The following is a 60,246-nucleotide window of genomic DNA, read 5'->3' on the forward strand; positions in this document are numbered from 1 at the left end:
AAATAAGGTAGCTGAGAGAGCCGCCATTTTGGACGATATTTTCTTCTCTGTGGGGAGTTCTAACCAATCAAAATATCAGAAATCAATGACGTCAGTAGAAACTTCCAGGAACTCCGGGTCCATTATTGATCCAATTTTTCTAAGCGCGTGTTAGTCAATTCCAGAGAAGATATTTTCAATAACCATTACAATGTTCCTTCGGCATTTAGAAACGCCATATTGTTATCAGGAATATGTAGCATATAATCGGTAAACAAAACACAAAACCCATCGACCTATTTAAAAGCTTTAATTACACCAAATACTGTTTAAAAAAACTTATTTGTGAGTTTTTGATTGACCAAAATTGACTATGAAACCAGCGGAACCACTTCAAGTGCACCATTCACGTAAGTACATAATTAATTGTTATTGGATTTCATTATCTATATACCATACCCGTGTATTATATTCTGTGTATTCAACATAATATGTTATAAAACAATCATTATCCGTAGAAGAATATACATTTTTGTAATTTAAACGTCTGTTATATACCGATGTGGAATCAAGTAATAACTACATACAGTATATAAACATTCGTTGTAATATGTATGTGTATACTTATGAAAAAATGTATATAAATTATATACTTACTTTTTTAGGTAATGAATAAAAAAAAAATTATACTATCACTTGCAAACTTAATAAAATATCGGCATTTCAGGTTTTAACGCCCTAGTCTCCAAATATTGTAGTATCCATGCCGCATTTGACAACTATTTTGTATTAATTTATATATCCGTTTTCAAAGTTGAAATCGTAATAGATTGTCATTTGCTTTTATATAAAACAAGATTGAACACATCAGTTGATATTTTTTTGTAAGGATTTTTTCAATTCAAATATGTTGCGTAATAGTGAATGCGATTTTTCGGGGAAAGTTTTTATCTTAATGTAAAATGTCATCGTCTAAAAATTTCAGAGAGAGATTGTGAAATAACAGAAAAATAAATGAATTTATAAACAATTTATTTAAATACTTCTTAAAAAGTTGCGACAAGACAAATGTTAGCTCATTCAAATTACTCTTTTAGAAAAGGAAGTTCAGTTCTCAAAGGACAGTTATACTTGGCTATTATAGAAAGATGGTGTATGTTTTAGAATGCATCCAGCGCAAACATACTATGAGTATTTTTTGATATGACTATGCTTCATGGAATTCAATAGTGGTATCAGGTGTTTCAGAAGAATATAAAAATTGATATTATACATACTAAGTTCTGGGATTCAAATCTCGAATTTCAAACGATGTGGGACAAAAATAAAAGCAATGTATAGGTGATAAATATTAATGAATATACCCGATTATTGTATAATAACACCCCACCCCCCTAAAAAAAACAAAACAAAACGAAACTCGAAATCCCAAAATAACAGTTTGGCCAAACATTGGTAGCAGCAAATAAACAAGTCATAATTTACAACAACCGCTAGGTTACCAATACATTGAATCAAATGATAATATGGAGAAAGAGTCCGCCCACCAGCAGGATAGGTCTTTGCTTTACCACTTGGTAGAGGTCTATCGTTATAAGAGTGGCAATATAGAAACGTTTCAAAGGAACCCTTTTCTCTGATATCACAGATTATCAAACATAGAATTTTTTCTAGAATCGCCTGTACACAGGACAAACCACCTGGCAATGAAATTACTTAATCGTTGACAGGACGACAGCGTAGATTCTTGGAGATCCTTTTTTTTCAAGTTGGATATTGGGCACATCTCTTATCAAAAGACGTTCCTTCATACCAGTTCTTCTAACAAACCACTTTGCAATTACCCAACCACTGCTTTTGGTTGAGTAAACCAGCATAGGATTTTGAGATTCTTTCCTACCTACTGACCTTTGGACAAACTCTTGGCAATCATATTATTTTATCCTTACAAGATAATGTGTTACGTTCTTAATGATTCTATTTATAAGCTAGCCCTCGTTCAAACTTCGACCAATTATCTTTACCTTTATATAACAACTTAGTTTCGATGGTCCCTTTTACCAGAAGTCAACCTTCAACAATAACGTTGACAACTTCTACCAGCTGGTATAGAACAAACCACTGACAATCACAATTATCGTTACAAGAATAGAAATCTACGTTCGATGGATCCTTTTATCAGAAATCAATCATCTTGAAAACAACTTTTGTTGACAAATTCTACCAACTGGTACAGGACAGTTCCCTAACAATCATCTAGTACAGGATCAACAATTAACGTTCTTGGGGATCCTTTATCAGAAGTCAATCATCTTGACGATAACGTTTGTTGACAACGTTTTAACAATCATCTTTACCGTTACTGGAATAACAACCATAACGTTCTAGTGAATGCTTTTATCAGAAGTCAACCATCTTGGCAACAATGTTTGTTGACAACCTCTACCAGCTGGTCCAAACATTTGACAATCATCTTGACAATAACGTTTGTTGACAACCTCTACCAGCTGGTACAAACATTTGACAATCATCTTGACAATAACGTTTGTTGACAACCTCTACCAGTTGGTACAAACATGAGACGATCATCTTGACAATAACTTTTGTTGACAACCTCTACCAGCTGGTCCAAACATTTGACAATCATCTTGACAATAACGTTTGTTGACAACCTCTACCAGCTGGTACAAACATTTGACAATCATCTTGACAATAACGTTTGTTGACAACCTCTTCCAGCTGATACAAACATTTGACAATCATCTTGACAATAACGTTTGTTGACAACCTCTACCAGCTGGTACAAACATTTGACAATCATCTTGACAATAATGTTTGTTGACAACCTCTACCAGCTGGTACAAACATTTGACAATCATCTTGACAATAACGTTTGTTGACAACCTCTACCAGCTGGTACAACATTTGACAATCATCTTGACAATATTGGTGGTCAACTTCTACCAGCAGATACAAACATTTGACAATCATCTTGACAATAACGTTTGTTGACAACCTCTACCAGCTGGTACAAACATTTGACAATCATCTTGACAATAACGTTTGTTGACAACCTCTACCAGCTGGTACAAACATTTGACAATCATCTTGACAATATTGGTGGTCAACTTCTACCAGCAGATACAGTACCAAATTTTGACAATCGTTTTACATTGATAACAAGTTGCGTTTTTGGAGGTTCTTGATGAACTTTTAGGTCCGCAGACAAAATCTCTTTGTAAAATTAAATCTGTTGAAGTGAATCTTTTAAAATTTGATTTAATTAGGGACGCCTTCATGAGTCTGTCTGTAAGTCTTTAAGTTGAAATTGATATTTTGATAAGAAGAAATCAATACATCGAGACTCTATTCAATTCATTTATGAGAGTTTTATTATCTAAATTATGAAAAAGTATGAATGTTATCAATAATGTTAATATCTGAACAATCGATATTTCTAAAAGAAAAAAAAACATGAAAAAACATGAATTCGTGTGATTCAGAACACTTAAAGGGAAATGTTTGCCATTTTCGGTGGTTGATTTGGGTTTTTGATATAATGTAAATAGAATCTTCATAAGCATTAGAAATGTACGAAAATCACATCATTCCTTCAAATATATATCAAACTAGGAATTTCACCATTTATTTCTATATATACCTCTTTTCCATATCTCACATTCATACAAAAACTATCTGAATTACAGCATTCATACAAAAACTACCTGAATTACAGCATTCATACAAAAACTACCTGAATTACAGCATTCATACAAAAACTACCTGAATTACAGCATTCATACAAAAACTCATACAAAAACTACCTGAATTACAGCATTCATACAAAAACTACCTGTATTACAGCATTCATACAAAAACTACCTGAATTACAGCATTCGTACAAAAACTATCTGAATTACAGTATTCATACAAAAACTATCTGAATTACAGCATTCATACAAAAACTATCTGAATTACAGCATTCATACAAAAACTACCTGAATTACAGCATTCATACAAAAACTACCTGAATTACAGCATTCATACAAAAACTATCTGAATTACAGCATTCATACAAAAACTACCTGAATTACAGCATTCATACAAAAACTACCTGAATTACAGCATTCATACAAAAACTATCTGAATTACAGCATTCATACAAAAACTACATGAATTACAGCATTCATACAAAAACTACATGAATTACAGCATTCATACGAAATCTTGCTGAATTATTGTAATATAAATCATTATAAAGTAATCTGCAACGAATCACATAGAATCGTCATAAAATGAAATAAAATTCTCGCTAAACATGCGTAGGCTATATACATCAGCATCAAATGTCATTCTGTCATACACGGCTATTTAAAATAATATAATATATTATATAAAATATAAAGAATTAATGGCAATGCTCAAATATCGGGCTATAAACGGATACGTCCTTTGCATTCAATTGTGATGTCATTAGTCTAAAAGTTACAAAAAATAACCGCGGGCATTCTAAGAGTATAGCTGTAACTAGATCAGATGGGCTTCCCTGTGCGTCTTTTTGTGTCGGTTATACGTTCATACACCGAGGTTATATTCTGGTACAGTACCACTTGGCTTTTCAGTGTATTCATTCGACCAAAACTCGTGTCATGTTGTCAACACGCGTTTTAGATACAAAAATTGATTTCAAAGTCGTGTAAATTTTAATTATTTTACGACCTTTTAATATGAGGTAAATATCAAAGAATTTTGTGTCTTTGTTGTTCATTTCCAGTAAAGTCGCGTTATCTTTCATCTATATCATTTCTTTAATGCAAAACACAAACTTCATACGAAACCGATTTAACTTTCAGTTTTTTGAAAGATACATATCAAGGTGACATAGGAAAATAAAAACATCGAACATAAAAAAGCGAATCTTATAAACCTATCAATGTCATAGCGTTATCAAGTCTTTGTCTAGGGAAACTATAGAAGGAGAACCGTACGTGGGTGGACAAGACTTGGTATTATTCCTTGCCGTCATCTCATTTGTAATTCTAATAGACAGTTCCTTTCTCGGCTTACTCAATGGATTTAATGATTATCTTGGCCCGGGGATTGTTATGGACGTGAATTTTGATGAGCGTATTGCAGTAATTGCTTTATATGGAAGACTGTCATTGCAAAAAAGTAAATGCAGGGCCGTAACTTAGGTCTTTTTCTATGTGGCAAAAAACCTTCCTCTTTGACGTCATTAATGTCTTCTATCACACGCTTTCGGTAGACATCCAGCGGAAACCATCACAGACATCAAATGAGCGATATATAGCGAAAATTTCTATTTTTGTCGATTTCCACACGAGACATTTGCTTCATCGAATCGAATATATTGAAAAGTTAAGATTGAGGTCATGCTGACATTATTGAGGCCCATTTTATAATCAAGAAAGGAAATAAAAGAAGATTTTTGAATAAACATAAGACAAACATACTATTCACAGCAATTTTGTGGCCATTACTCAGGCAATCATATTCAAGCAAGCAACTGATTGAAACTGGTGTCTTTGTCTTCAAGCGCTCATGTCTTAATCTAGCGATTGAACAGATTCTCTCAGAGACCACATACTTTCAGTTGATGAAATTCTAGCGGTGGTCACACGCTCAAGATGGAGTTCAGCCGTGTCAGTAGGACATCGCTTCCTAGTTATGATTTCAACAACCGCGAACAAAATTAGGTTTGTTTCTCATGAACCAGTTTTAAATAGTCCCTATTATAACATATCATAAAGTATTGGAAAAGATTTCAATCCACAAATTGTTTTCTATGAAATTGACGAATTGCATTTAATTTGTTGTTAAACAAAGGCGACTTTCTCTGATCGGTATTCAATATTATTCCTATTTTAAATGTGAAGCTGAATCAATAAGTCGCCTTATATACTAAAGAACCAAGGGGAAGTTAATATTCACGTCACTTGTGTTTACAAAAATTCAATATTTACCACTACCACACTTTGGCAGACGAGTAGAAGTAAAAAAAAACAACATTCGTTTCCATGGTAACTGGCAAGGCGACATGATTAAATGAAAGAATTAAATTAAGAATGTAATAATAGTCATATATCACTCTCGATAGGCTATAAATTTGATATCTGAATAAAAAAAAGGAACGAAACATTAAAGCTCTGTCAGAGTTGTATTGACAGAGTAAACAATAATCATACTTTCGTTTGGTTTGAGGGTTCCTGACAATACCAATTATAGAGGTAGCCATGTTTGTTACATTGTGTGATGAACTAGTCACGGATATGAGAAGAGGGACTTAGTCTATATGGTTTTGTTCTGTGATTACGGATAACACAGACGTCAAATATTATCTTCATCTCAGACAAACATGTTCGGAAATTTTCCTCGGCAATTATCGGTTTAGATCGATTACAGATGATGTTGGCCGTAACGTGTTAGTTTTCTAGAGGTTTTCTAAGTATTTAATGTGTATCAGGGACACTGATATGACACTGATAGCATCAATCTATTGGTTTGTCCTAATGCTTAATTTGGATTTTCTCCTTAAAACCCAGCAAAATAGGCATTTCAAGAATTTTACAAGGCTTACATTAGACATACAATGTTCTCATACAGAAGTTCTGAAACCTTATCTAGTAATGTCATAAATCCTAATATGTAAATAGTTTCCATTGTTCTAAATCGCCCACTGTAGTGTCTTGAAACCAAAAATGTCCATCAGAGACTGGTAAGAGCTAGATAAGCTCGAACTTTTAGTCGTTCGGATTGGACAATAAACCGAGGCCTCGTGTGCTATACACTGGAAATCGAAAAAAAGCAGGCTAATGTCGCTGTCCGGGCAAAATCCCCTCGTTGTATCCTACATGGCGTTGCCAATCTTCTTGAGCCTACATAGTGCAGAAAAGTAGGGCGTAAAACTCCATCCATTTCATTTTTCACTCGTACCAACTTCAGGACAAGAATGCTGCTCAATGTTCAATTCACGGAAACTAACGAACATTGGCCAAACGTTGAGCCGAATGTTAGATTCCAATATTATTATTTATTCAGCAATATCGTGCCAATCAGAGTGGTTAATTAACGCCATAAACATAGGCAAACAACCATAAGAGATCTCAACAACACACGAAGTTATCCATGGCCACAAGGGAGTGTCAGCTAAAAGCTTGGTAAACATCAGTATAACATACTATCTCTCACGAACACCCAACACCATCCTTTAATTAAATTCACTCATTCCATTTCTTTACTTTTATTTCGTTCCACTAAAGAGTTTAGTAAATAGTTACCGAATATGAACGTGACATGAAAGTGAAACGAGACTTTATAAAATACTGATAGATTATTGGTGAATTTAAGAAGTTTAAAAAAGAGATTTTCCATTAGTTAAATGAACTCTAGATGATAGTCTGAGAACGTGCTTTTAAAGTTTATAAGTTTTTGCTTTGATGGTTTCTGAAAATATATCGTCATTATAATAGCTTATTGCGATACAAATGTTGTAGTATTTTGAAGAAGGGGGGGGGGGGGGGAATTTAGAACAGCGTTACGTAATGAAGGTTCGGATTTTATGTACAGTTCTGTCTGGAACACCTGATGTGACTCTTTCATTAGGCCAATCTTACACACCGGTCGGCAAGCGATAATCAGAATTATCCAGTGCAACACCATTATTATCAATTTAAATACATTGCAACAATGATAATTGATGTTGATCCAAAACATTCAAAACAGATTGAAGCATTCAAATATAGACGCCAATAAAATGTATAAATTTAATTTATTAATTCTGATCTAATCTGGTAACAATATATTTTAGTGTATGTCTGCATTATAATCCATATCGCATTAGACCCTTCTGAATAGCTATAAAATACAGTATCAATAGGATCGTGAACGTTGAATATTATGCGATTAATCATTATCATTGTTGATGAACACAATCTCTCTTGTGGGAATATGGGAAAAGGTTATCCCATTACATTGAATAATTGAAATCTCTTAAGACCTACGATATGGTATTACCTATATCCATCATTATTTACAGCTTACTAAAGCTATAATGCTATAATGCTATAATGCTAAAATGCTATAATGAGATTAATTTCGTGGATGATTGTAATGAACTGTGTGGGTATTAAATCGACTGTATGTCAAGTAATTCAAGGATCAATCTTAGCTACCCGGATCATTTTTCCATGTGACATTACAGTGTGTGTTTAGTATGCAATTGCAGAAAAACGATGTCGTAAGTGGTGAAAGTGACATCCGGTTCATATACCAGACCATTATTGTCATTCTGAAAAATACTATGAATAGCGTCCTTTGATTTCCTGTTAATATTTCCAAGAAGTGTGGACACATTAATTCTTAAAATTTAAATTAAGTAATAATGCTTTAAAACCATAATGCAGTGTTTTTATATCGAGTTTCTGTTTTTGTATTTCAGTGTCCGCTGCGGCTGTAAGTGGAATATGTATTGGAACGCTGGTCTTATTGCTTTCCATGACAGCTTTGGCTTACAAATGTTACAGACGGCGAGTCATGATGAACGCCCAAAATCGACTGTCTACTGCCATCAAGAAGGGTTTGCAGGAAAGTACATCTGGTAGCTTCAGGAAAAGCACACCAGTGCGCAGTACAGGAAATAAAGTGATGAAGTCCAAAGGAACAAGTCCAATAACTCCACCAGGTTGTGGTGAACTAGGTGGACTAGATCGAATCCCACAAGCTGGTTTCTCTACACCAACCAGAGATCCTGGACCAAGTAAATCTGAAGTTTATATCGAAAATGAAAAGGGTGGAGCTACCCCTGAGAAGGAAGAGCTGATAAAAGAGCGTTATGTGAGCGAAAAACCATCGTATCTGGGATCTATTGGATTTTCGGTAGAGTATGACAACTCAAAACAAGCTCTAATTGTAACCATCGCTAACGCTAATAACCTTCCACCGCGTGATCCAAATCTCGGTGGCTGCGACCCTTACATCAAGCTGCAGCTTCTGCCTGAGAAGAAACACAAATGTAAAACTCGGGTGTTAAGAAAGACTCTCGATCCGGTGTATGATGAAACATTCACATTCTTTGGAGTTGCCGCTAACCAGTTCACTGGAATTACCCTACATTTCGTGATATTAAGTTTTGATCGCTTCTCCCGAGATGATATTATTGGAGAGGTCATCTACCCTCTATCTGGAGTTGACCCGGAAGAGAAATTCAGTACAACAAGGGACATAACCCCAAGACATCTGAAGGTAAGATGCTTTTCTGCTATACATTAGATGAATATAAATTTTCAAGCAAATTGGTTTGGTTCAAGCTTTTCTCAAACATAGGCCTCCACTTAAAATGTGAATCTCTAATACAAGATCTTGAATATGTCCGAGTGACGCCACAGTCAATTGCAGCTTCATACTCGGGACTGAAGATTCTGAAAGTCATTAGCTACTAGACGACCTAATCTATATGAAGAGCTAATTTGGCCCCCCCAGGTTCGCACCGTTAGTGTAGCGATAAACGAACACAACAGGGTACCAGTTTATTACATGTAAATAACACAATTGTTAGATTGTTGTTGGCGGGAAAACATCGTAGTATCATTGGGATCCTGCTGAATGGAAGACTCGCTGTCGTCTGACTCGTATACCAATAAAAATACACGATTCCCCTGTCTCTAAGTCAATTTCGGTTAAGTCTTTTCGCCTTCAGACATCGAATCTTCTAAATTCCAAATAAGCCACGTTGACAAATAGGACGACCATTTAATGTGACAGTTAACGTGTTCAAGTGATATTACACATTTTCATTTTCTCAATGACTTCATATAGCCGTCTGGGTCGTCACCGAATTCTTCCGCTTCAAACTGTGGTGGTAATAGAAAGAAGTAGTTCACCAAACAAAAGCTGTGGTCCTCAACAGAGATAAATACTTGTAAGATCTTTAATAAGGCTGTCGTCTTGGAGACTAACATAAACAAACCTGATCAGAAAATTTGCTTTTCACCTTAATGAGATAGGTGGAATTAGATTTATATATTTGGAAACAATCGATAAAGATTAAGATACGCTGTCTATGGACAGTAAACAGAAGTAAATCGAAGCGGATTATTTCTTCAACATTTTAACAACGTGAAACAGACATTAATGACGTTATTTTAAAATTTATATTATCTACCAATCTTGATTTTCAATTGATTTTCAAATCATTGATTTTGTTTTCTCGAAAGAATATTTAAATCACAGAACGGAAAGCGAGTTGTTAAATTAGTGTCAAATTATTTTGCTCTGCATTAGAATTGATCAATTTAACCAATATTCATAACCTAGGGGCGTATATCACTGAAGTTTGTAATGTCTTATAATTGCATTTTTCCAAGCACTTTTCAGTGGATTTTATGCTTTGGTGGTTTGTGGTGAATTTAAATATAGCCAAATTGAAAAGTGTTGACAAAATTTAAAATGGGTCGATAGAATTTAATAGCTTTGAATGAAGTCGGTCCAAATGTGAAAACAAGATGATTTGGCTTATCTTGTTCAATGTAATGAATAAATTCGATCAATGATGTACTTTGCGCTACGTTTGACGATATAAACATCTACAGATTTAGTTTCGAAATCGAAAATGGACATAAAAATTCTAAAATCTTATTAATTATTGCATTCTTTGATTAAGTATAAGGTCACTTTATATATAATTGAGATTTGTGGACTATTTTTGGTTGAAATCACGCTTGGAGGTCGGAAAAAGTCACCGAAGAAAGAGTTAATATAATTAGACAGCTCTTTTTGACTACCTTTTTTTCCATTCAGACACAAGTTAACATTGTCAGTAACGTCAGGTTTACTAGTTTCGTGACCAACTTTATTAACCTAACTTCATAGACGAAAACTTTCTAAAGTCTTAACTTTTAGGTAATTAATGGTCTTAGAATAGAATTCTATTTTGAATAGGAATGCATGGCTTGCATGTTAACTACAAATTATTCTGCTGATACTCTATATTTAAGCTTTGTATTTAAAACCACTGTACTGTACTACGTAAGAATTAACATGGTGGGATATTTTTTTTTACAGAGAAACATGTTCACTAAGATAGACAATACCGTTAGATATCTTTGGAGTTTTAAAGATGGGTTTCCTTATACCTATATATTCCTTCCTTCCTTTAGTGTCAAATTAAGCAAACTATTTGATTAATTGGTGTTTCTAATGAATTAGCATGAGTTCTTTAATTTCTTATATTGCATATAATATAAGTTTTAACCAATCATAAATGTCCATGTATGTACAGTCTGGATAAACAAAAAAGACTTTTTGACGTTTTTGATTGGTCACTCATTGGAATTGCTGGTAATTATCTTCTAATGGAGCTAATTATGAATTAATTATGGACATGTTCTATTCATATAAGTATTAGCATAAATGAAAATGAGGGAACCCATCTTTAAGCCCCATGTTTCCGTAACTTACATGTACATGGATTGTACCATGGTATATCAGGAATTTGCCAGTATTCACCTGAAGTTTTTTTTTTTATTCCCATTATTTGTAGGTTCCTAAAATTTCATAGATACAGCAACCGTAGCTAGATCGCCCCACCCCCACCCATCCCATTGGAACAATCAGTCGCTGGGGTTGAGGTATGTCTTTTGTAGAAAGGTAGAAAAAAAAATCGAGAAATGAGATTATTATTCCAAAACCAAACCGAATTCAGAACGACCGATATTAATTTTAAGCTCTTAAGCTCTTTATTTGAATTGAGCTCTTATAGGGTTGGGTCTCTAAGGAAGATTGGATTTTGATGCATTATTGTTTGGGATCTAACTGTCATTTTCGGTTGACGATATTTTTTGGTATTGTTTCATTAGTGTGTATTATAATATAACACGCAATGTAATGTCGGATGATGGGAATATTAAATACTTGTTATTTACAATATAATTAGTAAAAATAACGGCACGAAATTGACCTTTATAACGTCTTGTCGCTTTTTCGTTTGTTAGTCTGGACCATTAAACATTTATATCTGGAAATTATATTTTTCCACTCTGATTTAATTCAAATTCTCGTGTTTTTGTTTGTATGCTGTTAATTGTTTGTACCAGTTGTCAGAAAGAAGGCATTTCGGTGTGGTTACAGATGGGAATTAAGCCGGTTATCACTGGTCATGAAATGAAGCTTTGGTACTCACTGCGGAATTCATTTTTCTGAAGGGGAGGGGTGGTACTCCTGTCGAGTTTGCAACTGACCAAATCTGCCATTTCAACGACTACAAGAAACCGATTGGAAAAGCTAGTTTTTCAATCTATCCAGCTGTAAATTGATAAAGCTAGCATTTTAATCTACCAAGAAAAAGTATTTCATTCTATCCAGCTGTAGATTGACCAAGTTAGTATGTCAATCTATCCAGCTGTAAATTGACCAAGTTAGTATGTAGATCTATCCAGCTGTAAATTGAGCAAGCTAGTATGTCAATCTATCCAGCTGTAAATTGATAAAGCTAGTATTTCAATCTATCCAGAATAGTATTTATATCTATCAAGCTATAAATTAACCAAGTTAGTATGTCAATCTATCCAGCTGTAAATTGAGCAAGCTAGTATTTCAATCTATCCAGCTGTAAATTGACCAAGTTAGTATGACAATCTATCCAGAAGAGCATTTCTATCTATCAAGCTGTATATTAACCAAATTAGTATGTCAATCTATCCTGCTGTTAATTAACCACGCTTATCTACAGGATCTCTGCGATGCTTCTAAAATGAGGACGTTCCTCCTTTCTTATTTTATACCATAAAATTATCTACTTATTTCCCAGACTCTGATAATATATTACGCTAGAAAAGAAAAAAAAAACATCAGGGAGGAAGCATCATTGTTACAGCTCTAGGGTATTAATCAGTATCTTCTTTTGGCTTTCTGGCAGTGTTACAATTACTTGAACCGTTACCATGGGAACGAGAATAACGATGTATATAGATAATAATTGATATATCAAAATCGATATAAGAGCACGGTAGGTATTGTTTTATGCCAATAATGTCTTCAATCATCGTGTCTTACATTTACATAATGAACTTACTTTACTTAGCATGAAATCATCGGAAATTAAGAACTGAATATTCCAAGAGACAGGTTTGTTAATGACGTCATCATTCTGAAATCGCCTTAGTATCAAGAATTTTCCCAAATATCAACGAAATAAAATCCGATTCGATGGCTGATGACATAACTTCGTAATGTCTACGTCACGTTTGTTGATAAGAATCTTTGCAAATTAGCAGCATTACAACTGCAACTGTTAAAATCGTAAACAACAATAATTATCTCTTCGCTCGACGAGATTATGTAAAGCTTCTGAATATTTTTAAACGTTATTGCAACCACACTTTTAATAATGAATGCTATCACAAATATTCTACGGTTAACAGTTCCTGATCTTATTATCTGATCAACAAAACATACATCACACGAAAACAGGTTGTGAACGTTAAAGATCCCTCGACAGTGGCAATCGAAAGAGAGTGAACAAATTTCTCAAAAAGGAGCCAAATATTTATTAACCGCAAAAAAAAAAACATCCCTTCCCCGAAATCCATTTCATTCTTTCTATCATCTCTCTATCATCCGAAAAATCCCTAAAACTTAGTAATCATCTTTAAAACTAAATTATTACGTTGTTTTATATATTGTCCAGATTAAAGATGGACTTTGTTGTCTATTTATGGCACCAGGCAAGTCCATCTGATGAATGTTCATGTACAGCCAAACATGTACTGACAGTCACATGTATTAAGCACCACCCTCCAATTAAAATGAGACGCCACCCCCCTCCCATGCCATTTTCAACAAAATTTACCTCTTTATTTACTTTTGAATATCCTTTTGACCGCATGCTTAATACAGGTTTGACTGTATACTCTTATTGGCCGAGTTCGAGAAGTTGAATTCTATGTGCACTCTAAGAGGTAGTATCTTATATGTGTTATCATTTCGCTATGTACATATAAATAGATAGTTGCATCATTATATATAGAGATAGTTGTATCATTATATAAATAAATAGTTGCATCATTATATATAGAGATAGTTGCATCATTATATATAGGGATAGTTCCATCATTATATATAAAGATAGTTGCATCATTATATATAGAGATAGTTGCATCATTATATATAGAGATAGTTGCACATTATATATAAAGATAGTTGCATCATTATATATAGAGATAGTTGCACATTATATATAAAGATAGTTGCATCATTATATATAGAGATAGTTGCACATTATATATAAAGATAGCTGCATCATTATATATAGAGATAGTTGCACATTATATATAAAGATAGTTGCATCATTATATATAGAGATAGTTGCACATTATATATAAAGATAGTTGCATCATTATATATAGAGATAGTTGCATCAATATATATAGAGATAGTTGCATCATTATGACTATTGTTAAAATTGATTTCTACTCTACCAGGCACTATAAGACGTACTTGATAAATAAATGATGATATTGTCGTTACATCTTTATGTAAAGTTATTGAACGATTAGACTTTATTACGAGTTAGAAACTCAGAAACAATTCTGTCATAGAAAAGCTATATATAGAGAAAGTGAGTAAAATTCCTAGTTTGAGATATGTTTTGAAGGAATTATGTGTTTTTCGTACATTTCTAGTTACTTCTGAAGACTATTTACATATTTTCAAGAGTCAATCATCACAGTTGAATTGTCACCATTCTTAATAATTAAGAAAAATGTGCTGCAATAATTCGCCTTTTTTTCAAAAATTTTTGCTCCATTTTTGCTGAACCTAATTAAGAATATTTTATAGTTGATGTTTCCTTTATGAAGTAAACTAAAAACTAAATCATATTGGATTTTTTCCACTTCGGCATGCGATATAAAACATTACGCTTGACTAATTACACTTATTTAATTAAAGTCACGATTTCGGATTACGACCTAGAATATCTTCATTCCGTTTTTGTTCATTTCCTGTTTATATCTGCGCCTTTTCTCATTAATAAAGATTAGTATTTAATGATGAAATAATCTTCTTATTATTTATTACTTATGAAATAAATCTTCACTTCACGAGAGTCGATCATTAATTATTATTTCATCACGTATTTATATTTGATTATTTATTATATAAGCCAGCCAGCCATATATAATATATACAGTTTCACATTCTCTTGTAGCAAAGAACTAGAGCGGAATCTTGTTTCCCAGAGTTTTAAGTCTGCCGCAGACGAGGGGAACCAGTTGAGCTGCCTGCCTCAAGGCTGTCACCTAGGCAACATTCTCATTACATTTTTAACTGCACTCACTGGAAAATCTTTGGCCAATTCAGTAGATAGATATTTTCCTCACAGCCTTTCGAGGCAGAAATCTCACTAAAAATTCAGTGCACTTGGGAGAAACAACTATCCCAACGTCTTGAGGCAGGTAACTCAGCTGTCTGCGACAGGCTTAACGTTGTGCAAGCTTAAGACAATTTATTTCAGCCTATGAACCTTGTGATACCCATTCTCTGCACAATGCAGAATAAACAAGTCATGTTTTATAACTCTTTCAAAATCAAATATATTCTTATGTAAAGTGATAGTGCTTGGCAATTTACAAAGTGTATTCTGAACTATCTATCTCATGGTTGTAATGAATTTGTTGTCATGTAAGATTTTGGGGTTTTTCTTTGTAAATGACAAGTTCAGTTCGATATTTTAGAAAATCTGTCTGCAATAACTAAATTACAAAAATTACATCTTCGAGAGAAATTTTGGTAAAGATTCTAATTTTCCAATCCAATGATAAGCTAGAGTTGTTTTGTGCATTAAATATGCATTAAATCCTGGTTGAAGATAACATCTATTGATGTAAAGACAGTTGACAAGAAATTGAAACCTTTTCGAAACAACCATTACAGGGAAAAATTTAAATCGATTATTAAAACTATAGAAATGCTTATAAACTGAGTTTTATTTTCTTCGTTTTATTTTTTGAAAATTGACCAATATCTTAAGTGACTTGGACGAATAAATTGCATTATGAATTTCATATTGCTTTATAATATCATCGCTTGATAAAGACGAAAGCATCATCGTTGAAACGTCGCAAGTTATTGTTATCCAGTTATACTAATTCGTGACAAATAACCATTCTGGACTATTTTAGGTTTTTAATTGATCTTCGTGAAACTTGAGTTTGGACTATTGCCGAAGCACGTTTGCTTTGGTGGCGTTGTTCTGGACTTGCAAGCTAATGTGGTTAATAAGACTACGTCAAGACGAGCTGGCAACCTGGAGTGACATTGGGGCATTTTGCCTTAAGTGCAACGCCCACGACCATTACTGTCTTGCGAAAATGACAAACGCCTAAAGGGTCTCCGATAGAAGAATAATTTCTGACATTTGATTGACACAAGCTCATCTCTTACTTCCGACATTTATAACGGATATTAAATCCCCATGAAGGCAGCTAGTTTGAAAATCGGGGTTAAAGATATAGTGATTAATTTGAAATACATTACGTGGAATTGGGAGATAAATATTTAATGTCTTACGTATATCAGGCGCCTATCTGACAGTTTACATTCATTTGTGCAAGCCCTTTACAATAGATTCTTATACATATTTCAGTGCATTGATTATAACCTTTGATTATTTTGATATATAATACATAACCTTTGATCAATTTAGTATATAATATATAACCTTTCATTATTTTAATATATAATATATAACATTTCATTATTTTAATATATAATATATAACATTTGATCATTTTAATATATAATATATAACCTTAGATGATATTCATATATAATATAAAACCTTTGATTTATAATATATCCATTCATTTAATTTAATTTTGATTTATAATATATAACCTTTGATTATTTCAATATACAATATCTAACCTTTGATTATTGTCATATATAATTTTGGTTATTTTAATATACAATTTTCAGAGATAATATATAACCATTTATTAATTCAATGAAGATATAACCTATGATTATGTCAATCAAAATATATTGATTCATTTTTCAAATTAATCATTGAATTGAAGTAGCTATTTGTTCTGTTTATCTTCCATTTTTGGTAGCCAGATTGTGAATTTGAGGTTCCCATTCATCTGTAAGAGATGCCCTGATTTTCAAAAAGCTGTTATAAATCTTGTGTTCCAGGAAAAAGGGATACAATGTTTTATATTAAATATGCTATAAAACGGCAGTTAAATTAATACCATATTTGATTTGTGATAACAAACAACGTTTGTCAGAACTCTTAAATTTGGTATTTTGAAACCGGAAGTATTTCTCAAAACAGGAAACCGATATAATAACAGGAAGTTGTTGAAGATACAAGCATGGATTAATATGATTGACACATTGTTGATGAACATTGCATCGCCCTTCTTTCTTATCGACCTCGCCTCTGTTATCTCTTGTTGCTTAGCGCCGTGACACTACTTTTTCCACGAACCGGTAATTAAGATATATTGCTTGGGAAAGACGCAAGATTTGTAATCAAAAGAAGCAGTAAAGTTGATTTCCTTTTCACTGGTGTTTTTATTCAACCAATCAATCAAGTGTGATTGAGAATAGCTTTATGCAAACTTTTATAACTTCTTTTTATTAGAAAGTATAGGAGGCCCTCAGTGTGTTTAATGTTAAATTAAAAATTGATTTCCATTACATTCTATTACCTGAATTTTAAACATATTTTTTTCGTATTGTTATGTTTAATATATTCTTCTAAACAATGTGTGGGGGTTTTATTAAAAAGAATTAACAATTTTACAAGGTTAACATTGTAGGTTTACTTAAGATCTTGTCTTGGTAAAATTTTTTGGCATTGAATTTTTCCGGATTATCCGTACCCATTTACAGCTGGGTAGACTGAAACAATGAGGAAAGGTCGCGTATTCAAGCATGGCAACGACATAGCCCGAATATTGGTATGGTGATACGTCTTATATACCTTGCTTTGTTATTTATTCCTCTTTTGAATAACACAACTGGATTTTCAAAGACTGGTGGCATCCGGAAGGATCTGAACTACCGCTGAATTCAGTTGATCTGAGTGCACCGACGACTCAGCTGCCACCAGTTGTCACTATTTGTTCATATTGAAATTTCTATCAAAAAAATTGATTTGATCATCTGATTAGAATGGTTGGCCAACCTTTTGATCATATTATTTGTAACCATACGAATCTTTTAGAGATTTTTTTTTAATTTTAACTCCGATTACCATATTGGATAGAGTAAGTGTAGTAGTATTATTCGAATAGTTCGATTTGGTACACTAAAATCCTTACAAAATCGTGACCAGAAATTTGCGTTTACAGATCGTGTTGAGAAGAATTCAGTCTATAATGATAGAACCGAAATAGATGTACGCAACCAAAGTCCAATAAAACCAGAAGGTAACAATCGGAAGTGAGAAATGTAATTAACTTTAGAATTGATACCGACTAGTCTATAAATAGAGTTCAATATCTAACCATATCATAATATAGCAGGAAGCCATCAAATGGCCATATGAAAATTGTAATGGCTGGACTTATCAGCAGCCATATTGATTTTTATGCCTTTGATCTTTAAGGTCTTCCGTTAACCATTCCAACGTGACGTGATCGTCTATATTTCCCCGGGGGACGAGAACACAATTTGATTACAGACTAGACAATCCTTTTCTTCTGGTTTTAAGATCCTATAAAAGCACCAAATCTAAACGAATAACCTTCAAAGAAAATGATGTTTTGATTCAATTATTTTTAGAAAGCAATTATCTGATGGAATAAAGAAGAGATTTAATGATATTTTGAAATTGATGCAATATCTTGATCGAATTTTAAACACATTTTAAAATTAAACGCTAGATATTGATATTAGCTGCGAAACAAATGTTTATTCAATAAGTATAGACAAATATAAGGAAATTATACAAGCGAATATAACAATATTAGGCAATTATCAGTAAATTTTGAGAAAATTTCAATATCAATGTAGTGAGTGAAGGGGATTCGTAACACACAATATATTATGTAGTCTATAGAATTGTATTGAAAAAAAAAAAATCAAAACTAACAGATTTATCCATTGGCGATCACAAGCGACTGCTTGGCTGCAGAGTCTTGAATTTGTAGTAACACATGCTTCCATTAAAGAAATAACACTTTGTTCAAGATTTACCCTGTAAGTGCTTTTATGAATATCGATAGCTACACAGAATTGCACTTTGTGATACACATAAAGCTTTTGTATCGCGCCATAACTCTTTTCATTAAAAGTGAAATCTAAATGGATGTCTACAGAAAAATGCACTTTACTTAATAAAGTTTTTGTGGCTTTCAATGGAGTCCTAATGTCTAAGGTCTTAAAATGACAACGTCACACGAAGATTCTGTCTTTTCTTTACAATATTCATGAAGTGTCATTCACTTACACAGACTTGGCCTTTCAACATTTATTGGAAACTCGACACATTTGGCATCATGACGTTGAAATGTCAAGTTCTCGACTAACTGTAAGTTCAGACCAGCTTCAGTGATCATATAATTCTCATTCTATCAAAGTGCCAATCACTGTACTAGGTAGGTCTGATGATATTATTAGTAAAATCTTATTAACCCATCGGCCTATAAATGAAATGCACTTTATCATACTGCTCTGCATCTGTTAGTTCGTCGGGTCTAAATCGCTAACGCAAACTGTCAGTTGATCGAAATCAGCACTGAATATACGAACTGTGACAGCATTCAGGAACCAGATAACTCATTTACGTGTTTCGGGAATCAAAATCGAAAATCCCAAGTTGAGGCAAATTTGATTTTATGTAAAGTTTACATACTGTTCATTTCATGCAAATAAGCCATTTCTCAAGTTTTGTTCAACTTTTTTTAAATAATTTTTTTTCTGAAAATGAGCATTTTGTGAGTTGTCTGGTTCTAGCATGGTGCCAAAATATTGCTTCAACAATTACGGTTCCTGGAATAAGCAAACAAACCAGACTGTGTAGGACAATATAGATAATCCACGTGGATAAGTATCCCTGAATTAAGCTCTTCTGATACACAATACAATGGCTTGCCCGAATCGAAAAAATTAGATTAATAATGATTCTCAAAACATGTGTGATATATCATGCTTAATTGAATGTTACTTGTGACGTTTTAGTGCTGCTTAGTTTTTTCCTTGTTATAAGATTTAGGCCAAGGATTGTTTGTAAGCGTAATTTCAGATTATTTGAAAGTCTTCGTTGTCACACGATATGTTCAGAAGTTTTAATACTAGAAAGCATTTGCATGAAAGCAGATTAACTCACACGTCATAATATTCTGCACAACAGAGAAGCAGAAAATAGCTCAAATGTTATGACAACAAGAACACAAAACAAATATTATCATTTTAAATGTCAAAATATGTTTTGGTTTCAATTCTATTTTAGAAATTGTTTGAAATATAAAAATGTCAAGCAGTTTATCTGAGTTTAGGTAAACAAGCCTCTTTATTACTAGTTTGCTTTTAATGAATGCATTACTGATCAAAGTCTTGCATGTATTTTTTTGGTCTATATTATTGTTTCTGCTCTCTGGATATACGTCAGACTCATAGGAATAAGACCAACCTTTCGTTCCGTGTTTTTCTTAGCTTTTATTTTTAATACAGCCACTCCAAGTAGGGTCTAAAGACTGGTCGCTTTAACTTTCGTCAAAATAACTTTTTGACCTAACCCAGCTTTAACTAATCAAATTTCTGCCCTCTCCAGCGCTGGCATTTTGTAAGAGAGTGAAGGAATGTGATTGGTTAAATCAGATTAGGTTAAAAGGTTATTTTAAGATTCGTTTAAGACACCAGTCTTTAGACCCTAACTGAAGTGACTATTAAAAATAAAAGATAATAAACAACGGAAGAAGGTTTGGTCTAATTTTAAATTTAAACTGGGTATACGCGACCACATCCTTGAAACCCAATAGGCTACACATGAGTAGTCAAATTTCAAAAGATGCAACAGGGAGGATTCTTTGTACGATAAAGACATTTTATTCCTATTGTCCTCAAAATATCCCATGTTGACGGAACTTTATTTCAACTGAAAAATCCATACTTAGTACAAACGAACGCACAGAAATTGTCGGATTATAAAGACAAGCGCTACAGGTACCTAAAAGCTTCTTTAGAAATGTAAACGTCGGTTATTATTGCAGCACTGCGGGAATCTTATGATCTTTGATAATATATCGACTCCATTATAGGCCTGTTTTAGATATGTCTACGACTAAAATTTCATAAACCATTACCGCGTTGGACAGTAGGAGTGGGCGTTTGCAAATCTTTTCCAGTAACAGAGCACTTTAATACACAGAAATGAGAAACATTATAACAAATACGTTGATAATTGCTTGTAAATTCCTAGATGGCACATTGATGAGGATTCTAGGCGATAATTCAGTTGGTAAATCTCCCTACAAGAATCTAAAATAGTTTTGATCCCATTAGAGGCGATAATGACATAGAATTTAGGTTTCATAACAAAATAATGGCTATTATCGTAAGTGAAACGTTGTCGAATCAATCAGAGTAGTTTAGGTCCTATAATGGAGATTTTTTGATGGCAGAATGACTAGTAGATGATGCAAGTTTCATCAAATTCATTTTTTCTCTTAAAATTGAATGAAATACCAAACAAACCAACAACCCGGATAATTCATCAAATCCTCTTGATAATTGGTGGTTTTTGAAGGACTGCTTGAAACAGTTCAACTGGAAAGATAACTTAACATCCTAATATAGTTATAGAAGTAACTGCAAGTTTTCAACTGTATCTAAAAATGCTCCAAAAAGTATCTATTTTTTTTTTAAATTCCTGATTTTTTTACGCCCTCATCGAAATGTGGATGATACTGCGGTCTCCGTGTCTGTCCAACTGTCCGTCCAATGTTAATAAATAATCCAATTACTAAAATTACCGCAAAACGAAACACGAAATCTAAAACAACATTTAAGCCTGTACCTGGCGTGTTTGTTTTAATAGCAAAAACCAAAATGATTCTGTAAAGGGACTGAAATAGAAATATATATGGAAACCATCGACTTGGTACGAGTGTCGCACATTCATGCTTAGAACTCTCCATCTTGTTCTCGCATTATTCGCTGTATAACGGTTTGTATCTGTTTTGTGCTGTGACAATATTGAATCTGGTAGCCGAATAATATATTATGATAGATATGTCGCAGTATATTACAACGCTTGAAGCGAAGTAATCATACCAAATGGAATGAGCTGTCCAGAATATTTTGATTTATTAAATTGTGATTTTATTACTCCAGAGTTGTACCAAAAATATCTCCAGTAGAATATAATATTTATTGATTTCATGCTCATCTTACTCCGTTTCATTTGATTTACATCTTATCATACTCGAGTTTCAAGGCTCAATCAAAAAGTGATATCGTGAATTCAGGAATAGCCACACATGAAGTGGTTTCAACTCCTACTTAGACTTAAATATAATTTGAGTTAAAATAAAGACAAAAATAAAAATTGATTTATTTGTTGCGTAAATAACGGATTGTCTTCGGTGAGAGTTATGATCTCGATCGGCGTTAGAAAGTCCGATGTCCCTGAGTAAATCATCTTTTATTGACTCTGCTGTAAATGAGTACGGATTATCCAGGAAGATCAATGCCAATGCTAAAGGATTTGGCCAAAGACCAGCTGGTAGAAAGGATCTTTATCTGTGAACCTAAGTTGTTATCCTTGTAAAATATAGTTCTTTCTTTGTTTCTTTTAATTTGGCGTCTTCCGATCTTTCTGATACCGAGAGTACATAATTTATAAAAAAAATATTTGAATTGGAAATGTCAGCCTGAAAAGGGCAACTGCATTTGCAGAAACGGCGTTGTTTCTATCTGCTCTCTGTCGGGGGAAATAAACACATTAGATTTGTATTTCAACTAACATTTAACTATTCATCTCTATTTCCTGTGGTTATGTATTTTGATTCTAAACACTATTGAAAAGAACCTGCCTCTATACTCCATGAAAATGTCAAAATCGATTTTAGGTAATGTGAATTAACAGCTTTTTCCAAACACAATATATCCTAACAGGCATATTTCCTCCACTTACAATAAGCAGATTTAGGTGATATATTTTCAAAAGAGTTTTTGTTTACATTACTTGACAATGGCTTGCGGCACGATTTAATTATCAGTTTTTATTCAATTTACCTTTGTAAAACTCAATCATTTCCATGTCTTCATTCAATTCCTATATTTGGAGGATTTTGGCCATATTCATTACCAAAAAAATGATATAATCCTTAAATCAGCATAAATCGGAGAGCAACCACAGAATTCGGGTGAGAAATTGAATGGTACAAAAACACGCATATGATATATATTTTATGTGTCACTATCAGGACACTGATAGCTTCAATTTGCAACATTCCAATTTTCAATCAGACGTCTATGACGTTATCAAATACTTAGTTTTAGTTGAATTGCAGGAACCACAGACGTCTGCTTGAAAATTGGAATGGTGCAAATTAAAACTATCAGTGTCCCTGATACACATGAAAATTTTAGAAAAACTCTTTACAATCTCTTTAACGTGATTTTTTTTTGTATTTCAGTACATACAATTGTACAATTTGTACATTGTGAAATAACATACGGTTTTCATATTTACTTTAAAGCACACTGTACAATGTACAAATTTCCTGTTTGAAAAACCTGTTTCACTGAACAAACAAATCGTCCAAAAAACTTAATTTTATACATCATTGCTATGCGATAAATTAAAGTTTTTAAAGCAATCTGAACACTTGTGACAATTTCTATTATTTATTATAGTGAAAAGCAAATCAAATGGTTTTATTTCCCACTCATGATTAGATATAAAAACTATGTGCGTGAACCATCCAATATGCTGATTTCCCCAGAGTGTGCAGTCTGTAAAACACGGTATAAAGTCAAGACATAATTAAAAAGTCACTTTGTGTTCAGGTATTTTATTTTGAATTACTGTAGACTGAGATTGCCGTGGGGATTTCAGAACACACTTATTTTAAGTTGAAATCAGAGAAGAATAGAATAAATATAACTTCTATGTTATAAAAAAAAGGTGACGTTGCCATAACTAAAACCAACACGACCTATTCTGGATAAAAAGGATAAACGTTTTGGACCTAATACAGCATCTTGATGTCTGAAATTAACGTGTAATAAGGACACGCTTTCATTTTAATCAGAAAATAATCAAACGATTCAATTCCCACTTATCGGCTGAAAAAGAAAAAAGTTTCAGATTCGGTGAGATATACATCGTCTCTCACCCTGGCTCTATAATCTCCATTTAATTATTGAGCTTATCGATCTTTCACTACACACAAACAAACTTAATGCAAACCTAATCAATAAATGGGATTATTTTGTTATGATTAGAAATGAAAGGTAGTGCAGTATGATGTCTATTGGAAACAAAGGAGTGTGGGACTGTCAAATATTGTAATATAATTTATATGAATAGAATAGAATTAGGATTGCTTGATGGATGATTAATTGAAAATTTGCGTAACCTTTAGGTGGGAAACGGTTGATGGATTTTTTTTTAAAAATATCATCGCCAAAGAAAAAACAAAATAGAATGATTAGATTTTGAATTAAAATTAACAATTTAATATTTTTAATGAAACTCTCAACTTCGATAAATGACTTTCAGCAAAAGAGGATAGACAAAGGGAACGAAAGACACAAATAAGTAATGTCTCCGAAAAAGATGCAGGAATAACATCTTATTTTGTTCGTACTTTCTGAAATGTTATAGAGAAAATGATATATACATATATAATAGAACTTTAAAAAAAACTATTTGAAATCAAAATGTTTCTAAGGAATTGATAAAATTAATGATGTAAATATTAGATGAAACTGTAGTAATATAGCATCATGCATAATTAAATCATATTAATTACCAGCCATCAAATGGACCCGATGAAATTAAATGGAGCATTAAATGCCCCTAGGTTGTACACATTATTAACGGAATGTCACTAAGTACTAATTGATATACAAATATTTTAAACTCGACACTGGAAAGTAATACTTGCTCTTGGAAAGTTAAACGTGTTTCGAGTAGGAAAGGCGAAATAGCCAATGACACCATATAGAGAATATTCGACCTAGACATAATTAATGACATCCATTGGCATCAAGCCACGAGACTTTTCTGTTAGATATGTGCTGAATCTAATATTGATAAAATGTCTTCCTTATCTTAATATTTCCCTTTTAAGTCATCCACCGGAACATAACCGCAGCTGTTTTTCATATCGTTGAAAGCACAATATCTCATTTCGTGTCACTTGTTGTATTGAATTATTGCTCAAACCAATAAGCCGTCGAGCGAAATAGACTAATTTTGTAAGTGCACCAAGGAATCCAACTGACCGATTTTGGATCTATTATCAACCATTACTAGACCATTTTCTAGTTAGATTAGGTTTAAATATCCTTAAGCCTTTTCAAACACTTTTATGGACAGATTATTCATGGCACTGATGAAATGAAAACCATTATTTAAAACATAAGTAACTTAAGAAAGCGTCATGAAGGTGGTGTAGAAAATAAAACCTAAGCCCAATAAATAGATTTAAAAATCCATAAAACTGGCGTTTAATCTATACGATTATAATAAACACTCGGGAGGAAATATTTAATTTTGATGAAGTAGGCTATCCATAATGATGATCGGTTCCTGAAATACCATTATTAGTCTAGGAAAATAAATAGCCGTAAGGACTAATGAGTGTTGAATTATAGAGTAGACGATAATATAAAAGAAAAGCTAAGAAAATATTAATATATCATTTTTCAAATTCAATAACCGACTTAACTGTCTAATAAATTGGAAATAAAGTGATTGACTCTATTTATCCTCTTCATTGCATTTAGTCTTTTCATGAATGCACCATCTTCACCGTATTACGTTTGAATACTTAAGGACTTTCTTGTGCAGATATTGAGTAGCATTTTAGTTCAGCATAAAAGAAATATAAACAGCTTTTCAAACAATCACTTAAAAATTTTGTGTTTTGTTTTCCTATCGTCATTGTTAATAAGAACGATGGTAGTACACGATTTTACTTGATTAACGCAATTTATCTTTAGACTGATTAAGATAACATTATTCTCTTTTAATTGGTAACTGATTTTGTTAGCGTATGTGCATTTTAAAGCTTCTTTACTAAGCTTGATTTCAGCAGTGGATTTTGGCAAATAATTTGCTCATTATATAAATCACTATACACAATATTTTCAAAGAATACATCGCGAACTACAGGTAGAGAAGGTAAATTTTCCCCCATTGCACACTACATGGCGTTGTCTGTCTTTTTAACCCAAATTAAAAAACCAATTCATTTCAGTTTATTTTAAAACGAATAGATCTCTTTCTATTTCTATTCTTATCTAAAGCCACATTTTATACTTAAGGCAGCTCAGACTATAATGTGTTTTGATTCTAATGCACGACGTGTTGTCAACAACTAGGGTGATTTTTTTTTTATATAGTAGTTCCTTGTCTATACACAATTATTTGTTGACTCTTTCACCTTCAAATGTTAAAGGTTTTTAGACACTCAGCTCGCTTTTTAAGAGTTCTCTACGACAAGTCAAGAAATATAAATCTATATCAGTAAACCGGTATGGAATTGCTAATTCTTGTTTTTGTAGAACATATATTCCCTTTCCGACATGGAAAAGGTGTTTCGTAGTTCGGAAAATACCAGTTCCCTAGCTACAGACCAAGCATATTAAAGATCCCGTTCAAAACAAGAAAGCCGACGCTTTATGGAAACGTCAAATTTACATTACAGGACAAAGCCTTATGCCCTTGCTACTCTATACGGTAGTGTCGACATTAGATGTTGACAAAACATAAGAAAAAAAAAGAAAAACAACCCTAAGATTGATATTTCGAGTGCATTGATAGAAACAGCACCAATATTTCCAAAGACTCTATTTGAAAAAAAAAAATATATAAATTTATATAAGATGAAATAAAATATAATAAAGTCAAAATAAATTGTCTGATCTGGCCTGGCACGGACAGTATTAGATTTCGGGGAAGGGAGGGTTTGATTCTCCCAAATGTACAGGCCTAGGGTGGAGCAGACACTTAATTGAATACCGTGTTAATGAACTATAATGAAAACGTTCCTTTTGATCAGTTAACTATGATATTTTAGATCGAAAACTTAATACTTTGCGTAATTCAAAGCTGTTTTGTCACACTTTACTTCTGATCTTTAAACCCCCGTGGGCTATGAATATTATGCGAGAGCTTTTCAACGAAAACCTTGACGATGTCATGTTTGATTATATTGGTTCTTCAGAATATATTGACATTTAAATCTGTGTATCTTATTTAATGTCTAAAACGTCTGACATATGAAATCTCTTACGTTCTTTTGTTGCTAAGTAAATGCCAATGTCTAAATGTCACACTTACACTTATAATCCGGCGACAAGATCTGTTGTCACTCACCATGTTACTAAAAAAAAACCCCAAAATAACACATTTTAAAGGGACATATGTGCCATTTTTTTTTACCAATCATACTTTAGTCTAAGAAACAGGATTTTTTTTAGCTAAGCCAAACGGTAATGTTGTTTACAGCTGATCGCCGAAATTTTGAGCCCGCCTTTAATTTTTGTTCAGAATTATCAGCGTTTGAATGTTAAAGTCATTAAAAAGTGTAGTATCTGTTATGTACTGATTGTTTTTAGTTTACTATGAACAATATTATCATTTAAGTTCTTATTTTTTGAATATGCATCTCAATTTCTGCTTATAAACATGGGGAAATTTCTCTTGAAGGCTCTTAAAGTGGACATGAACTATCTTGCTTGCTCGATTGCTGGTTGTATTGAACGGGACAACAATTGGGATTAGGGTGAGATCGTCAATTGAATGGTCGTCGAGGTTGAAATGATTAGAAACGGGCTTGTCTTTCTTTAATTTGATATCAGACCTATGAGCATTAAAACGAGTTCGTAGATTATTCTTAGTTTCTCCTACGTATTGTTTGGGGCATTTCTTGCATGAAATTAAATATATTACATTCGAATGTTCACATGTTAGATGTTCCTGGATCGGGTACCTTTTATTCGTAGAGTTGCTTACAAAATAATGAGTTTCGGATATAAAGGGACAAGTTTTGCATCTACTGGACAAACATGGTGCACTTCTTAAACCTGGAGGTACTTCGGCATAAAGCCTGTTTTTAGCTGCTATCTGTGCTAAAGTGGAATTTTTTATGTTTCGTAAAAATCGTTTAGAGTAACCACGCTCTTTCAGTTTTGAGAAAACAATCGTACAGGCTTGGTTGAAATCAGAAGATCTTGTGCAAATTCGGTGAAATCGTAGAACTTGTGACTTAATTATACCAGAAAAGGTATGTTTTGGGTGAAAGGAGCTCTTGTGCAAGAGTTGATGAGTATCAGTTTCTTTGAAATACACTTTAATATCCAGTTTATTTGTTTCGGCTATGGAATCTCCCTTAAAGACAGTGGTATCGAGAAAGTCTATGCTTTTATCACTCACGTTTGCGGTTAGTTTGATCGAAGGATGGTGTTTGTTGAGAATTTCAAAGAATTCCCAAACCTGTTCGATAGAATAAGTCCAAACCATAAAAATGTCATCCAAAAAGCGTCCATAAAAAAGTGGGTCAAATGGACAGGGGGGCAACACCTCACGTTCCCACTCTGCCATGAAAAGGTTTGCGTACGAAGGGGCGAATCGTTTGCCCATAGCTGTCCCTGAAGTTTGTAAATATGTTTTACCATTAAATGTGAAATCGTTTCGGCTAAGTCAAATCTTTAAAAGCTGTAAAATTGCATCGTCTGGTCTGTTTGGATCTGGGTTTCTATTAAAAGCTTTACGAACTGCCGTTAAACCAGTAGTGTTATCGATATTGGTATACATAGAAGAAACGTCGATAGAAATTAAAATAGTATAAGAGGGAACTCAAGATTTTTTATTNTTAAACGTGCATATATGATGAAATTTAGTGTTCGAAGGCTAGAAAACGAATAAAAATGTCACATTACTAATTGAAATAAAACCAAACTTTCGTTCCGAGTTTATTAACTTTTATTTTTAATATAGCCACTGAAGTTAGGGTCAAAAGACTGACCTTTTAAACATTCGTCAAAATAACCTTTTCTGATAACATCTGCTTTACCGGATCAAATGCCGTTACTCTCTCCCAAAATGCCAGCGCCGGAGAGGGGAGAAATTTGATTGGCTAAAGCAGGGTTAGGTCAAAGATTATTTTTGACGAATGTTTAAGAGGTCAGTATTAAGACCCTAACTAAAGTGGTTATAAAAAGAATAAAAGCTAATAAAAAACGGAAAGAAGTTCAATTTACATATGCTGATCAACAGCATCATCAGTCTTATCATATCCAACTAGCAAAAATATCTGAATTGCTCACTTTTTATCCATATCTTGTAAGGATAATGATAAGATGCCGCCACCAGAATGAATCAGTGCTATGTTTACGTAGCAGCAATTTGGATTATTGATTATGTAATCAAGTCTAGGAACCTGGAGTCGTGAATATGAGTTTAGATAACGTTTTTTTGATTTATAACTGTTAGAACATATTAATTATTCATATTTCTCAATCGAAGAAAGTGTTATTTGTCATTGAAAGGTTTCCTATTTAATTTGAATTAAACACAATGTTTTCCTGTGAATTTATAGAAAAGGCATTTCTGAAGAAAAAACATACGCATTACATTCCTGTGAACTTTAAGTAAAGATTTAATTCTAATTTCGAATATTTCGGCATGTTTCATTCCACTAAAATCACACTTACGTTTAATTCTCACAGATTAATAAGCTTATCTATTGCTCTGTGACCTAGGCCAGTGCTGGACCAGTGCTTTCACAGAGTCTCGTCTCAATACATCCTGATACTACACGTAAAGTTAAATACCATCTGCTATTATTGATCTATTCTTTTAGACGTCATGGACAGAGCAAATATATTAGTTTTATCTGGACCAACATGAGATTTTAAGAAATGAACGCAGTACTTCATTGGAAGGACTCATTACAAAATCAGAATTGAAAAAAATATCTCTTTAAAATGAAGTTGATTAAATCGCCAGGACAAGATGGATACTCAGTTGAGTCTTTTCATTTTTTTAAAATTGAAATTGGACTATTTTTGCTAAAATCCTTTAACCAAGGGTATATGCTGGGTGATTTGAATGTAAGGTGTTATAACTTTTAACATTCCAAAAACTGACAAATCACGAGTATTATTCAAAAATTGGAGACCTATTTCATTGGAAATTACTATGTCATCATCATTATTTAATGGCGATTAACTTATCTTTTACTCTCAACTTGTTTGCAACTGATCAGGCCAATGAAAACAAGCCATAGCAAAGTTAAATGTCACGCAGCAATTTGTAATTCGATATGACGTTTCAACATTCACAAAATCAGTGATAAGTGATTTCGCTCTACTTTTGCAAGGCTTGATGTAAAAGGTAGGTAGATGACAAGTTAACGTTCGCTTCCAGCGGATGCTGATATCGCAAACTAGGCTTTGCAAGGCTTGATGTAAAAACTTCCGGGCTTTACTTATACATGACTAAAGATAGCAGCTTTTCTCATATTCATGACATATAATAGAGTCTGTCCATTATTCAAAATCGATCATTCCAAAAATGGAAAATTGATAATACGGTTATTTTGTCCTATTCAGAGACAATTTAAATTTCTTTTATGTCTTTAGAACGAGATAAAACATTTTTTTTTTGCATCACAATAAAAACCATTTCCTTTCAGAAAGTTTTCTAAGAACTTGTTTCTTTGTGTCTTACAAGAACTAAAGTATTCAAGACCTACGCTTGATCAATTCCAATTCAAACTTTTGGAAAGTCTATAGAAATCTAATATTGCTTTCTCGTTCAAGACAATTTCAATTGACCTCTTATAAAAACGTGAATTGTTTGAAAGTGTAGCTAAGGTTGAAGTGCTAAGAGAGAAAATGAGAATTCTTGTGAAGATGAATGCCTATAAAAAAAATCAGTTTCTAAAGTATTGATTGGGTTTACAGAGTTATTTTCTACTAAATTCCACTTACAAACTCGGATCATTTGATAGTGTTTCTACAAAGCAAACCTCTTGTCAGTGATCTTTCAGATAATACGTACTCTGCTAGCATTACCAGGAAAGTTGAGATACGTTTTGATATTAGCAAGATATTGACGTAACGATTCTTATGATCTAACAAGTTGAGCTACAATCTGTGATTATTTTAAGTGTCATTCCCAATTATCTAATACACAGTGCCAACTGAAATAACAGCACACAAAGTCATACGAAATCTAAGGATAGCCTAAAGGGACAGATGCGCCATTTTGGGTGGTTGGTTTGAGTCTTGAAAATATGTAACTAGTCTTTAGAAGTACCAAAATCGCATAATTCCTTCAAAAATATTTCAAACTAGGAATTTTACTCACTATTTCTATATATGTGTTTTCTTTTTATCACAGAGTATCTTAAAATGAGGAGTCGTCGTTTTAACATTCAAATTCTGGCCACACATGGATTTGAAGGTTCAAATTTCGACGGTGAGCAGTGAACACTATTACTGCTTAGCTAAAAGAAATCACGTTTCCGAGACTTAAGTAGGATTGGTCAAAAAGATGGCGCACTGGTCCCTTTAACTAGCAAGGTAACATTGGCTCACGGGCAACTTTTTAACAAGGATATTGGAAACTGCAACCGTCACGATTGTTAATATTAAACCTTTAGTCATATTTGTTTTTAACTGTGGCTCTATGAATGTTCTACAACAACAACAAAATAATACAGTTTGAAGAACAAGGACCATAGATTGTATTCATGTAATTACTGATATTTCTGACGTTCAATAAAGTGCATTCAAGAGTGATAAACAATTCTATGAGAAGAAAATCATCCACAACACGACAATAACGAATTGAAAATTAAAAAAAAACCCGTCTATTTGGGACCATTTGAGATTTTACCCAAATGCAATGATCACTTATCAAAAGCACACTTAAACTAAATATAATCTTGTTTTAGGATTGGTATAACAAATAAGATAAACAGATTTACCTTTCACAGACTTAAATAAAACAATACGTGGGAGTTAGAAACTGACAATTTGATGGAATTATCAAGTTATCTCAGAAAGGTTACATTGTCTGCTGGGAATTAACTTATAAATACATGTATATAGGTCTGTGCAAGTCTGTGGTTTGAAGGGTTTACATTAATATGACAACTTAACTCTGCTTCTGTTATTGATATAGCTATTAATGCATTAAATACTGTCGTTGTTATTAATGTTGTATAATCATAAATCAGTTTCGTATCTCGGAAAAAAAATAGTGTGGATCGTTTCTAACCAAAGAACATATAGAAGGACAAATCTAGCTATAATCAAAATTAGAACACAAATTGTTATTTTGGGTCGGTCTCCATTGTAATTTCAAGAGATTTATACCAAGGTGCTGTTTTATTTCGATTTTGATTTTAATTAGATATATATTTATATTAGGCTATCATTCCTCGGACGTGATATACGGATGGAATATCGGCCTTAACGTGCGTAAATCCCACTTGTATATCACATCTGATGAACATGTTAGTCCAGTTTGTAGTGCTAGGAAACTTGTTGGTTAAATTCCCATACACATTACGCGAACATGATATACGTACGGGATATCGGCCTTAACGTGCGTAAATCCCACTTGTATATCACATCTGATGAACATGTTGGTCCAGTTTGTAGTGCTAGGAAACATGTTGGTTAAATTCCCATACCCATTCCGCGGACGTGATATACGTACGGGATATCGGCCTTAACGTGCGTAAATCCCACAAGTAAATCACTTCGGAGGAAAGTGTTTGTCAAGTTTTCAGTGCTAAGAAACATGTTGGCTAAATTCTATGTGAAATTCATTAAATGTTAGGGTAGAAAAAGGGGGGACAAATTGCTTCAGTTTCAAAACTATGCTGGTGAAAATATCCCACTTTTTCTATCTGAAACATGAAAGGATCACGAAGTAGTAGTTTCATTTCATATTTTATCAAATACCATTTAACGCAATCCACCAGAAAATAACAAAATCAGATTCACAATTACAAGGTTCTTGAATTGTTCTGAAGGACATAAAACTGTAAGCTGAACAGAATTCATCATTTTAATGACATTCAGAAGAGCATGATCAATAAGGCTATTAAAGAAAATTTATTGACTTACGCCAACCTAACTTTTCCTTAATTAGATGTCAAGTAAAAATAAAATGACATAAAATATGTTTTGTACTCATTGACGTTAATCATAAGATCGCAAAACGGCCTTGCTATTCATTTTTTGCTCTATTCCATTTTGGTTAAAAACAGAAGCAAATTCTGTTATGTAAAATTTATAATCTGCAGTAATTCAATAACAATAATAAAATATTTCCACTGTTAAAATAATGCTCAATGCATCAATGTAGAGCGATATAGAAATATCAAAACAGAATTTCAAAAAAGACAAAAATGGTAGTAACAACATGTTTTTTTTTTTGGTTCTGTTTTAATATTTCTAAGAAATTGTGCTACAAAAACAAAATATTTGCTCTTTACATCAATTGTATAGTTATATAAAAATATTAAATCAGAACCTAAAGAGGGTAGTACAACAGTTTTTTAAGGTTCTGTTTGAATATTTCTAATAAATATGCTACAATAACAGTGAATATATTTTCACTGTAAAAATAATGCTCAAAACATCAATTGTAGAGTAACATAGAAATATTAAAACAGAACCTTAAAAAGGTAGTTTTAGGTTCTGTTTTAATATTTCTAACACTTATGCTACAATGACAAATTATTTTCACTGTTAAAATAGTGCTCAATATATCAATTATTATAGAGCGATATTGACATATGAAAACAGAACCTGAAACATGTGGTTACTCAAAGTTTCTAAACAAAACAGAAACTCTGAGTAACAACATGTTTCAGGTTCTGTTGTAATATTTTTATATTGCTAATACTTACACTATGGGGAAGCGCAGAAACGCAATCCCGCACAGTGCAAACACTGACCAACCATTATAAGTTTTGATTGTTACTGGGACAGGTGTTGGGGTTGATTTTTCTCTTGAAAAATTCGAGTCGTCATTTTAACATTCAAACGCAAATAATTCTGGACACTATTACTGTATGATTGGTCAAAAAATGGCGAATCTATCCTTTTAACTCCCGGTTCTCAAACTGGGGTGTTTTCACTAGGGTGGGGGTGTGGCCAACTGGCGTAGGAGAATAATTTGTTTTGAATTTGAGAGCACCTCACAGCATCACATGCTGAAAATGTGGATGAAACAATTTTCTTTTGGGGTGTGAAACGGACATGTGATTGCTCCAGGGCTGAGAAAGGTTGGGAACCACTGCTTTAACTACAAGGTATCTTTCATGATGCCGTTATTAATTTTGTTCAAATGATTTCACGATAAGAAACAATTCGCAGTGGGACCCACAACTACAATGCATAATTACTGTTTTCATTATGTATAAAATGGTCGAGAGATCGTACAGTTTTTCCTTTCAATGAAGCTCAGAAGAGCAACTGATTTTCTCTACAAATAGGTTCATTTGACTTCATTGTTAAAATATTTATTCTTAGTTTGCTATTTACAGAGACATTGTTAGAAAATCCCTTCGAGGATTGACGCCAGACGTAATCAAAGTTTTCTTACTAACAAAGGATTGTCAGTTCAAATTTGTTATAGATTCTTGCTGAAAGTTTTAAGAGAAATCTACCAACTATTTAAAAATAAGGAAACAACTACATTTTACACGGATAATAACATGGGTTCACAATGATCCTTTATATCAGCTGGTCCTTTGCCAATCCTCTTGGCATTGATCGGGGTAATCGTGCCCATTTACAGCTGGGTAGACCGGAATAATGAGTGAAGGTGGCTTTGTAATCCAGAGTTTCGAACAAGCATATGCTACAATAAACTATCTAGGTTTTGTGACATAGAAACTTAGGTACCACTCTCTCATGGGTAGCATGGATTTGAAATTCTGTCGTTGTTGAGAGATGGTAAAATTCAATATTTTGATGGAATATCAGATCCTCGCACGATTAATTTTCGTTGATTGTCTCGATTTTCTGGAAAAAAAAAACTAGGCAAGTCATACAAACTGCAGTCATAACAGGTCCTTAGTTGGAAAAACGCTGTAGTCAGTTTCGTCACTATCTTATCAAAACCTTGTGCTTTTTAAAAACTGTATTTCTCTGAAAGGGGAATGATCAGTTAGTTCCAGTGTTTAGACAAAATGTCCCTCTTTGCACCTAAGGACATTTCTCCACCTTCTGAAGTCTAATAAGGTTAAATAAATTAGGACACACAAACTAGTTTTATTCATTTATCTATATAAAATCAAATATCCGATTTCAGGAGATCTGTTCTCTCTAAACAATTCAGTGCAATTCGAACTGTAAATCAATTTGCCAATATCCGTTTAGTGACGCGAGGCAAAGCAACCTGATCTAAATGTAACATGACAAAATAATGTTGTGTAATTCAGTGGTTTTACTCCTGGGATTAACCTAAAACCATCAAAATTGATGTCAGTCATTAACAAATTCCGAGTTTTATGTTTTTAGACAATGAGAGCGGTTGATTCCAGTCGAAATCAGATAAACTCCATTCATTATCCATTAGTTAGTTTTTATGTTCTTGTATCTGTGTTTGAAAGACAACCAACATTTTAAGCAATAACACATTATACGTGTGTAATTACAGATAACAATCATCTTATTTTATAAGCTACTTTCAATGACGTTTTAAAACACTATCTATTCCCAGCGCCACATAGTGTAAAACTTATGGAAATGCTTAAAATTGGCGGCACACTGGGGGTTGTATTAAAAAGAATCACGTAGTACGGAGACGTTTCCAATGATACCCAGTGACCAAACTTCAGAGAAAACTCGCCCGGAGGATTTTGTTCTGAGGTCCCAGTAAGGAATACAAGAAATAGAGGAAATGGAAAATATTAGCTAGAGGTCATGGGAGCTACGTGGAGTACATTAGGAGATTTTACCATTTTATGGATGCTTTGGAAATCATGTCCTATATATAAATCTTGTTCTGTTATGTATAAACCGCTATGTGTACACAGGTTTTTTCTATCGATAAACTGAAAAAATGTTCAGGCCATTCTTTAATTGTTGACGTGCCAATCGAACGCACGACTTCTATTTTTGTTAATGTGAAAAAGCTACAATTTTGAAACTAATTGGTAGCGACGTTGATGACGTACAGTCTTTTTTATGAAGTTAATTATTATTCCAATAGGACAAACGAGTCTTTACGTCTGATGCAGCTTGGTATTCGAATGTTATGCTGACTGAAGCGATCGAGTTCGTTATGGCGGAATCGACAACTGCTTACATCTGATTTATTACACGTCGTGTATTCAACTATTCCTGATACCAATTCATTCAATAGCTATCGATGATTTCATGCCAAAGATCAATCAATCTGTCTAAAGTGCATCACGACTTTTCTATTTTCAGTTGAGAAGTCAAGGTCGTGGTGAACTATTGGTATCATTATGTTACCAGCCAGCAGCCAACAGATTAGGTGTTGTCATATTGAAAGCGAGAAATCTACCCAAGATGGATATATCAGGTCTCTCAGGTATATATCACTGTTTTCAAATATTCTATATCAATCAGTGTTGATGAAAAAAACTTTAATGGGACAGTTTCGCCATTCGTTTAGTAACTTAGTCTCAAAAACGGGATTTTTCTTTCGCTTAGCTATAATCAGTAATAGTGTTCACAGCTCACTGTTGATATTTGAGCCTTCAAATTCATGTGTGTCCAGAATAATTCGCGTTCGAAAATTAAAACGACGACTCGTCTTTTCTTGATAGAAAGTAATAGAAAGTGAAATTCCATTTCTGTACATTTCTAGTACTTCTGAAGACCATTTACATATATTCAAGACCCAAATAAACGCCTCAAAAATAGCGAATCTATCTCTTTAAATCAAGAAGATAATCAGGATTATGTTCCAGTACGTTGTTATATTTGTAGTACAATGTTATGCTAGTAGTTGCGTCAAATGAGGTCAATTTTTTCTTGGCGAAATCAAATGCGAGATGAATCTAATTTCTCAAACATTTACTAAACTTGTTATCTCCCCCTTCTTTCCAAGCAGAATAAGCTGTAATATCATGGAAATCCAATCTTTAACGCCACAACGATGTCTGCCAAAAATGTGCAACAAAGTTACTGTTTAAATCTATAGAAATTGGTGTATCATTTGCAAGCACAAAATATTTTTAAGAATGCGGTTATTTGCCCTTATGGCGTAAATAATAAGACTTTTACATCAAAATGATGATTTGGTAGAGATCTTTTATTTTGTAATGTTCCTTTGAAGTCGGTTGAAGTGAAAAAGTAGATTACAAGAGAAAAGGTTGGAAAGGTGAAACTGACACGAATATTGGTTATAAAAACATGCTAGTTCGTTAGAACAGTTTTACTGATAATGTCAATGTAAACCCCTTCAAAGAAACCCTCTTGTCAGATTTTCAATAACGTTACCATGACAACCGAGAAAAAAAAATAATCAATGAACAAATTGTGTAACACTAATTTCCACGTAAGAAGTTTATTTTAGAAAATGAAAAAAGGCTTCAAGTCGATTTTTGTACATTATTCGTTTTTAACTACAAAGACTAATCTATTCGAAGAATGGAAACTATTAAAATCTATACTAATTTTTCATTTGGTGCTAACAAACACGGAAGTCATCATCTATATGGAAAGAAAGATGGGGAACAGTTTGCACCACGATGAGACCCATTATCGTGGTCAGTCTCGTTAAATATAATATCAAGATACAGGATGTCTGGTTTCAGGCTATGTTCTAATTGTTTATGTCTGCGTACTGGTTCTGACAGTAATGATTTGTCAGAAATAAAGACCTTAAGCCAGGCTGATATTAACTCACCTCTCAGTAGGTACTTTTCGTTTCGAGCAAAATAAAGATTTTGTTCAATCATGATAAATGTATATCGAGCAATTTGATTTTCGTTAAATAAACGAACTATTGCATTAATTTTTCCGCAAACGGTTGTTAATAGCCAGAGAAAAGGAACATAAATGTTTGCGCTACCATCAGCCAGTGGAGGTGCCCTCACACCATATTGATAAGTTGCGAATAGTTGAGAATGATAAAAGTGGCCATGAGTATCGAACTCAACTCAAAACTATGTTGCATGAAGGCTACGTTCGAAAACTATGACCGCTATTGTTATTCGCATCCATACGAAACTGGTGGTTGCTGTGGTGTAGGACCCTTAATGGACTTACGATGCCGTCGTTCATGTGGCCATTGATCTTTACGGTGCACAGGACGGAGCAAATGATGAATGCATGGTTCTTGTAGTGAGACTTCTTAACCACCATCAAAATTGATATGTCTTTATTACGATATAACTATTTCATTTACCATTCTCGCCAATGAAAAACTCAGAACAATCCCTATCCAAAATGTATGAATGGGGTTTTTAATACATTCTGGTGGCCACCTTTGTGATAAAAGTACAAAATATGCAAATGGCAAAATGATATGCTTACTCTTCTAAACTCCTGATACCACTTTTCATTATGAAACACTTACTCGCTTATGATTGATATACTTCCTCATGTGAAAAGTTCATTAGCTGCTACCAATGTTTCGCCAAAATGTTGTTTTGGATTTCGGGTTTCGTTTTGCGGCACGGATTGTTAGTACTTGGTTTATTTATCTTCAACTGCCAATTAACCCAGATTTTATTCGCGGCAACTGCAAACATAATGCAACGCAATTACACGAGGTTAATCCAATAACAGATCGAATCAATCCGAAGTGGCCTGAAACCGTGAAATTGGATGATAAAAATAGTTAACAAGATTAAACTTGTTTAGAATTTATGACGAGATTGCTTCCACTACCTCAGGAATATTTCAGAAATGTCAAGAAAATGTTCATCAAATGTCACTGAATACTAATACCTTGTCTAGCGGCTAAAAAGGATGATTTATTATTGAAATACGCCATTTTGTTAACGATATTCAGAAACCATAATATTGCGTATTTCCATTAGTTTAGGTGAAACACACCAAGGTGGAAATGTGGATGCACATTGGCATCGTCAGTGAACACTAATACCTTGTCTAGTAGCTAAAAAGGATGATTTATTATTGAAATATGTCATATATTTGGCAATATTCAGACATCATAATATTCTTTATAGTTTAGGTGAAATGCAAGAAGGTGGAAATATAGACGTATAATATCATCGTAATATTGAGTCCGTCGATCTTTGTGATGCACAAGGCGTATGCCTGTATCGACGATGAACGCATTGCATATGCCAATCTGAAAACACATGACAATCAATATAAGCTTGCTATTTTCTAGCATAATCCGATCAATGTGTGGAAGGGTAGCTATTGATAAAACAGTCCGAGTGAAAATGTGGATTGTAACGATATGCAGTATGTTCGAGTGTCATAAACATCTGTTGAATGTTCGGGGGTTTTCAACCTGCTTCCTTCTATTACCCCATACAAATTGCATTACCTCTTTTCCCCCCTTTTACGTGTAATAATTAGGTTCAGTGAAATAAATTTGCTTTTTCTGTATTTTCAGATCCATACATCAAAATCTACTTGAATTACAATGGTCAGAGAATCGCCAAGAAGAAGACACACGTGAAAAAGAGGACGTTAAACCCCGTGTTTAACGAATCCTTCCTATTCGACGTGCCCTACAATGAGGGACTTCAAAACATCAGTCTCGAATTCTTAGTATTAGATTGGGATCGCATGACGAAAAATGAAGTTGTTGGTCGATTGGAGATCGGATCAAAGACAGGACCAACGGAAGTATCTCACTGGAATGAAGTGATGAATTGTCCTCGAAAGCAGATTGCAGAATGGCACAAATTAAGAGAGTGATTGAATAGGACGAGTTTTGATCAATATTGTACAGAGTTATCGGTCTTTCCAATTTACTAGCTTCAAACGTATCTCAAGGACATTTCAACAGTTGCGCAATTTAATATCGTCAATATAATATCAAATTTTGTTGTCATAAAAAATGATCAGGCTGAGATAATAACAATAATGAATTAACAGCAAGCTCTATATTTTAAAAGCAAGCTCTATATTGTAAAAGCAAGCTCTATATTTCACATGAGTAATAACTGGTTATGTTTAAATTTCATTTCATCGTCATGTTTTGTTAAGAAGGTATGACGTCAGAATACTAATATAAAGTGGTTATTGCATCTTTTAGTTGTCATTACAATGTCATCAATGTATTCAAATCGAAGCTTCTCTGAGTTATCCGAGGTCCGGATATATACACGAAAAAAAATTTGAGACCAAGATGATCGATGCTCTCTGTATACCATTTTCCAATATTGCATATTTAAATCAATTAAAAGCTTTCTGGGCCCAAACAACAGTTTAATCGCGTACCGTTTTCATATTCGTATATTATTATCCATTTATTTGGAGTAGGCAACTGATCTGACGTCATTGTAATGACGATTACATATAACTTGCGTCTGTCTTCAGAGTAATCGTACGAAAATTTCACAAACACTTTTCATAAATGAATATTGAAGTTTCAATCTGTGTAAAACCGCTCATTGCGTTTGAAAATATTCACGAAATCAGACACGGTTCAAGGGAGATAATTTCATATTTGCACTTCGCCTGACAAAGGCAACCAGTGCATAATGTGTTTTTGGCTAGCTAATAACGTAACATAAATCGAAATAGTCATGTACTGTCATAAAAACAAATGAAAATGTATTAGAATTACGAAGGATTGAAAGTGTTGGGTTTAAATTGACAGTCACGAAATAGAGGAAACAGTGAAAACTATTCTCATGTGTAATTCAGTCACGAATAGCGTCATTTTGTTAAGGGATCAATCTGAAGCCCGATGTGTTAACTACGTCAAGAATTTAACTAAGTTCGATTTAGTTTACGCTTTTAAGATTTAGCATGACAATGTGCAAGGAATTTGAACGTCAGAAATTCAATAAATCACAATCAATCTTGGCTCTAATATTTTGACGGGTTGGAAAAAAAAATATTTCGGTTGAGCGTTCAAGTATACTTATCTTATCTTATATAAACGTAAATAGCCTAATTATTAAAAAATAATGTATATTTTATCATTATTATGTTATCCATTAACCATTTATTGTTTCCCGTTATTACCTTTCGTTAAAGTATTTTGTTTCAGTAATTTTTTGTCGTGATAAATGAACGAAACAACCCACCGTAATGTAAATAGTTAAAAGAAACGCCAGGCCATATTAGATGAAATTAAAGCTGATAGATCTTCAACAAATTCCAATCTGAGGCCCATTGTAACTTGCGTAATTCCAAAATGCGTAAAATATCTGTCAACAATAACACAACTCATAAGTAGGGTTATCAAAGGGTTATGGGTGGCATCCTTGACATCACGCCCCTCAGTTTTTAATACTTAATATGGCTTGGTAGTTTCTTTAAATTGCTTTGTATATAGGCTTACGTACAAATTGTGTCCTTATGTAAATCAAAGATGGATGTATAATCAACATTACTTTATCTACTCAACACCATTTTGGACTCTCTGAAAGAAGCAAAGTGATTCTTATTTTTTTTTTGCATGAAGTTCTACCAGTATATCGGAAAGTTAAACTCTGTTATCCCGAATAGGATTTCATATAAGAAACATGCCTCGCTAGCAGGAGAGAAGTTTTTGTCATTAGTTTCAAGAAATGCCTTAGAAATAAATCAGCTACAAAAGCATTTGGTTTCAATTATTCCGATCTAATGATATTGCTTTGATAATGTACAATAGTAGACCGGTGTTGTTATTATGTACAAAGGGATTGTGAAGAGGTTATCTAAAAAATTTATGTGTATCGGGGACACTGATAGCATCAATTTGCACCATTTCCAATTTTCAATCAGACGTCTGCGGTTCCTACAATTTCACTAAAACTAAGTGTTTGATAACGTCACTGATCACGAATAAGGGTCTTTTGTGATAAGCATAATTAATTTGCAATTAGTGACGCCATCAAACACTTCTTTTTTGTGGACTTACGGGAATCACAGACGTATGAAATTGGAATGGTGCAAATCAGTGTTCCCGATACACAACTTTTATTTTTTTTTTTACAAAACATCTTTACAAGCCCTTTAACCTTTGTAGATTATGTTACGCCTTTGTAACGTCGTTGTTGTAAATTGCCCTATATAATAAGGTCACAGTGTATATATATAAAAAAAATATGTAACTGTAATGTAATGATGAAGCATAACAGACGTTTAAAATGAGTCATGGAAATTCTACAGTCACTTTCAAAATATTTTGACAATTTGTTGGTATCGAAGCATTGCATGTATATCTTGCTAAAGTTTTGTTGAACCAATTATGAAACGTAGCAATTTAGAAGAATACAAGATTTTGCGATTTCTGGCAAAATAACGCAGGCTACCACATTTAATTAGGTTTGCAATTTCTGTGTCGTATGTTGTATTGATAGGGTTAAACGAAAGTGGCCTACTTCGTGTACACTTGGGCCAATTTATCGAGAAATACAATTGAATTTATTAAAAAGTACTATACAGCATTCTGAGAAAATCAAACAAAATATTTTGGCTTTTGAGTTCACAAATCAAAACCGTATCCTACTTAAATTGTATATATTGTATATAATAGATGTTAGTGCATATTAAATATTGTACTAGTGAACCAGAATTTGTTCTGGTCAGCTAGATCAATGATTTGACATCTGGGATGTTCCAGATGTCAGAAGTTTTTGGGTTGTATTAGGTGTTATAATAGATACTCTCTTACAGGAGCACTGGTTGTAGTTGTTTGAAACTAGATTTTACTTACCAGGAAATCGATTAAAACCGTCTGAACAAGTAGAAATATTGTTGGTTTATGTAAATGACACGAGTGTTCTTGTTTTATTTTTCTGGCTAGAAAAATGATGAAGCGCTTATCTATACAAATCAACCAGTGGCTAGTGAAATGATGAAGCGCATCTATATAAAAACCAACCATTTAAAAATGATGAAGCTCATCTACACAAAACGACAGGGTTTTTTTTCTGGCTAGAAAAATGATGAAGCGCTTATCTATACAAATCGACCAGTGGCTAGTGAAATGATAAAGCGCATATCAATTTGGAAACAAAATTGTTAACAATTAGGGGGGAATCGGCAGTCCAGTATTCTGTTAAAATTGTTTTATGAATTTTCTTCTGAGCAAACGTTTTTATTGGACAGCTGAACAGCAGCCAGTGCTGTTCAATGGTGGCCAAATCTAATTAACCTGATGATGTACTTAATATGTTCTCATGTGAGCAGATCTTAGACTTTCAGGAGAATAAGAATCTGGTTGTTTTTCTCATTTATTGTGTTATTATTATCGTTATTGTTTTCCCATTATTGTTTTATTACCGGCATCATGATGTCTATTTAGTAAAAACCAATTTATAATTTTTATGTCATTATTTAATTAATTAAGAAAAATGAAGTTCAATAAATCCGTTGGTTGGTATCTTAGGATGGGCACAGGTCGACTAGCAATTGATCGATTCTCATATTGGAAGGATTGACTGATAACTGGGTTAAACGTGATGGTTGAAGTGCCGACCACTCGAGTCGATTGAGGGATTTGAACTTTCAATAGGAAAAAGGACATCAGAAACTGAGGGGAACTTGTTCCAATTGTATTGTTCAGTCGTCTGTGCACTCGGGTAGACCAAATCAAGCGGTATACATCAGATGACACCAGATGCTGCAAATCTTGCAGTCAAGCTGAGCTCTCATTTCATTTATCTGATTTTGAGAGCTATGGCCTGAGAATTTTTTTTTTTGTAAATTATGGTGACTAAATTACCTTATGTACGATTGTACTTCTGAATTTGAGAAACATCTTAAACCAAAGAAACCACTAAACTTTAGGATATCAGTAATTCGTCTTGCTTCTTTCAATGTTAAAGCACTAATCTAAAAAGAGTTGATACATAGTTTACACGTTCAAATTGAAAGAGCGAAACCATGCCTATATGGAATACGTTCGGGGCTGTAAATTAGTTTTATGTTATGAAAGAAGTGGATGCCCGGGGATTTCTTGGCATTTATTTTCACACGTGTTGTTTTAGGCAGTCTGGCGTTAGATAATTTACAGCCCTGACGTAAATCATTATTTATTGTTTGATTGTAAACCTATAAAATTCTGTGTCCTGTGTTCTGGTAAATATTAATGTACTCTGTAACAGTCGTTTAACCAAGAAAGAATAAACAAATAATTTTCTATAATGTGTTCTATCATTTTATAAAACCCATTCACATTCATAATATTTTAAATTTGCCATGGGTGAGGATTAACAACTGGCCTAAAATAGTGATTCATAACGTAAACCTATATTTTGAATACTTTATTACGTATACAGTCATACTTGTATTAATCATGAGGTCAAAGGGAATGCTGAAAAGTGGTTGCTTACTATTTGCATGAATATATTTTATCGAGATCAGTAGACAACCAAAGAAAGAATTGTAAGTGAAATCTGACATTAATTTGCATTCTGGCGTAAAGGATGCTATGTAAGTGACAGTGAATAGTAAGTGAAACTATATGACTATGAATAATAATTTATTAGTCGTCAATTAAATGATTGTAGTCTGTATATTAACCAAAATTATCTCCCTTGAAATAACAATAATTCTATTCGGTCTTAAGAGTAATTACCGAAGGAACTTACCTTGAAACCTCAACCATGAAACTGTGTTAAAAGGTACAAACAAAGGGATATCATAAAGAATTTTAAAAAATCAAAAAATCGGAAGGTAAGAATTTCATCTAACTTAAAACAATTATAATTTCGTCGCCGAAAACCGATGTTAACCGAATGTCAAATATGGCTGACGAAAACAAGGATTATTTTCCTTCTATGGTTAAGGTACGGTAGGCATATGGTTTTCATATTTGTCCAGTAACGAGGGTAAATACTCTCAGATTACACTGTAGCATGAATTAGGCCTACTATAGTTTATTTACGACAAGTAGATCTTTTGACCAGTCGAATAAAAATGGTATTTGGGTACCTGCCTTTAAGTGTAGTTACGAAAAAAAAAGAAAACAACAACAAACATAGTGGTACATCCAAACACTAGACTAGGATTTTGATTGGCTTCTAAATTTTCTTAAGAAAAGAAAGATTTTATTTCGAATTGCTCTTGCACTTTTCGTTTTAATTCTTTCATTACTTTTCATTTCATTTAATTTATTCTTACGTTACAGAACGAGTATGATCGTTACAGAACGAGTATGATCGTTACAGAACGAGTATGATCGTTACAGAACGAGTATGATCGTTACAGAACGAGTATGATCGTTACAGAACGAGTATGATCGGGTGATGTCAAGTAAAGGTAAAACCCTATCATGGATTCAGTACAGTTATGACTCCACCTCAGGCTCCCATTTGGTGATAGAATATATTTAAAGGAAATATTTCCAGTAAAGAACAAGAGACTGGGCAATGAAGAGCATCCTTCACTAAATTAGAATCATCTTTACCGGTAGGTTCACCTTTGAACTCAACTAACCTTCTTGAATTTGTACCTTGACCAGTCTTTTAGACCTCAACTAGATAGGTTACATCTATTAACAAAAGTTTCAGATAGTCAAAAGAGACATTTAGATTAAATATTACACTAAACGAATAATTATTACATTAGGTAAAAAGTCAAGAAATGGCTTGCTCACATAATAAATGTCATTGTATTCAATCATATACAATTATAATTATATTCAATCAATTTGCAACTCTAAACACTGAAACCTGATTATCATATCATTGTAATACCATCAGCATAATTTATTAGGTAAATTCAACAGACTAAAAAGGCTACTCAGGTAGACAAGTTGATCTGAATTATTTATCACGAAAAATCGTCGAGCCAAACGAATTCAAACGTTGAACTTTTCATTTGCTAAATGAACTATTAAATTTGGCACATCAGAAGATCAACGTGTGAATAAGGCCTAAAAATACTACAGAGAATCTTAGATTGCATTTGGGGTTGATGAAAATGTTAACCACTGGAAAAGTTTTTGTTAAAACATGTGGGAAATTTTCTGATAAAAAAGTAGGTAATTTTCACTTTCATTTCTGGGAGGGAAGTGTGTCTATTTTAAATTTAAAATCACTGAACCTTATATTTCTATGGACCCAAAAACATTCTAAGACACATGGCGTACAGCTGAATATTTTATTTTGGTAATTTATGAAATAAGATAAAAAGTTCGATTCGATAACAACATTCTAGTCCCGAAGTTGATACGAATGATCTATGTACTATATTATCTATTATAGATCTTGTCAACAAGACAACCAATTTTTGGGTACCTCAATTTTCGAACTGGTAAAACTATTTACATATAAAATCAAGGCCTAGATCAACCTCAGAGAATGGTAAACCATGACTTTTAGAAAGATTTTGAAATGAAAGAAGAAATTCAATTCTGCTCTCGTTGTGAACACAGAGTAAGACACTATTCTATTTTCAGATATTTTAATTCACATTAAATACCCCTTCTTTGACATGCATGATAAAAAGGTAAAAATAACAGTTTCACCATAACCCATAGTCCAAAAGAAAATTAATGATTGCTACTATCTGAGCAAAGTGAATATTTTTTTTGAATTTTTTCTTTTGTTTTTATGAGAATTGGAATAGCAGCCCCAAAATAGTATTGTTATTCCAATTCTCATAAAAATAATGGATAAAATTTAAAAAAAAACTTTTACTTTGTTCTGACAATAAATCAATGTTTCCCACGGGCTGAAAGTTAGACAGAGGGCCATGTTAATGGGCTTAAGTTTATTGAAGCTAATTTGGATCCATATAACATTCAAAGTTTATTATTGTAATTGATATGTTTGAATGTTTTCTTTTTAGCATCATCATGAATATTTTGCGGGAAAGTATGAAACTTGTTTTCAGTTTTCAACCTATGAAGATAGTACTGGTTATTAACTTCATCTTAACTTCCTATTATTTATTGTGTAAGTGTTAAGCTCAAACTTTTTCATCAGTACCATTGACTTCAAGTTATTTGAGGCATTTTTGATCGTGTATGGGTAATATTGACGATATTGATGTCCATATAATGAAGGAGCTGTTTTCAGCGAATATTTTTAGCGCAAAACATCAACAAATTTGAGCATGTGTGGAACCCCATCAATATTTTGTTCAAACTTCACTTTAAGATTTGAGTGTAATGGTGCCATCCAAGAAGGAGAAAGAATTCCTTATAGCACTGATAGATCTGGTGAATTTCTTCTTCTAATTTAAAATGATCCACAGCATTGAGTAGAGTAGAGTCAAGCTTATTATCTAACAATGTTGTCAAATCATGATTTATTTTCAGTCTTTTAGAGCAAGAAAGGATATTTCTTTTCCATTGTTAAAAAAAATTGATCTATTTTTTATATAATTTTTTTTTCAATATCCAGATGTTTATTGGAGGTTTTATCCTAATGATTGGAATAAAAGAAAATCTATGGTAAGAGAAATTTATGCTGGTGTTATGTATGTCCATGGTGTTAAGCAACAATATGATGAGATTGATGCAATTTTGCTCTTAAACTCTTAACAGATACATTTTTTTCAATGAAACTTAGCGTATGTACGCATATAATCATAAAAAGGAGGAACTCTTTGCAATGATTAAAAACAGTGGCCTTGCTACTTTCAAATATTTCTTTATGTATCGTATATTCCTGAATGTAATGTACAAGCATGTATAATACGCACCCTTTATCATCTCCAGTATATCTGGGAAAATTTCTGTCACCGTAAATAATGCACACCACTTCCTGTCGAAAGCATCAACAAGTTGGCAAAACGCAGACACTATAACAGTGAGTGATGTTATTGCGTTTTCACCTAATCAGACCTACTTGTAAACTTGATGTACAAACTTAACTTGTATATTAATCCAAATTTGAATAACTTCCTGGAATATTTGTCTTGTATTGTATTATAAAGTATTGATACACTACCATAGGATACAATGCATTTTTGCTGCATGTTGTATTGCAATGTATTATTACAATGATGTATCATGCCAGCACTAGTAGACTTTAAATCAGTGCTTAGTCCAACTTAAAATATAATGATCCTTTAGATTCTGAATTGGGTATGAGTATTGCCCATCTTCATTTCATTTTCTGTTTTTCAGACCTTAAGCGTATCACAGAGTCATGAATTAGAAAAACTTCATAAATTATATGGTGACCCAGCAGTATCATCTGAAATAACAATTGTTACAGCTTATTTTAATCTCGGATCTTTTGCTAAAGGACGTCATCAACAATACACACCATCTAAATATAAAAGATGGATGTCAGTTTTTGGGAGATTGCAAAACCCTTTGATTGTGTTTACTGATTCTGCAGACACTGTAGATACTTTTAAAATAATACGTGAAAAATTCCCAATTAATGACACAAAGATTTTTCTTGTTAAGAGAGAATCTCTTTGGTCGTTTTCTATAGCAAATCAAATAAAAAACATCTTTAATCAGCCTGATTATCCTGAAATTTTTCCAAATACTGTCAATGAAAATTATTCGTGTGTGATGCACGCTAAATTTGAGCTAGTCAATAAAGTCATCAATGAAAATTTAATAAAAACCAAATTTGTCAGCTGGCTTGATATTGGGCTTTACAGACATTTTGTGGAAGAAAGTCACAATTTTCGTATCAGATTACCACAAAATTTTGACATATCTAAAGTAGCTTATAGTCAGGTGAAGGAATTTGACAGTTCCTTGAAACCCATGGAGGTTGTTAGTGGTAATTTAGTATGGGTAGGCGGAGCTATGTTTATGGGAAAATATGACACGATGTATTTATATACTCAAGATTACATGGAGAGCGTGAAAAAGTTGCTGTCAATCAAAGTGATGAGCACTGATCAGCAAGTAATTTATTCAATGTACCTTCCCAGTTTTAAATTCCGTCCTCGTGTTGAACTGCAGATGTACACAACTCATTCTGGTGATGATTGGTTTTATTTAGGGTATATAGTGAAGGATTGGTGGGAAAGACACTCCATAAGAGAACCATTATCATTGTTGAATTTTTGTTTTAAACTTTTATGATTCCTTAATCACATTGTTGCAGTCCAGGAAAGATCCAATTCCAAACATACAACGTCTGTATTATACTTGAACTTCAAAAATTACAAATTTTGTTTATGTTTGGAATTGCTTAATTTAAGCTTATTCTTGTTTGTATGCTTATTATTATGTGTCTTTCTTATTTGTCATTTTAGCTGTATTTCTTCTTTCAAGAGATTCGAAGGAGCTTGTCTTTGTATCTGGGACATATTTTTTTTAACTATTCATATTTTTAATATCATAAAGTAATCAGTAATCTGGATTTACAGGAACCACAGCCATTGTTTTTGGTTTCAAGGAGCCTTAAATTAATTTATTTGTAAAATTGAAAGGAAGAAACAAATATATTTTTCCGGCTAGTTCCTTGGCCAAACCTCTTGCCATCGATCACTCTGAATTATCTGTAAAAGGATCCTTATCAAAATAAGAGATCTTACTTGTCAGATGTTTATATTAAATAGATTCTTATCAAAATCATGATGTTACTAGTCTGAGGTTTATATTAAATAAGTTTTTATCAAAATCAAGATATTACTAGTCTGAGGATTATATTAAATAGGTTCATATCAAAATGAAGGTGTTACTAGTGGGATGTTTATATTAAATAGGTTCTTGTGAAAATGAAGATGTTACTAGTCTGAGGTTTATATTAAATAGATTCTTATCAAAATCAAGATATTACTAGTCTGAGGTTCATATTAAATAGGTTCATATAAAAATGAAGATGTTACTAGTCGGATGTTTATATTAAATAGGTTCTTATGAAAATGAAGATGTTACTAGTCTGATGTTTATATTAAATAGGTTTTTATCAAAATGAAGATGTTACTAGTCGGATGGTTATATTAAATAGGTTCTTATCAAAATGAAGATGTTACTAGTCGGATTTTTATATTAAATAGGTTCTTATCAAAATGAAGATGTTACTAGTGTGATGTTTATATTAAATAGGTTCTTATCAAAAAGAAGATGTTACTAGTCAGATGTTCATATTAAATAGGTTCTTATCAAAATGAAAATGTTACTAGTGTGATGTTTATATTAAATAGGTTCTTATCAAAATGAAGATGTTACTAGTTGGATGTTCATATTAAATAGGTTCTTATCAAAATGAAGATGTTACTATCGGATGTTTATATTAAATAGGTTCTTATCAAAATGAAGATATTACTAGTCGGATGTGTATATTAAATAGGTTCTTATAAAACTGAAGATGCTACTATTGTGATGTTTATATTAAATAGGTTATCAAAATCAAGATGTTACTATTCGGATGTTCATATTAAATAGGTTCTTATCAAAATCAAGATGTTACTAGTCTGATATTTAGAGTAAATAGGTTCTTATCAAAATGAAGATATTACTAGTCGGATGTGTATACTAAATAGGTTCTTATAAAAATGAAGATGCTACTAGTTGGATGTTTATATTAAATAGGTTCTTATCAAAATGAAGATACTAATAGTCGGATGTTTATATTAAATAGGTTCTTATCAAAATCAAGATGTTACTAGTCGGATTTTTATATTAAATATGTTCTTATCAAAATGAAGGTGTTACTAGTCGGATGTTTATATTAAATAGGTTCTTATCAAAATGAAGATGTTACTAGTCGGATGTTTATAGTAAATAGATTCTAATCAAAATGAAGATGTTACTATCGGATGTTTATATTAAATAGGTTCTTATCAAAATGAAGATATTACTAGTCGGATGTGTATATTAAATAGGTTCTTATCAAAATGAAGATGCTACTATTGTGATGTTTATATTAAATAGGTTATCAAAATGAAGATGTTACTAGTCGGATGTTCATATTAAATAGGTTCTTATCAAAATGAAGATACTAATAGTCGGATGTTTATATTAAATAGGTTCTTATCAAAATGAAGATGTTACTAGTCGGATGTTTATAGTAAATAGATTCTAATCAAAATGAAGATGTTACTATCGGATGTTTATATTAAATAGGTTCTTATCAAAATGAAGATATTACTAGTCGGATGTGTATATTAAATAGGTTCTTATCAAACTGAAGATGCTACTATTGTGATGTTTATATTAAATAGGTTATCAAAATCAAGATGTTACTAGTCGGATGTTCATATTAAATAGGTTCTTATCAAAATGAAGATACTAATAGTCGGATGTTTATATTAAATAGGTTCTTATCAAAATCAAGATGTTACTAGTCGGATGTTTATAGTAAATAGGTTCATATTTTTTTCTCAAAATGTTTATAATAGAAATAACTGTATAACAGATCTTTATGCAGAAGTACATTGTCACGAATATATATGTACTTGAAAAATCATCCACATGCTGTGGATAGCTGAAATCCAATTTTGTCAGTTGATGAATCCAAAATTTAGATATCTTTATCCCTTTAGAATGGGCTTATACAAAAAATATTTTATAGTATTGTGCATATAATTTATGGAAATCAGTGGAGGAAAATTTTTTGGACAAAGAGCCAGAGGGTTATAACTTCTTCCTTTCCAACTGATCTAAATTTCAGCTATCAGTATCTTGTAGTAGATAGTCTATTCCTTGACATTTAAAACGTACACTGTAAGTTTAGAATGTTTGTTAACGTTCTTGAGTTCTCTGCACTTGTTCACATAAGTGACGATAGTCCAGACTTATAAGAAAGGTTTTTGCCAAATCCCAATTGTGCATATTTTGTGTCTCAAATTGCAACTCAGTGCCTCTACGCGTAGACTATTAAGCAATATTCAGCTAATATTTATGGGGATATATCTATTTAATATTTAATTTATTTTTACCATATTTTATAAATCATCAAATTTTTTGTGAATAAAGTGCTATTGTCAGTGTGTGATTAAATATATTTATGTTATTAAAATGTTTTAGTGTAGGCTAGTTTGTGTAATGTGTTGATTTGCGTAACGTCATGTCCTTTCTCTGGCAAAAACCAGTCCGTCGTCAAGTTTGTCAACTTTTACTTTTGAGTTCAAGGGACTAGGATTTTCATTTGAAATTTGGTGTGATAATTTATACTTTAAGATATCGGACGAGTTTGAATCTGGCAATTATTCCTTGAACAATTTTGGAGCTATAGCCCTAGACTTAGTTACAAGGTAACATCTGTTTGTGAAGGCAATAGAGGCTACAAGTTTCAATCGATTTCGATGAAATGTGGTGTGAATGACATGATCCGATCCCGGACGAGGTCTAATCTTAACCCAATGAATAAGATCATTCATGAGTTCAAATCGGACGATCATTTGAAGAAAGTGATTTTGTGCAAACAACAGAATTTAAAAATTTGGTGTTAGGGTGTATTGAGACGAGTCTCAATGAAAGCACTGGCCTAGGTCACAGAGCAATAGATAAGTCTATTAATTATGTGAAAATTAGTTAGTCATTAGTATGATTTTAGTTGAAAAGACCAGACAAACATACACTGCATGTTATATAATATACTGTATTTGTGTACTGATTGAGATCGACAGGATCGTGGTTGAATTGTGATGTTTAATAGCATGTAGAACTAAAAGGTGTTTGGGTATTGTCAGAAAATCTTTCGTCTTCGTTTCGTTTGCTATTATTCATTTAATAATGTGCAAGAATTAAGTACAATCTAATCCACTTGAATATAAAATTATTAATATGATTTTCCCCATAAAATAAGATATTTGCAGTCCCATTTGTCATACTTCCTCGAAACCGTGGTTATACAAGTGAAAAAAAAATTACGTATTCATAAGTAAACATTGTCCAATCAAAATTGGCCCTTTTGTCTTGCTAGTAAAATATCAGCCAATCAAAATAAACCACTCGTTATGACGCTCTGAGTGCGAACGTAAAAAAATGAAAGCAGCGTGTCATTAAATGTTTTGATTTATGTGAATGTACAGAAGAGAGTAAGATTTTCGGTAATGAATTAAACTAAGATTCAGGTGTTCCATAAAACATCTTAACTAAGGTATACGATAAAAACAATCTTAGACGAATCTTAGTAGAAGGCTAACGTAGATTAAGATAATGTTCATCGCGCATGCGCTAATAAAATAATGTAATCATGGAACGTCAAAATCGCGTGCTTGTATAGGCGATATAATCGCAGCGTTATTAGAAATCTGGTGATACAAACAAAGTAAAATAATTCAAATTAAGGCCTTATTAATTCGAAATACTTTCAGAAAAGCAAAATGATGAGAGATATCGATTACCAAAGAAACTCATAACTTGCATTGTTGATCTGATAGAAAATTACTAACGAAATACCCCACCCCATCCCTTAAAAAACTACAAATGCATTGTTAAGGGTGGAGTTAATATGTCAGTGCAGAAAATTTTAGTCCCCTCTTCCATACATTCACAGAGTAAAACGTGCAATAACTTCGATTTAAACTAGGCCAGTTAGAGCACGACTAAGCGCCGCCCACTCGTGTCAAAATACATACAACAAAAAGATCAAGGAAATTGCCGGTATCATGTAAGAAGTTTATAAGCAATTTCTTGTCTTTTGGGGCTCGGTGTTTTAATCGGTTATAAACTGTGCTACATAATTTCATATTGCCTCATATTCTCCACCCGTCGACATTTATTCATGACTTATCTTATTTGTATATTGTGTCGTATCCTTTGAGTGGATCATCTTTGATGATGATGGCACTCGAGTATAATACATAAATAATGTTGCTCCGTTTGACAAAAAATAAAAAATAAATAAATGACAAAGCGACCACCACAAGAGGAATACAAAACAGGAGTTAAGTAATATTTTTTTATTGTTTTAAAAAGTCTAATTACAAATGGATTTTTGTAGGTTTAAGTGACATTAAGTTATTTAGCAAAGTGAGTGTGCTGACCTCCATGGAATTGACATATCTTCAGCATCAAGATCAATAGATAAGGTAACTAATGCTGTAAATAATAAATAAACATACACTTTCCTGTTCATGCAGATGAACTCAGTCAGACCAAAAAAAGCTTTTTCAATATTGTCCAGTTACAAATGAATCTCTCATATTTTCTATTATCATCTTCGTCTAAAATAGCAAACCATCCTATTGCAGGTATTGATGACTCCATCCCACTGATAAGGTTATCGCATATCATTTCTCCGACCCGAAACAGTATAAAACTTCATAGTAAAAATGACGACTTTAATATTCAATGTTTACATTTTGTTACTAATATTTGTGATTTTCATGATTCAATTACATGTAACTATATCCGTATTGAAAACAAAAAATAGTTATATTTGAATGAATATTGGAATAGCCTATTCTATAGCTAAAGTAATAAGAACATTAAAAACCCACTTTGATCTGCCAATTATTAAGATCATCTGGAGAAGGTCTTCCACCTGTACTGTACCCTTTTGGCAGTCTACCTCTTTTCTCTTAGTTTGAGATTGAATATCCTGCCATTTCTTTTTTTTATTTCTTTCAATGTTCTTCATTCCCCACTTCCACGTGCATTCACACTGTAAGTATACAAGCAACATGAAAACACTTAATTACAGACTGAGTTACATACAGTGGTGTAACCTATATTCGTACATATAACACAGCCTTTTTAGGAAGCCTATATTCGTGTTGTTCAAGTTTTTTAAATCTTGGACTTAGCTCATTTCCAGTTTGACAGTAGTTCTGTCCTACTGACCTACTTAACGCCAGAACTCTGACCTACTTCAAGATCAAAAGGCAAAGTAAATAATGGTGTAATTAATAAATTGCAAAACGTACACTTTCCTGTTCATTCAGATGAACTCAACCAGATTTTCAATATTGCCCAGTCACCAGCCTACCCCTCATATCTTTCTTGTACCATCTTTGATTAAATTAAGAAAACCAAGCAACCAACGAGTTTTAGTTGACTGGGTTAGAGAGGTTGAAAATTTGCCTCTGATTATGTCACACCTCTCAGTATCACCATTTACCAGAGCATTCACCTACCCAGATCCCCAGTTCCTTTTCTTCGGAATACCATTACTTGAAGCCATCTAAACCAGCTGTTATGGGTATGGCGCCCTTGAGGGTAGGTATATGCTTACTCTTCTAGACACCCGATTCATCTTTTCATTATGAAATACTTACTCACTTACGATATACTTCACTTGTTACCAATGTTTCGCTATTATTTTGTTTGGATTTCGGTTTTTGTTCGGATCGGTTCGGAGTTTTATCGAACATTGTGTGTGACGAATGACATAGATGTAACAAAGGTCGTGCATAGGTTAATAGCTGAAAAACACTACACTTGTGGCATATTTTAAAGTGCATTCTGCAATTTCATGAGTATGAAGGCCGGGATAGTTAACCAATTGGAAGTACAACCGGCATGGACTTGAAATTCTGCGCGCTGCACAATCTTACTTCTAACGGAACAGGCTTTTGCAAGACATGTCAACCAACAGCTTTCGTTGATACTATGTTGCCATATGGTTATCTATCATGTTCTTTCAACTCTGGTGACACGTTCTAGCCAGAAATAATAAAAAAACACCCAAAAGCGCCGGAACGCGACCGCAGTAAAAGCAGAAAGACGTGCATTCTTACCGATACATCTGGGAGAAAAACCCTTCATAATTGAGCATGTCTGCATTAACAACATGACCTCTCAAGCAAAGCAAAATAAATCAATACGAAAATACATGAAACAAACACAGCTATAAGTTACTCCCTCGCTCCTAAGAGGAAGTCAATTTGCCAAGAACCAGAAGACTTGAGAGCAAAGACGAGGAGGACTTGTCTGACGGCAGGCCAAGAGAGAAGTGGATCCAATGTTCTCAATGTAGCCTAATAGTGTGTATACCCATGGCATAGTCGGTTACACCTGACGATGGAGACCGATTCACGAGGACATGACCCTGTCTAACATTCAGCCCATGGGGACAATATAATGGATGAATGAAAAAATACTTCGATGGACAACCTGTTTAACAAATACACAAGTACATGTGTATTAAATGGACAGAATATGTTGCTGTGATCATGACCAAAAAAGTTGTACAAGTTCTCACACTTTCACTAATTCCCACTCTAAGACCAAAATTGTTAGTAACTCAATAAATGCCATATATTTCATCCTGAAATAAAAAAGAAACGTCTTGTGGGTGCACGTTGATTCATAAATGCGTACATGAATATATGTAAGTAAAGACATCAGAGAAAGTCAACTTTAAAGACCTTAAGGAAACAAACAGAGGCAATCAAACTATGTACAAAATATCACTTAACCACTTGCTTTTGCACCACATTTTTGTTATAGAAATGGTAATGAATACTATGTGAAGTTTTCTCATTCTATGCATTCAGATTTTATTCCAGAAAAGTGCATCGACATTGCAGTTTCTAGTCATTAGGGAATCGGATGTGTTTCAGTGAAATAGGCTAGACAATATAAAATTTATTAACAGTGTCGTTCAGCTTGGTTGATTTTGTTCGAACATTGTGTGAATTTATGTGGAAGAGATTTAATGCGTAAAGGAATTATTCACACTTTGAAGTTAAAATTATACTGAGAGGTTTGTGGTACAGAATTATAAATTATCAATCGATATGTCATAATTGACACAAAAGTCAAACACGTATAAAATCACAATTGCAATGTACATTACACATAGGCTAATCATGATGAACTTGCATTTCTAAGGAGTTTTGAAGTATCGCATATTAGTTTGAAAAGGCAATAATCTATCTATTTCATAATTCACACAAACAGAAATTTTATTAAATTTTCAAATAACGGGATGGCTGAACTTTGAAACCGTTATGTCGCAACCCAAAAGCAAATGAGCTTGGTGGTGCTGTATTTTTCTTCCCATTCATAGGTTATCTTCTCTAAAGGAACATTGGATTGAGATTGAAAATATTGCACTTTAATTGTTTTATATCGTATACGAATGGAATGGAAATAATTCAAAAATTACATCAGCAAGTTAATCTTACATGTTCAAGGGAGGTAATTTTATAGCTGTGTAAATCTCTGTTAACTGTGAGATCGGTGCATTTGGTTCACCAAGAGAGTACAGATGGACAAGGTTGACAGAAGTTCACCTGTCCGTTTTGCATCAACAACAAATTTCAAATGAATGATATTTCTGACGTTTTGAACGTAAGACCCATGAAGGGAAATTCTACAAGCAAGAAGAACTCTTTCGGGGAGGAATAGATTTTAAAGAACACTTTCGGGAAGGACTTGATTTGGAAGAACTCTTTCGGGGAGAAATAGCTTCGGAAGAATTCTTTCGGGGAGGAATAGATTCAGAACACTTTCAGGGAGGACTTGATTTGGAAGAACTCTTCCCGGGAGAAATAGATTCAGAAGAACACTTTCGGGGATAACTTGATTTAGAAGAACTCTTTCGGGAAGGACTTGATTTGAAAGAACTCTTTCGGGGAGGACTAGATTCAGAAGAACTCTTTCGGGAAGGAAAGATTTCACCAAGGCATGAGATTCACTGATATAACCATTTATTTAATCAAGTTCTAGTCATCTTAAACACTTGATCTATCTTTCAAATTTTACCATTTCTAATTCAATTCTGCAATATGATGATGTAGATTGCACATTTCGCAATAACTGTAATGGTTATACTGCTCAAACATTACAATACATTTCTTTATCAAATCTGCTTCTCAATATGTTACCACGATATGTGTCAGTTGGCAATTTGGAATCTTTTGAATGAAATACGTGTTGTTGCCTGGAAATTAAACATACGTGTAGGCCCCATATAGTACTGGGTTATCTGTTAGTAACATGGATCGATTAAAATCTTCCTGATTTACTCTAAACAAAAACATTCTAAGGAAAACAGTCAATATTCATAACAAATAAATATACAGTAATTTACTTGAATAACCCATGCCAACAACAAATATTAACAGAGCATTGCAAGGTAGTCACTGTAAACCCTTCGACTTATTATATATTGTGATCATTTGTTAAAAGAAGCTCTTTCAATGAACAACACATTTTGATAATCAATAATCACTATGATATTTGGCTGCATATGTTGTGTTTTTTTTGCAGACTAGATGGGGATAATACCGATTTGTCTGTCTTTCAGATTTTACCATTTCCAATTCAATTTTAAACAAAGATGATGTTGGCCCCTAGAGAGTAGAATTATTAATGATTGTATAATGCAGCACAAATATTATACTTCGTTGCCCCCTTTTCTTTATCATATCTTTATGAATCAGAACAGTCATTTTAGTTCAGGTATACAACTGTTTCGTCTTCCCTTTTTGACCCAAAAAAACTCGGAAACGCAGGAAACACTGCATTCCTGAAGGCTGAATCATTTTCACACAAGAATTGAAAAATTAAAAACACAGGGGCCAGTGTTGACCTCTTTTTATTCAAACCAGTTCAGTTGAATAAAATATGTTCTCAACAGCCACAATGCCTGACATAATATTATGACATTGTCTAGCAACATTTTTATATCTACCTGACATTTTTTTTGACATCTTAAGTCTCGGCCTCATTCGCACGTGCAACACCTGTTCTAAATCAGAAATATTCAAGATTTACAGACCTGTGACACCTAGCAGAATTTTCATATATTAAATTGGTCGCAAACGTCTTTTTCTGTTAAACATAAAGCTACTCTTCGACTGCGTGGTCGGTTGAAAATTCATGATGGCTTCCATAAGTCAACCATGACTGACAGCAGAGCCTGAAAGGCCTAACACTCCATCCAAACAAGACGGATAGAAAACATGGCAATATTGTTTTATATAGACTTGTAATAGACCATTTTTACAACAGAATATGTTTTGTTTTCAAAATAAGAACATGGAACATACTAAATTATTTAGCATGTATCATTACCATATCTTTATATTCACATGAGTAAGGCATCCATAATTATTAATGTAAGAATCAACTTCATTCTGGTCAATAAAAACCCATCATCTTGTTCTGGTTTTTCTACTAGATGTCACAAATGATGCCATTCTTAAAAGCTGAAAATCTGCATCTAAAGAAACAACCATTCAGAGCTTCTGAAATATTCCTTGTTATCTATATTCTATTCAAACAAGTGTGCAATAACAAAAAACTTGCTAAATATTCATTATAAATTGTGGATATTTTGATGCATTATTCGTAAGGATCTTGGTTATGCTGTTTTAAAGCCATTTTTAAGGCTACAGTGTAGTTACTTAAAGGTAATTTCTGCACAAAAAGAGCGTTCTAAGAATTTAAATGGAAAATTGCCCCGAAACAAACTGGCCAATCCTTTCAGCTATCAATTGTGGTATAATATGAGTTGGATGACCAAGAAAAATAATTGAACTGTCTGTACTGTACTAAATACTCATTCATGAATATGTCATACTTGTTTATTTTGTCTGCAAAATGACATTAAAGAATCACATGTTTTTGTTTATAAATTTATCATTTAGGATATCTCTTTGACAACCTTATAACTTTTACTTTCTCTAATGAAAAAAAAATTAATGAGCGATAGTCTAGTGCTTCTCAACCTTAGTGAGATCATTACAAATAAATACTTTCCCAAAATATATCTGTCATTTTGAAAGGCATTGCACTCGAAAATTGTATTCAACGATTAACCATGAATAGATATAAAATCATATTCCACATATCCAGATAGTTCAATGTGACCTTTGGGCCGATTGTTGGTTGATTTTCTGTGATTTGCTGAACTTGCCCTCCACAACCCGGTAGGAAATGACAGCAGTTCAATTCACAACTTAACAATAATTCCTCCTCGTGATCTTCCTATTTCTTTGGGAGAAAATCTCCACTGTTAGAAATTACAATATAGAAAAAAATTGAAAATTAATTCTTTGTGTTGAAAAAGCAATCTGAAACTATAATCAGACGAAAAACATGATGTTCATCAAGACATTTTTTTGCAAAATACTCATGTT

The 60,246-nt window shown here is 33.0% G+C and overlaps 3 protein-coding genes across 3 annotated transcripts; 2 read left to right on the forward strand and 1 right to left on the reverse strand.

The window, feature by feature from the left end:
* The first annotated feature begins 214 nt into the window (after positions 1 to 214).
* Positions 215 to 40,596, forward strand: Syt4 (synaptotagmin 4). Its single transcript, XM_009049860.1, has 4 exons — positions 215 to 389; positions 8,438 to 9,240; positions 36,655 to 36,778; positions 39,788 to 40,596. The coding sequence occupies exons 1-4, from the start codon at positions 353 to 355 to the stop codon at positions 40,093 to 40,095; spliced, it is 1,272 nt and encodes a 423-aa protein (XP_009048108.1). The 5' UTR covers positions 215 to 352; the 3' UTR covers positions 40,096 to 40,596.
* On the reverse strand, positions 13,973 to 14,170 carry LOTGIDRAFT_111763 (hypothetical protein; the record flags this gene model as incomplete). The annotated part of the gene is made up of 1 exon (XM_009049681.1): positions 13,973 to 14,170. A coding segment is annotated over one exon (198 nt), but the record flags the coding sequence as incomplete, so codon positions are not given.
* A 4,490-nt stretch (positions 40,597 to 45,086) lies between the features above and the next one.
* LOTGIDRAFT_157475 (hypothetical protein) lies at positions 45,087 to 49,342 on the forward strand (the record flags this gene model as incomplete). The annotated part of the gene is made up of 4 exons (XM_009049682.1): positions 45,087 to 45,133; positions 47,134 to 47,240; positions 47,691 to 47,740; positions 48,419 to 49,342. The coding sequence occupies 4 exons, from the start codon at positions 45,087 to 45,089 to the stop codon at positions 49,340 to 49,342; spliced, it is 1,128 nt and encodes a 375-aa protein (XP_009047930.1).
* Between the last annotated feature and the right edge of the window lie 10,904 nt (positions 49,343 to 60,246).

Source organism: Lottia gigantea (assembly GCF_000327385.1).
Source record: "Lottia gigantea unplaced genomic scaffold LOTGIsca_14, whole genome shotgun sequence".
NCBI lineage: Eukaryota > Metazoa > Mollusca > Gastropoda > Lottiidae > Lottia > Lottia gigantea.

What these genes read in the sequence shown, in the direction of transcription:
- Syt4 (XM_009049860.1), top strand. Translation starts at nt 353, where the DNA reads ATGAAACCAGCGGAACCACTTCAAGTGCACCATTCAC. An exon ending in TAACCCCAAGACATCTGAAG is followed by an intron (nt 9,241 to 36,654) that starts GTAAGATGCTTT and finishes TTCTATTTTCAG; the next exon opens with TTGAGAAGTCAAGGTCGTGG. An exon ending in GGATATATCAGGTCTCTCAG is followed by an intron (nt 36,779 to 39,787) that starts GTATATATCACT and finishes CTGTATTTTCAG; the next exon opens with ATCCATACATCAAAATCTAC.